This window comes from Cajanus cajan, chromosome 5 (assembly GCF_000230855.2).
Source record: "Cajanus cajan strain Asha chromosome 5, NIPB_CcT2T_4, whole genome shotgun sequence".
NCBI classification, from domain to species: Eukaryota; Viridiplantae; Streptophyta; class Magnoliopsida; order Fabales; family Fabaceae; genus Cajanus; species Cajanus cajan.
The window spans coordinates 19198344-19270432 of NC_138521.1; the positions used below are offsets into that span (position 1 = coordinate 19198344).

At 33.9% G+C, this 72089-nt stretch overlaps 3 protein-coding genes across 4 annotated transcripts; 2 read left to right on the forward strand and 1 right to left on the reverse strand.

The window, feature by feature from the left end:
* The first annotated feature begins 7666 nt into the window (after positions 1 to 7666).
* Positions 7667 to 10852, forward strand: LOC109809603 (protein WEAK CHLOROPLAST MOVEMENT UNDER BLUE LIGHT 1). Of its 2 annotated transcripts, none has more exons than XM_020372950.3 (4): positions 7667 to 7874; positions 8455 to 8531; positions 8686 to 8835; positions 9048 to 10852. In XM_020372950.3, the coding sequence occupies exons 1-4, from the start codon at positions 7682 to 7684 to the stop codon at positions 10737 to 10739; spliced, it is 2112 nt and encodes a 703-aa protein (XP_020228539.1). In that variant the 5' UTR covers positions 7667 to 7681; the 3' UTR covers positions 10740 to 10852. The 2 variants fall into 2 exon arrangements, with proteins under 2 accessions (XP_020228539.1, XP_020228540.1); XM_020372951.3 differs by having other exon boundaries at positions 8470 to 8531.
* A 7294-nt stretch (positions 10853 to 18146) lies between these two features.
* LOC109808808 (classical AGP protein) lies at positions 18147 to 20762 on the forward strand. The gene is made up of 5 exons (XM_020371951.2): positions 18147 to 18425; positions 18613 to 18724; positions 19783 to 19854; positions 19971 to 20182; positions 20495 to 20762. Exons 1-5 carry the CDS (start codon positions 18310 to 18312, stop codon positions 20601 to 20603), a joined length of 621 nt encoding a protein of 206 aa, XP_020227540.1. The 5' UTR covers positions 18147 to 18309; the 3' UTR covers positions 20604 to 20762.
* Positions 20763 to 23993: 3231 nt separating this feature from the next.
* Positions 23994 to 56576, reverse strand: YAK1 (YAK1-like protein 1). The gene is made up of 18 exons (XM_020370447.3): positions 55863 to 56576; positions 48943 to 49142; positions 48638 to 48791; positions 48418 to 48527; positions 48164 to 48233; positions 47984 to 48066; positions 47550 to 47631; positions 47414 to 47454; positions 47016 to 47138; positions 43851 to 44001; positions 43596 to 43710; positions 43375 to 43457; positions 43192 to 43266; positions 32394 to 32468; positions 28403 to 29199; positions 25419 to 25571; positions 24737 to 25023; positions 23994 to 24318 (listed from the first exon to the last, which is right to left on the reverse strand). The coding sequence occupies exons 1-18, from the start codon at positions 56022 to 56024 to the stop codon at positions 24242 to 24244; spliced, it is 2838 nt and encodes a 945-aa protein (XP_020226036.1). The 5' UTR covers positions 56025 to 56576; the 3' UTR covers positions 23994 to 24241.
* Positions 56577 to 72089: the final 15513 nt, after the last annotated feature.

The following is a 72089-nucleotide window of genomic DNA, read 5'->3' on the forward strand; positions in this document are numbered from 1 at the left end:
AAGGCCAAATCAAGAACAAGGCAAAACTGTGTCAAGCACAACCTAAAACGTAACATAAAGACACAGACGAAGGTTGGTCAAAGTTCAGAAGAAAGTCAACAAAACATCAAATGAAGGACAACACAAATAGATAAGCATTCTAGAAGGAATTGAAAGTCTGGCCATATACTAGTTGACTAGAAGAAAGAAAAAGTCAATGCATTAATAACAAATGCTTAGACAGAGGTCAAGTCTTGAGCTACACATAGACTACCAGACGCAAATGAAAGCTATCATGCAATCACCTGGAGAATCAAGCTTCAAAGGTCAAGTTGAATATCTCCCTCACTCACAAGAGAACACACGAAGTCATCAAAATTGTGAGAAGAAAAGGAGAAAAGAAAAAAATCAAGCAGAGAAATAAAAGTGTGCATGTGTCAGAAAAAGTACATCACTTCTTCAAACAAGGACAAAATTCTACAGCTATGTGATCAGAAAAGGACAAAAAGGTTCCTAGGTCTCTACTAAACTTAGACACTGCTGCTGCCAAGACAAACAATACTTCACGCAAGGTCTATCACAGGAAGCAACATTTAATGTAAGAATCTGAGCATTAAATGAGAAGATCAAACCAACTACAACTGCTTCAACGGACACTTGCAATGAGCAAATCTCACAAGATTATAAATAGATCACAACGTCAAACCTAAAAAGTTGGTTATTTTTGGTCCGAAATGGTTCAAGCGAGAAAAACAGTAATATCCAGCCCATGATGCAACGAAACCAGAGAAAGAGGATATAGGGTCAAATGTACCATAGTGTATTAGTCTCTGTAAACTATGGAGTTTCAAATATGTACATCGTAGGATCAAACCGTAGTGAGTGTGCCAACTTATGTATCCTCTCCATGAGAGTAAACCAAACACTCAATTGTTGTAAAGACTAAGGTTGCATACCTTAGTGAGTGTATAAACCTATGTATCCTCTCTATGAGAGTAACCCATACACTCAAACCAAACCTGTCTAGCTAATATTGTAAAGCCTGAAGAGGCTAGGTAAAGAATACTTGTAAAGCCCGGAGGGGCTTGTCAAAGAATACTCACTACGAGCCTGAAGAGGCTGATTAAAGAATACTAGCGCTGGTGAGTGAAGTTGGCGGGCCAAGAGTAGTCGAGAATACTTGGAGCAGGAGTGGTTTTGACCTGGGTGATCCATAATACTCACTACTAGCCAAAAGTGGCTGATAAGAATATACTAGCATTGACGAGTGAAGCCGACAGGCCAGGAGTGGTCGAGAATACTTGGGGAACCAGAAGTGGTTTAAGAATACTAGAGCTGGTGAGTGGAGCTAGCCAACCAGGAGTGGTTGAGAATACTTGTGACCAAGAGTGGCCGTGATCGGGATGGTCTAGAATACTCAAGGCCTGGAGAGGTTAAGAATACTTGGACTAAGAGTGGTTCTGACCTGAGTAGTCCATAATACTCAATGCTAGCCTAAAGAGGCTGATAAGAAGATACTAGCATTGATGAGTGAAGTCAACGGGCCAGAAGTGGTCGACAATACTTTTGTACTTAATTGCATATTTAGTGGAACCCTTCAGTTGAAGGAGACTGGACGTAGCTCGTTTTGAGTGAACCAGTATAAAAATGATTGCAGTGTTTTATTTATATTTCAAATGCAAACCCTTCTTAATTGACAAATCATGTTGAAAACTTCATCTATTGTCTATTCTTCATTAAAACTACTTTTCAGACGAAGACGCAAATTTTGTTTAACAAATATATTACACTGAAAAGCTTTATCTACTGCTTATCCTTAAATGAAACTATTATGAAAAAGGAAAATGCAAGAACCTAAATCATTATTGTTATATAAAACATTTTCCTTTAGCAGACGATAAATCTTTCAAACGAAATGACCTTATGTTAAGCAAACACTGCATAACCGTCTGGTATTTAAAAATGCATTGGACGAAGAACATTGCTCTTGCAAAAATAGTTTTAAAATTCTTTCATACACACACACACATATTCAACCCCCCTTCTATGTGTTTTATGTCTAACTTCAAGATAAACTTTTAATTCTGATTAGAGTATAACATGAATTATACCTATGAAAATGCACCTAAATTTTATCCTTTTTTCTCTTTTATCTTTGTAAAATCATTTGTACTATTAGATGTTGGTATAGACATTTGAATGTGTTTGTTGTTTCATAATTGAGAATTATGCATTTTTATTTGATTCAATTTAAACAATGATTGATTTTTATTATGGTTTGAAATATTGTTTTAGGCCACAAATCACTTATTAAAATTATAATATATAAAATTGATCACATTTATTATCAACGAATTGGGATATATTTGAACAGTTGACTTTTACAATGATCTTAATACATAATTATTTAACATAAATTACCAATAAATTGAATATTTTTTTTGTACAATGTATGATTTTTATACCTAATTCAATTATATGACTTTTTAATTTACTTATTTAGTATCATAATTATATTTATTAATTTATTAAAAAATTAATAAATAAAATTTTAACATTTTGATGTTTATATCATTTATTCCCATAATGAAATTTAATATTATCATCATAATATATTAACTAAAATAATATATTAATTAAAGGAGTTTAAATGTAAACATGTACAATAAATTCCCTTATATAAAAAAAAAATTACAGAAAATTACTATTAATTGTCTACTAATAACGTGACATAAATCATACTTTCAAACTTATTATTTTAAATTTATTATTATCATCATAATATATTAATTCAAAAATTAAACCAATTAAAACAGATTAAATTGGAATAATATACCAATTAAAACACATCAAATGCAAACATTTACAATAAATTTCCTTATAAAAATAAAACTACCTAAAATTATGATAAATTTTTTGTAATAACGTAACATATATATTAAATAACATTTTTTTTACATTTACTCAAATTAATGTTTGTTTTTGTTAATGTATGTCTATGTTTTAATAATATATTCATAGATTAAATATTAGTCATAGTAATATATTTACTTTTAATTATTTGTGTAGTAATATAAATTATATTTACATCCATAGTTAATTATGTGTGTTGATTGATAAAGAAATAATACATAATAATTACTCCCACTATTAAATTTTTTCATACTTGGGGAGAAATATTTGTATTAATATTTAATTTAAAATACTTTTATTTATTTACTATTTTTAATTGTTAATTAGGGGTATATGTAAACAAAATTAAAAATATTACTTAACGTATGTAAAACATAATTTTTTTTAAAACAGTTGTATAATGGCCCATATGTGTGGGGAATTCGTCCCACTTTATTTTCTAATGCGTAATAATGTGACGTTTCAACTCAATTGTGTCTTTTCGCATGACTGTGTATAGATGTCGTTCAAATGCCTCATTTATTTTAATTTTTCATTTGCTAATTTAGATAACCCCAATACTAACTATGAGTACTCGTACTAACTATATGCCCAACACTCAAACCCTAACCCAGTGTCTTCTCTTCTGCTATATGACCAACACTGAAATCGTAATCTTAGTGTCTTCTCTTCTATTATAACCATGGTGCTATACCATATTTGAACATGCCCAACCAACGTTCGCAGGTATTATCATTCTGAGTTCCTTTTTTATTTCACATAACTCGTAAACCATTTACTTACACCTTTTCCATACTCTAATCCCAGAGTCCCACTAAACCAAGCCTATGAGGAGGCTAACTTCCACGTTGCACTTCGCAGTGAATCGATAAAAAATTGCTACATCCTTTACTTGTGTTATTCATAACTACACTATGAACAGTAACAATAATTTAGGGTTTTGATAATTTTTTTAAGGATACATTGAAAATTCCAAATTTCTTTTTCAACAAATGGGAAAATGAATTGACTAGCAATGTCATTGCTGAAGACCAATTCGGCAATACCTATCGAATTAAGGTTAACTTCTATAGCAAGCGAAACAAGGAATTGCTTTTTTCGATGATAGGACAAAAAAAATCGTGCAAAGCTATGCCCTAGAGAAAGCCAAGTTGATATTTTTTCAATATTTGGGTGATAGCAAGTTTGTTTTTACTGTCTGTGCGTGCTTTATTCCTATTACTCCACCAAATATGCTCTTTCGTCGCTCAATAATGTTGGCTTCTCATCGATTGCAATTAAGTACAATTTGAATTTTGAACTAAAATTTTGGTGATTTTTTTTTAATTTTTATTGTGCACACTTTTGGACCAAAGCTAGAGATTTAATGAATCAAGTCCAAGTGATACATGTGTTGAACATTTGAAATTCAAATATCAAATTTCAAATCACGAAAATTCAAATTTGAAGCCAAAAATTCAAAGGAATTCAAATATTATAAGAAAACCACTACACACAAAAGAATCCTAACTCTAGGAACTTGCTAATGATCTAATAGTAAGCACGAACTCAAATTTATAATCATGTGTGTGTGTGTGTACACACACACACATATACATATATATATACATATATATATACATATATATATATATATATATATATATGTATATATATATGGGTAGGATTTTAATGGAGCAAGCTACGCTATCCATGGGTCAAGAATGAATAATGATTGCTTAACTTGACTTAGTAGGCGCCTAAAATTTGAATTCAAATTTACATTCAAATTTTGGCTCTAACTTCGATGGAATCATGCCAAGGAGGACAAGAGGTGACACATTGAAGGACCCAAGAGGAATGAGTTAGTCTTGAAAATTTAGCTAGTTCAGAGTTCGGTGGGCTTAGTGGGCCTAAGTTTCTCTTCACATGGTTCATACTCTAAAATCTTCATTATACATTATTTGTGTGTATTATATTAGTATAGGTTCTCTACATTTTGGTCTTGTATTTTGAACCACATAGATTAGAGTTTTTGAGCCATAAGCTTATTGGGCCTGTTTTAGGGCTTAGTGGGCATTGAGTATTTTGGTACTCACTATTGGACTTATTTTACTTTTTTATTATTTCCTAGTGTTTAGGATAGTTTAGCCATTGTATTTAGGTCATTAGAATAAGATTTGAGAGTAAAAGATTAAGTAGGCAAAATTAGCAAATTTAAGTTACATTTAAGAGTAATTTGAGATGCATTTTCTTTATCAAAAAAAAAAAAAATTGAGATGCGTTTAGTGCACATGTACTAACCTAAGGATGGAAGAACATGATTAGCACAAATACATCTAAATTAACCTTAAATGTCACTTAAATGAAATAGTGCTACACATGGGACGAAAATTGGCTGCCAAAGAATTTGAAATTCAAATTCTATTTGAAATTCAAATTCTTGGCGCTAATTAAGACCACATGGAAGGTCGTGCCAATTTCACTCTAATTTTTCCTATAAATAGAACTCTCCTCACTCCATTGTACTCACTTTGAGTATTCTATATAGAGCATTTTGCATTTTGCACAATTCTCTCCCACTTGAAGTCATATTTTCACGCCTAGATCTAGGGTTCCTCACCTACCTTTGTGAGCAATCCTTTGCTCCTTTGACTTAGGTGCTTCCAAGTCCAGATTCTTCAGCAACTTTCACCTCATCTTCTTCTCCTTTTCACATCTAGAAATAGCTCAAGGAAGATCCAAGGAGCTTAGAGAAATTCTAAGGAGAACACGATCATCATTCTCCTAGATTTGCCATCAAACTCTCTCATGTGCTCCTAGATCCAAATGAGCTTATAAGACAATGTCATGTGGCAAACAAGAAAATTAAGTGTGACTTAATTTTCAATCATATATAATTTAGCATTTGATCATTTGAATTAATCTACTCCATGCACACCATGCCACTTGGTCGGCCACATGGGTAGCTTAATTAATTAATTCAAATGTAAATCAATAGTTCAAAGGCTAGTTGCATCTCCTAGGCCCAAAATTATACAAAAAAGAAAATACATGTAAATTCTTAATCTATTTGGCCCAAAAATATAATACCTAAAATTTAAGAAACATTATAGCAAGTAAATATTTTCAAGTATTATGAGGAAATGGAATTAAAGGCAACTCAAGACTCAATAAATAGCTTAAGTCTAGTACCTTCAAGTTTAACTCACTCTTTTTGACTCCTTTTGAATTGAACCTTTGGGCATAATTCTATCATAAATGTAGAATTAGGGTTAAAATGATACTTAGTGTCTCATAAATAGATATGTGATCTTATCTTTAAGTTTAAAGATATAGTTGCATGATTTTCGGATATATATTGGGATGGTTAGGTGGGGATGCCATGTTTGGTGACGTGATTCTTGGATGAGTTAGTGCATGTTCTGCTCAGCCTGATTGAGTTGGGTGATGCAAGTATGACATTATGACACATGAGAATCCAACACGTGTTTGAATATGGTTTTCATTTGGTCAAGGTGCCAGTTTATGGTGATATATTGCATGAGTTGGAAGCACAACGAAGGAGTTGTGAGCTGTTCCTCCTTCTTCATCGCCACAACAGCAATCCCTATTAATATAGGACCACGTTTCCTTTCTCCTTGCCTATCCTTCTTCTCATAATACATTCCTTTCTTCTCCGAGTCTTCGATTACCATCTTTCTGGGTTCTTCAAAGATCCCAGGTTTGGATTCATTCATATTTTGTTGGCTACTTAAATGTTCTTCTTGTTATATGTTTCTGAAATTTTGCTGAATCTTTTATAGCCCACATTTATTTAGTTTTTTTTTTTGTCTGCATGCATGGTATTTCTCTTTGCGTGTTTAATTTTAATGAAATTAATTTTTACCTTGTCTTGGTTTGTGATAGAACTTTGAGAATTTAATTTCTTTTATTAAATTGGGCTTTCTTAATTATCTTGTTTCTTTGGGACGGTAACTTAATTTGTTTTCTTGATGCACAATCAAATTATATTAATAACTTATTTTGGGGGTGAAAATCAAAATTAATTATATAAATAGGGTTGAGAAAAGGACACATGTCCAAGCTAGCCTTACAGGTTGCAGACATCTCTCTCTAGTGTGGGAGCTATAGATTGACAAAAGGAATAATTTGATTTGATGGATTTTACTAAGAGAGACCAAATGAATGTAAAAATCATATATTCCAGCAGGAGTAAACTTTACTCGTGAATTATTCCTTCACAAATTATATTTAATTATCCTTTTAAAAATTTTGCTTAGGGAAAGATATTTTTGTGCGAGAGTGATAAATAAATGATACAATTATATATGATTAATTAGATTACAACATTTTTTAAAATAAAATAATGTGATAACTTAAAAAAACTAGGTGAATATATGTAATTTTATGTGTTTTTAACGTTGAATTTTTATAATTCGACGTCAAGTAACTTCAAATTTTCTTTACCATAAAAAGAAAATCTTAATTGTAGTTATTCATATATATATATATATATATATATATGTGTGTGTGACTCATTTTTGTTTCTTACCCAAGTATGAAAACAGTTCTTTTATTATAGACAAGAAATTTGGTAAAAGAAATTAAGGGGAAAAATCACTTATTTAAGAGGTTTAGGAGGGCACAACGTACAAAGGTTGGTGTCCAATAACCAATACCATATTTATCCTGAATTGTTTATTACTATCTTAATTTTGTGTGGCCAAAAATTGGGACAAATGGTGATCCAACACGTGTTTGAATATAAATTTCTTGTGCTCGATGAGGCAGTTTATGGGGACGTTGCATGAATTGGAAACACAAGGAGGAAGCCGTATTCAGTTCCTTCCTCCTTCATCGCCTCAACATTTTTCTTACCCTTCCACCGTATCATAGTACCACCATTCTTCCTCCTCTTTGTACCCATAATAACACGTTAATTGCCTTTTATTTTCTTTCCCTTCTTTCTGTTCTCCCCGAGTCTTCAAATCCTGATCCAGGTTCAACATCTTCTGCTTCTTAATTAATATGTATTGTTTTGAATGCTTTTTATTCATATGTATATCATTTTTCTCTCTTCGTTGTTTGCATGCATGCGGATACAGAAAAATGGTTTGCAAATATCTAAGAAAAAGATGAAAGAGATAATAAGGAAAAAACGATTTTTAAGTGAATTATTAGTCATTCAAGAAATGTTGTTCTTTTAATAATATATATTATAGTTTTTATGCATGCATTGGTACTTCTTATGAAATGATTTGTTAACGTCACTCATAACTTTGCTGCTTTAAAAGCGACATGCTTGTGCATTTTCTGAGTTTTCAATTGCGTAACCGGTAACGCACATTAAAAGTAATACAAGAGATTTACATGCAGCTAAGGCGTTCTTGCAAAGCCAGGTGTAAGTGTTTGTTGCTGAGCAATGATCTATATGGTATGCATGAAAAATATTAAAAAAGGAAGAAGGATTTTGTGACGTTTTGTTAAAATAATTTGTTCTTCTTGTATTATATTAAAGTTTATGTAAAGCTATATATGAGATTGTGCTTTGGAATGTTCTTATTTTATATTGAATTTCAGACATTTTGGACGCAGACCTGGGAGAAGAGGGGTCACTTTTAAAATCCTCAATGGAACCACTTCCAGAATCCCATTTGGTAATTAATTACTCAATCTATAAACTCACCAAATAGGAGGGGATTCTGATATTTCTGACAAGAATCACTCACAAGATTTTATTATTAATATTATTATAGAACAAAATTATAAGATAAGACTAATACTGATCAAACTTCATTTGTTTCCTCTTAGGGAAGAGATGATTCTCCTACTGGTTCTCCTAGGGCTTCTAAGCATATCATTGACACAGCTGTGCCTTTTGAATCTGTCAAAGATGCTGTGTCCAAGTTCGGAGGAAGAGTTGATTGGAGATCTCGTCGAACCCAAAGTCTGGTGGAGGAGGTATATATATTGTTTGAAATTTGAATTGTAGTCATGCTTTACATTTTTGTATAAAATTGATTAGGCTCATAATTCACTTTATTAAATATGGTATGGAGTTTGTATGAGGCATCATTTGCAAATACTTGTGTAGAGAATTATTCTCTACCTCACTTGTTTCCCATTGCTTTGGGGTACGCAGTTTTACTTTTTTATTTTCTCTGGCTTAACAGAGAAGCAGGTTTGCTGGAGAAGACTTTGGAAAAGCAGAAACAGCTGAGGAATTGGAAAACACTAAGAAGCTTATAGCAGAACTGAAAATGAACTTACAAAGTGTAGAAAAAGATGAGGTTGAGGTAAAAGAAGAGGCCGAACGTGTGATTCTGAAAATTGAAGAGCTGGAGCAGGACATTGTAGGTGAAGCTAGCATTGAAGCCAAGACACAACTTGAGGTTGAGAAAAGCATGCATACTGAAGCGCTTTCAGAGTTGGAATTGATGAAAAAAGAAGTGGACGCACTGCGCAAAGAGTATGCTTCTATGGTGAGTGGAAGGGATACAGCAATCAACAATGCAGAAGAGACTGTTGCAGCCTCCAAGCAGATTGAGAAGGCAGTGGAAGACTTGACTGCTGAGTTGGTTGCAACAAAAGAGGCACTGAAATCCACACGAGCTGCGTACTTGCAAGCAGAAGAACAAAGATCAGGAGTTGTTGATGAAGAATCTCACAATTTGAAGCTGGAACTTGAGCAAGCAGAAGAGGAGCTCCAAAGGTTAAATGAGCAGGTTCTGTCAGCCAGGGTTCTTAAGTCAAAGCTGGAATCAGCTTCCTCTTTGCTGCATGACTTGAAAGCTGAATTAGCAGCATACATGGAATCAAAAGTAAAAGAGGAATGCTATGAGGATCTGAAAGCGGAACTTGAGGAATTAAAGGTGAACATAGAGAAGGCAACTTCTGATGTTAGCACCTTGAGGGAGGCTTCTAACTCACTAAAATCAAAACTAGAAGAAGAGAAGTCTGTTCTCAGCAGCCTTAAGCAAAGTGAGGAGAAAGCTTCTGCTGCAGTTGCAAATCTCCAAGTTGAACTAGAGAAGTCTAGATCTGCAGAAGTTTTCTATCAGATGAAAGAGAGTGAACAAAGAGAGGTGATGAGTGAGTTGCCAAAGAAACTGCAGAAAGCAGCGCAAGAGGCTGATGAGGCCAAATCACTTGCTCAGGCTGCACAGGAGGAACTTGTTGAAGCCCAGCAAGAGGTTGAACAAGCCAAGGCCAGATCAACAACATTGGAGACTAGTTTAATGGCAGCACAGAAAGAGATAGAAGCAGCAAAGGTTGCTGAGATGTTAGCAAGAGATGCAATCACAGCATTGGAGAAGAGTGAATCAGCTAAAGGCAACAATGAGAAGGATTCTTCTTCCCTTGTGACACTCACACTTGATGAGTATCATGAGCTCAGCAGGAGAGCCTATAAGGCAGAGGAGCAAGCCAATGTAAGGATGGAAGCTGCTAATTCTCAAGTTCAGATAGCAAGGGAGTCTGAATTAAGAAGCCTGGAGAAGTTAGAAGAACTGGATGAAGAGTTGACTGTGAGAAAGGAATCTCTCAAGATTGTAACTGGGAATGCTGAAAAGGCCTCTGATGGAAAGATAGCTGTGGAACAGGAACTAAGAACATGGATGGATGAACAAGAGGAGCAAAAGAAGGCTTCTGAATTCAGTCATGAGATTACTCCTGAGCCTGAGCCTGAGCCTGTTCCTGAGCCCGAGCCTGAGCATGAGCCATTAAGCCCAAAGGAAAAACATCCTTCAAATAACCCTGAAACTGGATCAGCCTCAGCTAAGACCAAAAAGAAAAAGAAGAAGTCATTGTTTCCTTCAAAGGTTGTAATGTTCTTTGCAAAGAAAAAAACGCACCCAACCAAGTGAATGTAATTCTTCAGCACAAGTCTAATTCCTGAACAGGTTGTGTATTGCTTCCCAATTGTCAGAATTTGTATCGTTCTTTTGTTGCAAGGAGAAAATAAACCATTTAATGTATATATATGGTGTAGCTGCTATTTTATTCAATATTTAAATTTTTATTTCAAAATTATCATTATAAAGGAAAACGTGTAGTTGGTGTAGCCGTTTTATTTTCCTATTAATCCAAAAAAAAATTATATAATAGATATATAGCAAATCTTTCAACTTTATTTTGTAGATTGATTTAAAAAAAAAAGTTATATTTCAAAAATATAGTGAAAAAAAGATAGACGCTAGAAGGAGAATTTAATAGAAAGTATTAAAAACTCACATTTTTTCATAGTGAAGTAATAACGCTAGTCAAATAGAGTGAAAAGAGAAATCAGATGAAACATTAAATATTTTTAAACTGTGTTGTCTTAAATATTGAGACTATGTTCAATTCTCAATCTAACCAGATTGAGTTTCACTATCTTTAAACAAAGAGACAAGTATTCTTTCGATAAGTCACTTCTCACTCAATCCTAAGTATTTTTTGACTTATCTTTTCAAGCAACTACTCAAGTATTATTTTTACAATAAGCCTCTCTAGACTTAACAACCGAGTATTTTTTTATAGACAAGTCTCTCCAAGCTCAACCTTACAATAATGGTTATAAAGGTTGCAAAAATGCTATTTCGTCTCACTCGAACATTATATAACCAATATAGTGCAATAAGATTTGTACAACAAAGAATGAAGTTTATACACACGTATAACTTAAAGAAAGTTGAAGACTTGTAGAAGAAGGGTTGGATTCAAAAAAGTCTTAACCCTTGTGTTGTGCCTATCCTATTAGTGCCTAAGAAAGATGGGAAATGGAGGATATGCACAAATTGTAAAGCTATAAATAACATCACCATTAAGTATAAACACTCAATCCCTAAGTTAAATGATATGCTAAATGAATTACATGGGGCAATTATCTTTTCCACAATTGATCTTAAAAGCGATTATCATCAAATAAGAATTAGAGAAAATGATGAATGGAAAACCATTTTCAAGACCAAGTTTGGTCTATATGAATGGATAGTCATGCCTTTTGACTTGACCAATGCCCCTAGTACATTCATGAGGTCAATGAACCATGTGGTTAGGGATTGCATAGACAATTTTTTGTAGTTGTTTATAGTTGTTTATTTTGATGACATTCTTATTTATAGTAAAAACATAAATGAGCATCTAGGTCATCTTAGGAAAGTCTTAATTATTCTAAGAGACAATCATTTCTATTCCAACTTAGATAAATGTATTTTTTTGTCATGAAAATGTTAACCTTTTGGGATTAATAGTTGGAAAAGAGGGAGTCAAGATTGATCTTGAGAAAATTAAGGTTATCCAAGGATGGCCTGCCTCAAAGAGTGTAAGAGATATTAGAAGCTTACATGGGTTAGCAAGCTTCTATAGGAGGTTTGTAAAAGATTTCTTCATTCTTGCATCTCCTCTTAATGAGTTGATTAAGAAGGATATGCCTTTTATTTGGGGTGAGAAACAAGAAAAATCCTTTAAAAAAACTTAAAGACCTACATGGGAACATTACTTAGTGACTAAAGAGTTTATCATTCATACATATCATGAATCCCTATGTTACCAAATATAAGAAGGGAAAAATAAATCTTGTAGCTGATGCTCTTTTTAGATGACATGCATTACTTTCTACCCTTGGGTCTCAAATTCTTGGGTTTGATAACATTAAGGAATTTTATGAGCATGATCAAGATTTCCAATCCACTTATGTTCAAAGCCTTAAGAAGTTTTTTGATGGGTTTTATGTTGTTGAGGGGTACCTTTTTAAAATGGGAGAACTTTGCATATCCCAAAGGATCCATTAGAAAACTTCTTGTAAAAGAAAGTCATGAGGGAGGTCTCATGGGCCACTTTGAATTTGATAAGACTCTAACTTTTCTAAAAGATATATTTTATTAGTCACATGAGAATACATGTCCAAAGGTTTTGTTATAAATGTATAGCTTATTTACAAGTAAAGTTTAAAGTAATATCTTATGGACTTTGCACACTTCTTCCTATAGCTAGCACTCCTTGGGTTTATATTAGTATGGATTTTGTGTTTGGTCTCCCAAGAACTCAGAAGGGATATGATTCTATCTTTATGGTAGTGGAATGTTTTAGCAATATGGTTGATTTTATACCATGCCACAAAATAGATATTGTTAATTATATCTTAATACTCTACTTTAAAAAAGTTGTTAAATTGCATGGCATACCCAAAACAATAATGTTAGATAGGAATGTTAAGTTCCTAAGTCATTTCTAGAGATTTGTTTATGAAAGACTTAGAACTAAACTTCTTTTCTTTACTACTTATCACTCACAAACTGATGGACAAACAGAAGTAGTAAAAAATCTCTTTCCACACTATTAAGGGTAATCATTAAGAACAACAAGAAGTCATGGGATGAACATCTTCCTCACATAGAGTTCGCTTATAACAGGGTAGTTCACAAGACTACTAATCTTTCTCCTTTTGAGTTTTTTTTTATAGCTTTATCCCTTTTACTCTTCTTGATATACTTCCATTCCCTAGTACTATTTCTTTATTACATAAAGACTGAGTATTTATGACTAATTTTGTTTAAAAAATATCATGAGAAGGTTAAAGCACAAATTCAAAAACAAACTCAAAGATATGTTGATTACAACAACAAAAGGACAAAAAAAACTTATCTTTGAGAAAAAAGATTGTGTTTTGCTTTATTTGAGAAAGGAAAGGTTTTCTTCTCAAAGGAAGTCCAAACTAATAGAGGATATGGTTCATTCCAAGTCCTCCAAAGAATTAATGATAATTCATATAGGCTAAATTTACCTTTTGAATATGGTGTTAGCACTACATTTAATGTTTGTGATCTTTTGCCTTTTGTAGGTATAGTTGACACTGATGATGAAAGGTTGGATCTAAGGCCAAATCCTTATCAAGAAGGAAAAAGATGATGGAGGACCATTTTTGAAAATCATAGGACCTTTTACAAGGTCTATGACTAGGAGGCTAGAAGAAGTTACTAGAGAAGATGTGCTTCTTAGACTTGTGCTTATCATGAACATAGAGTATGTGTTCTCTTCCTAGTAGCCTAGTCTTCTATTGTATATACATTGTATAGTTTGTTTTCTATTCCTTTGTAAGTAGTTGTTAAATGTATAGGTTCTTTTTACTTTTTGTTTGTAGGTCATGGTTTTGGAATTTAGAGACATGTTCCTTATTGAAATGTATTCCTTTTGACCATGTATTCATGGTCACCATTTTTAGTTTTTTTGAGTTTAGTAGTTGGAGTGGAAATAATCATTATAGTGGTGTGGCAATAGTCATTTTAGATGGTGTGAAAGTAGTAAAGGTGTAGAAATAGCCAAAAGTGATATTGAGCTTGTTTTTCTTCTCTTGGCCCAAGGAATTGATTTAAGTTGGTTTAACCTTCATTTAACCAAAGAAGACCAATTCCTTGGTTTTTGGTTCGGCCAAGACAAGCCAAAGGCCACCTTAGTTGCCCATTTTGGTTATTCTTCACCTTGGAACTACTTCTCCAACCACCTAGAGACAAGAGGACACTTGGCACTTGCTCATTGGCTTTTCTAGATTTAGATGTCTCTTACATGTCTCAAACATGTCTCTTAGCGCTTGTTTGTGATTGGTGGAACTAGATCTAAGTGTCTTCTAATCTCTTGGATGTCTAACTTCCTCTCCAAACTACCTAACCTCTATATACAGGTGTTTAGGGTTTTGAGCATTTATGAAATTGGCCGAGATTTCTTTCTAGAGTTTTCTCTCGTAAAAACTTAAATCTCTTTTTGATTTACTTCCAATTCTATTATCCTTTTCCTAAGAGTATGATGAGATTTGAAGTGGTTTATCTTTTTCTTTGAAGTGACACCATTTGAAGAGAGTCCTTTATCATTGAAGGTGAATTCAAAGGTTTCTTCCTCCATTGGAGACCTTGAAGAAACATGAGGAGTGCTGAGAAGGAAAAAATCTAGAAAGAAACTTGAGGAGAAGTTACAACAATCTAGTTCCCTTTAAAGTTTCCATCTAGACTAGTGCGAAAAGTATAGAGTAAGCAAAAAGTTCAAGAACAAGGGTCTTTTTTTTCTCTTCTATATTTTCTCCATGTATTCTAGATTGCCTCCCATCACTATTATTCAATATTAGTGATTTTGATTATGTTCTTCATGTTAAGGTGACTTGGTCACTCATCTTTGATTTTTGGTTTGGATTTCAGTTGGAAAACACTTTCTAAATCTAGTTTTAAATCAAATCATATAATATCTTCAAAGACTAGGAATAGATTTGGAATTGTTAGTTGTAAAAGTTCTTACATTTAATGCAAGGTTTATAAATTAATAAATAGAGGAATCATTTGTTAAATTGAATCCTTAGAATTTCTAAATTCAAGGAATTGATTTGGAATGAATTTGATGAGCTCAATGATATTTGAGAATAGAAATCATATATAGATGTCTTATAAGAGCACATAAGGGTGAAATCAGTGAAGTTTAATCCCAATAGCTTTCTAAATTATTATATCCTAATTCTACATTTACTTGTTTTCTCTTTTAAAATTTAATATTGAAATGAACAACAATATGTTTATATTTGGCGTATATCTTTTTTATTCACATTTTTAACTAGGATAATAGAGATTACCAATATCTTCCAAGTCCCTAAATTTCGTCAACCCTTATTCATTTTCGATATTACAAAAACTTGGTGCACTTGCCTCAAAATCTCAACAATCATCCTATGTATACTCACTTTTAGCTTTCTTTACCTCAACACCGGCTCCTATGATGATTCTCCAAAGTTGATATTGGATGGATTTGATGAACATTTCTATTTTTTCTTTCCAATATGGTTAATTTTCTCTGTTAAAGGTTGGAGGCCTTGTAAAAGAAGTTCCTACAAGTAGGTATAGTAACCTTCACTACTTCCTATCTCAAGATCTTTTTCTTTAGCACTATTAGGTACTCGACCTCATAAAAGGTTGAGTTTTAATGCTAAACTGTGGAGAAAAGAGAGACATTAAAAGGAGATTGAATAATGTCAATCAAAAACTCACCTTTTAGAAATAATGAAGTAGTAATTTTATAAAAAAGTGCAGACAAAGACATTAGAAGCTAAACACAAATTATTTTTATACAGTTTGCTTTAACTACCGAGATTACGTCTAGTTCTTAATCCAACCAAATCAAGTTTCATTATCTTATGCAAAGATACCAATATATTTTTACCAAGTCACTTTTGGCTCAAACCAAAGTGTTTTTTTACTTGCCTTTTCAAGCAATTATTCAAGTATTCTTTTAAGACAAAGTATTTCCAGGTTTTAACAACTGACTATTATTTTACCAACAAGCCTCTTCAAGCTCAACAACCAAGTATTCTTTTACAAACAAGTCTCTTCAAACTCAACAAATAATTATTCTTTTGCAAATAAGTCTCTCGAGGCTCAAAGCAATAATACAAATTTAAAGTTAAAGATTGGTAAACTAAATATGTTGTTTCATGTTACTATCAAGATGTGATACAACTAATTTAGTGCAAAGCTTTTTACATTAAGAAATCTTATAATGATTTATCTATCTTTTTTCTAAATTTTAAACTTCCTTTTATAGGGCTTTAGTGAAGATGATCGTTGCAAATTCTTGAACATCTCTCATTGGTTTACTTCGTCTGTCTTTATCTATGTTCTTTGGAAGTGTCCATTACTGCATTAAATATTTTCACCAAATGGTCATTTTTTATCAGATCAAGTAAATTACTTATCATTTTTTAGGTATCGAACAAGTGAAGTCATATGTGTGTCAGTTCAAAACAACTTTTTTTTGAAGATTTTCATGATTCAAGAGTTCTGCTTCACTTTTTCTAACGATAAAAACATGTTATTCTTCTCTTTTTTCATTGTAAGGTATAAGGAAGTTATATTTTATCGATCTATTAAGGAATAATATACATAAAGATCGTTTTAGTTATCAAATATCGTAAATGATATGAATATTTAGTAAATGTCTTGTAGATGAAATCTTTCATTGGTTAAACGCTTATGTTAAGATGACAAATCATCTTAGTACATTCGACTTATGACTTAAAAACTTTTTTCATATAAAATAATTGTATTTGTTATCATTAAAACATTAAAACTAAAAGATCTAAGATAGTCTTTTAACCTACCAACATTTTATATATTAGTTTGAATTAATAAAATAAAATATCAAATAGTTTTAAAATTTATTTAAAATTTGTAAACTTGATCTATACATTAAGAACTTTTAATTTAACGAATGAATTGTTAAAATTTAATGTAGGACATGAATTATTTAGTAGAATAAGCCTAATTAAATTTACTGTTGGAGTAAGTAGATACTTCTTCACACACATATATATTAAGTGTAACTTATGAGAACATCATCTCTATATGAGAATGAGAATCTCAACCCTTAAATTAAAATAAAAATCTTAGATTAAAAATTGTAAATAAAGTTATTATACCACTATCATGAAATTGATATTTTTTTTTTACAATTATGATATTGATAGAGTATTAATTATAAAAATAGTGATTAATCTTTATCAAAAATCATAAATATTCCAAAAAAAAAATAACATTTTCATTGTAAACACACCTCTCTCCCACACAATATATATATATATATATATATATATATATATGAGGAGGGTTCAAACGACACTGATGTAACTTTAATTAAGTGTTACACTGTTTAATAACTTTATATTAATTGTGAATTTTGTAAATTCAACCGTTAGATTGAAAGTTCCTTACTCTTAGATCATATATACAAAATTTTATATTAATCCAAGATGATTTGATACTTCATTTTTATAAAACAAAATTGACGTAATATATTCATTTCAAAATATACTAAAATATGAATACTTTGATTACTTTCAAGTTGTTGTTCAATTTTAACAAAATTTGATATACACATATAAAATGATATAAACTTTCAATTTACTGATTGGATTTACAAAATTCATAATTAATATAAAGTTATTAAGTGATGTAACACTTAGTTAAAGTTACACCGGTGTCGTTTGAACCATCCTTTATATATATATATACTTATTATAAAGGGGATATATTTTGATAACTATCTCTTTGATCTCTACTTTTTAGTATATTATTATACCCTTTAAAATGTAAAAAAAAAAAAAACTTTTATTCTTTTTAAATAATTATATATAACTTTTAATATTTATCTGTGTGCCTCCACCCTTTTAATATATATAATACGATTATAGATATGAATGTTTAAAAATATTCATTTTATAATTAGACGCTAAAATATAAAAATATTAGCAAATAAAGAACAGCGCAAACATTAAAAAAGGACGGTAGAGGTGGTAAAGTCTGGAAAGAGCCGGGTGCAGGTTGTTCTAGAAAGCGTGTGTTCGTTCGTTCCTGCGATTGAGAGAAACGTTGAAGATTGGAATTTGGATCTCTGAGTGTTTGTGTGTGTGTGAGAAAGAGAGAGATGGCGTTGAATCCTCAACTATTTCCTAACGGGATGCCCGTTGCTTTCGTGAACGAGATGTTTGTGTTGGCCAGAGACGGCGTCGAATTCGATATCGATAAGATTCCTGCCTCTGGGTCAGTACTATGCTTCCTCATTGCAACATTAATTTATTGCTATTTTCTTTCTAATTGTTTCATTCTCTTCAATTTTTTTTTTTTTTTTGTGACTTAAAAATATTCAATTCAAGAAATATGAAACTATTCGAGTCAATTATGTGCCATGTTTGATATGATAATGATTTTTGTGATTAATTTTGGTCAGACATCACGGGGGTCATCTCAAAACAAAGGGAATTGTCTATTTGTCAAATATTCGGATGGTCTTCGTTGCTAAAAGCCCAGTTGGTAACTTTGCAGCTTTTGATATGCCTTTGGTATGTCTTACCCCTTCTCTCACTGTTTAACATTTCAAATTTTAAGTTTCCTGATTTATCTGAAGGTTGTATTTTTTTTTTTTTTCAATACATATTTAAATGCCCTCCTTGTATGTTGAGACAATTTAATGGACCCTTTTCTGTGTTTGCTTTGTGGATGAATCTATATCGATATGTGTCTAGCAGAACCACTGCACCGAATCATTGGGTTTATATGTTGTTGTGTGTTGTGTTCTCCTTATATCTTCTGTTATGACTTGTGTGAATGCTGAAGGTGGAGTTTTAGGCCTGTTGGTTCTTGGCAATTAGTCATAATCATTGCTTGACTTTATATCTTTGCTGAGTGCTACTGCTAACTCTCTGAAACCTTTTTTTTTTTTTTTTATGTTAGTCTGTCACATTGGTTGGGACATGATATATGATAGTTATTAAGTTTGAAAATATGTATGCTAATAGTTGTTATTGTTAATTTCTTCAAGTTAATGTAAGTTTACTATTGGCGACATGGGAACATAATTGTATCTTTCTTCGAAATGGCAACATAATTATGAAGTTATTAGGTATTTGCTATAACAACTTAATTAAGTGTTAATTCAATAAGTTCTTACCTTATGAGGATTTTTATGATGAATTTGTCTATGCAACTTACTGGAATATGTTATAATTAGCTTATAATTAAGTGTTAATTCAGTTCTTCCAAACACCCTTATTTTTTTTATCGGTTTATCGCTTGAACTTGGATGTTAAGTCACTTTCATGAAATTTGTTTGTCTCCATTTGATTTCATCGGAAAAGTCATGTTTTTACTCTTGAAGGGGATATGATGAGAAAAAGCTGCACTCAATCAGGATAAATTGTATATGTTAGGAAACATGATTCATAGACGAGAATAGGGTGTTTTCAATGACTGTGAGAGTAGTATATACATTTCATCATTGTATTGTTGAATGTTGTTCACGGTTTTTAGATTCAGAAAATTATATTAATATAAAAATTGCACTACATATGTCATTTTATGTTACTCTGCGCTGATCCTTTCTTCTTAATTTATTATGCAGCTATACATCCATGGCGAAAAATTTAACCAGCCAATATTTCACTGCAACAATCTTTCTGGACATGTTGAACCCGTAAGTAAATCTTGTATTCTTTGCTACCCTGACTCGTTCCTATATATTCTGTTGTTGGTATTATTGTTGTATCAAAATGGTTGGTCCTAAAACCTGAACTCTTTTAATTGCAACAGGTAGTCCCAAATGACCAACACAGAGCTCTTTACTCCACGCACTCATTTAAGATCTTATTCAAAGAGGGTGGCTGCGGAACCTTCATTCCCCTTTTCTTCAATTTGATTGCTTCAGTGAGGCAATATAATCAACACGCTACTATGCAGACACAATCTCATGTTGATCCTTTGCAGGCAGCTCAGACTCCTGTTGATGAGATGATGAGACATGCGTAAGTGAATATTTGCCCTTTGAATTTTTTAGTCAAGTTTGTAAAGCGTAGATTACGAGTCTGTTTGAATACAAACTTAAAAGTATTTTTGAGAGCTTCTTTTCTGGAAATAAAAAGTATTTTCTAGTAGAGTTCTCAGAAACACTTCTAATTTGTATCCAAACATGCTGTGTAAGTATCCATATGATTTATAATTCAAAACTAGTATTCATGATGGAAAACATTACGCAGGTATTTTTTAGCCAAGTTTGTAGACTCTGTATGATTTATAATCCAAAAGCTGTTATATTTATGATTGATAACATTATGCAGGTATGTTGATCCAAATGATCCGACGAGAATCTTTCTGCAGCAACCCAATTCTGATTCTCAGCTTAGGCGTCGAACATATCAGCCACAGGCTGATGGAGGCCATGTCTAAGTTTGAAATTGAACTGTCCTTACCTTCATCGAAGGATGTTTATATGGGAATTGTGTATTAGTATACCAAAATAAATAAAAATCTTGTGGGAGACTAGTTCTCATGTATGATCAGCAACTAATATTTTATTACGAAATTGTATTTTATTTGTAATTTTAACTGGTTTTTTCTTTTTCTTTTTTATTATATATATATATATATATATATATATATATATAATCTTTTAATACAGGTTTGTTTTTATAACAATGTAAAACGGTTTTCTGGAAAGATGAATTATCAGAAAACCTAAAAAAAAGCTTTGGACTGAAATCTGTATCATTATGCTTAATGAAGTTCACAAGCATTCAAGATTATGTTTTTAACCAAAAGTTAAGAATTAATATTTTTTGTATTTTCAATGCGTTGATGTATCATGCAAATTTTAAAAAATTATCCGTATCAATTACTGTTACAATTTTTATACTAAAGTATTATTATTTAAAGATGTTAAAATGTTATTATAAAATAATTAAGGGACTTAGGTAATAAATAAATGAACTTATTGAAAAATAATTAATATTTTCTCAATTATATAAAACAATCAAAATTTTAAAATAAATGTGAAAATATAATTACAAGATATTTAGGTTTGAACTTATTAGAAAAATATTAAACTTGAGCTTCACTTTAAAAACGTGATTATTTTTTATTTATCAAATATATTATTAAGATGTTTTCTAAAATATTTAGCAAATGATTTTATAATAGAGTATGAGATAAAATTAAGAAAAATAAAGTGAATATAAGAATGAGTTTAATGGTGATGCATTAATAGTGTGAAATAATTTTACATTGTAATCCAATCCGATACTATTTGTATGACTTTTTACTTATTTATTATAGGTTAAAATATTTTTTTAGTCTCTATTTAGTTTCATCTTATCTTTTAGTTTTTATAATTTAAAATATATCTTTTTAATCCATATATTTATCTTTTTTAGTCTTTATAGTTTAATATAAATCTTATGCTTGTAATTTTTTAAACTTTTTAATTCCTATCGTTAATTTTTTATTTATAACATTATTTATTTTGTGTTGACGTGATAGAAATTTTCAATTTTATGAAGGTAGAAAAAATAGGGTATCTCAACAATGGAAGTTGTTGCTGGTTAGGATACAAAAAAGACACAAAACACAGAGACCTAATTTAGAGTAATTTCAACAAAATAAATTTGATGTAAGATACAAATTTGAATCAATATTTCTGTCATATCAATACGAAAGAGATAACGTTACAATAAAAGAATTAAAAAAAATTGCAAGTATATGAACTAAAAACATTTGTCTTAAACTCTAAGGATTAAAAATAATTGAAAAAGATAGATATAAAGACTAAAAGAATCTATTTTAAATTATAGAAACTAAAAGGTAAAGTAAGTAAAACTATGAGAATCAAGAAAACATTTTTAACCTTTATTATAAAAGTCAACAATTTACCATAGTTAATAGTTTGTAAGTAGATGATAATGTAAAGTTACTTTACACTGTTAGTGTATCACCTATTTTCTCTTAAAATATTCAAATATAAAAATAATTTAATCATCATTTTTTAGATAAAATTACAATTTACCAAGCATCTTCATTTTATTGCATAAAATTATCATTTTTTATCATTATATATATACACACACCATATATATATATATATACAAATTAAATTTAATAAGTTTTAGTCCATGCAAATAAACAAGTTTTGATTTTGATACATGTAAAATAATTTCTGTTTTTTCATCTTTCTAAAATTTGGAACTACTTTTTTTTGGTCTCTATTATTACGTGATTATTTTTAACTACTTATTTATTTATTAAAAGATTGAGTATCCAAGATGTTCTTTAAAATTATTAGTGATACTATGTCAGGTTTTAACTCCTCTAATTTTTCTATAAATATTTAAAATAAATGATATTTATCAACTCTAAAATGATTGTTAGGGACCAAAAATAATGAATTTAAAATTTGAGGGATAAATTTTTTAAAAAATACATATATCATTTAAAAATTAAAAATAAAAGAGTTAATCACCTATACACTGTTAGTGTAAAATTTTTTTACACTAGTAACCAATTATATCTTTTAATTATACCATGTCATTGTTAAAAGTAAATGTGTTTATAGTGATATGACACAATTAAAAGATATAATTGATTGCCAGTGTAAAAAAATTTTACACTGACAGTGTATAGGTGATTAACTCAAAGTAAAATTTGGTCATTTTACGTAAACTAAAAATAATGTTTACAAATATTAGAAGAATGAAAAACATAATTTTTTATAGGAACTAAAATCAAAATAATCATTTTACAAAGACTAAAAACATATTTAAGTTTTACAATTCTTTTTGTCAAACTTATAAATCTTAAGATTAACATTTATAAATTTTTCTTTATATGTTAATCTAGTTAAAAAAAATCTTTATAAAATAAACAAGCCAGATAAAAATTTGACCACTTGAACTCAAGTAGTGTATGATTAGTTTAACTCATTTACACTTCTAGTTTTATTGCTCCCTCTACCAACTTAACTAACAAGCGTAGGAGGAGGCACCTATAAATTTATTCTCCCGTTTGTTAATTCGCAATACCATGCTAGGGATCTACAGGACCACGTCGCGAAATGAGAATGATAAATCATGCAAATTTATATTAGACGTGTTGATTTGCATGATCATGTTGGCGATTTGCGTGTTTAACACATCCTTGCCTCAAAACTTAACTCCCAGTCTACCAAATCTTGAATAAAACAAGGGGAGTTAAATTAAATTAAAGATCAATTATCGACAAATAACATAACATTCTACCAATTTTTTTCACTGTAAAATGAATTACTGGAGGCCATACCTCTTTAGCAAGCTATGCATCAAACCATGCGGAAAGAAAATAAGCTTCGGTCGATTCCTAATAAATGAAATTAGAGGGCTCTTAGAGGAAGCCTAATTATTTATAAGGAGTGGAGGGCATACGGTGAGAAAAACAAAATAATCTTACAGATATACAGTTCCGTAAAATACTCTCTTGACTAAATCACCCACTCACTGTCAACAGCCAAAGAAAATACTCTTGTTAGGCAGCTACATACTTCATATTTGATGCAGCAAGGTATGAATGTAACAATGTTCAAACGTTAAGAATCTCAGTAGAAGGCAACCGGCAAACCATATCAAACTTGAAATAAGTAGGAAGATTCGTAAGGACTCTTTCAATAACCGCTATTAAAAACACGATAATACTGATTTTTTTTTTTTTTTTCACGCTACCAACTCTCTTAGGATTTCATTGAGCACAAACCTTTCAGAAAGGTACATCAGCACATCAGTGCATATATAGTACCTTTGAATTACCAAATACCAATACCCCAATAAATGATCAATGGCATGCAAACTATAATCACAAATTAATTTTAAGCGCAAGCACAATAACTGATCAAAGATAGAAGGATTTGTTAACGAACCATTGGGTACTGGCCTTCTTTTTTTTTTTTTTTTTTTTTCATTTCTTCCCCTTCTACACAGACTACCTTGTCATGCCCTGCCCCACCTCTTCCAAGAAAAAATAAAATAAAAAAGAAGAAAAAAGATGAACCATTGAATCTGGCCATGCTAGTCTATCCTTGCATAATCTTTTCTTGTGCGGGATGTTGGAGGCATGCTTGATACAGGAGGATTCATTCTTCGCCCTACAATATATACCAGCCAAGTTAGAATGATATAAATACATCATAGTAGTTTTCTTTCGTTCTTATTTTGTAAAAGTAATGGTCCATTTTGATAAAAGCTGAAAACAAAACGGGAAGTGGTGCCTTGGAAGACCTTCTATGATACCCCAAGTTTTTTTCTTGGAAAACTATCAGATTACAGTGACATTTTTTTTCATTTTTTATTCTCACAATAACTACTTGATGTTCATTAAGGAAAAACAATAAAAATAAAAAATATAAAAAGTCTGACAACTAATCAGGAAAGAGGTGCCATAAAAAAAATAAAATAAAATTGAGCATTTGTGTGATCCCTTGTGCTTGGAGTAAAGTCATTTGAGGGTAACAAAATCCAAATAACATACAAAAGAGAGTAAAGTTTGGAAAGTATTATATATACCCCATGTCATAGTGTTGGAGAATGAGGTATTCCTGGGAGAACGAGGGCCACTGCTGATGCCAGAAGGAGTCTGAATCTTAATTTGATTCCAGTCAGCCCCCTGGGGGGGTCTTCCATGGGTGAATCTTTGAACAGATTGGTGCCCAAAACGGCTTGGGGAATTTTGTAAAATATGAGGCATGAGATGAAAATGTTTAGACATAGAGGGTACATATGCTGCCTGAAGATCATGTGTCGGAAGGTTTCCCATCTCAACATTAGTAAATGCTTGACTTGGTCCATTTCGTCTGAAGCACGAGAAAAAGACAGTAAAAGTGATTAATGACAATATAACAAGAATTATTTAAATTTTAAAGGAAAAATATTCCATGAATTTTTGATTTGCCAGTAAGTTAATCACATAAAGTACATAAACTGCAATATTATTGGGATACAGGGAAATCATTTTTTCCTATTTTAAAAGATTCATAAATTTTGTTGTGGATACAGGAAAATCATTTTTTCCTATTTTAAAAGCATTGTTATGAGGAGTGCAATTCATTTGCAAAGCTTAATCTGATGGGGAAAATCATCAGCACATTAAATGAATAAACCCATGCTGCAGCCAAGGAAAACATAGTATAGGAACAATAACCAAAGAAAAAGTAAAGCAAAATGTCAAAATTAACAGCAAATACCCCACCTCTGCATGATTATTGGAGTGTTGGAGCTGGAAACATGGTTGAACCTTCCAAATCCAGCCCAAGTTTCAGTAGAACCAAGATTCATACTTCTGCCAAACTCAGTTGTCAAACAGCTTTCATCTGAACCATCGTCTTGAAGAAGTAATTCATCACTGGAATGACATTAAAATCATTATGAGAAAAATAATATCATCAATTCATCATCATATTTAATTTAGTAATTAAATTAAGGAAATGAGTACTAAAAGATTCAATCCCATTACTAAGTCTGATTCATGATTATCATCAACCAAAATTAGTTGAATTTCCCCAAGATGGATTCTAGTTTCATACAATTCCATCTTGGACAACACTAGATCATGTTCTCACCTCTGTATTTACTTTAGTTTCCCCCTTTAATATTTTAGTTTATTATTCTCTTAGTATTTTGTTTTCTAAAGGACATCTCTTTGATTCAAGCCATCTTATGTTGATCTCCTCATTCCTTGTTTCATTTAAAAAGCACCGGTAACTCCTAACATCAATTTATTTTTTTGATTCAATTTGGGTTATAGGACATACTGATAAACCTTGCACCATTCTTATGATAGAAAAGCAGTAATTGGCTGACTCGGAGCAGGAGCAGAAATAACATGAAATACAGACAGCAGAGGGCTGCCATCAGGTAAGTTCAATTTGTAAGTAACCTGGCCAATCCTTTTCAAGTATATCAAACAGCCCATAACACCCAGGTATCACTGATTATATGACTAGCGTTTGGCAATTTTTTTCATCATATACCCCGTGTGCTGGAAATCAAGAGGTTAAACTTGCCGATGGCCCGCTATGGTAGCTTGAAAAGGAACAGTAACTTTTTCCCCTGCTTTACCTCTTTAAGATGTCCTACATGTCCCTAATTTTTCATACAATCAAGTGTCTGTCAGCAAACTAACCCTTGGTCATAATTGTCAATCAATTTGAATTGGAGGAGTATTCACAGGGAAGATGATTGGGAGTCTTGAGAAAGATAATGGTCTTGATCTTCTTGATTACAAGCTCACAGCCAAAAGCAAAACCAGCAATCTTGTTTCAATTCTGTTTTGTTTCTAATAATGTCATTATGTTACGGCATTGTCGATTAAGACATCCTAGAGTCCAATATTTAAGATATCTGTTTCCTCATTTATTTATTAATAAATCAATTATCTTTTAAATGTGAATCTTGTGAATTGACAAAACATCACAAAAAATCTGAGCCTTTTACTGTTTCACAACGATGTATGGGGTTGGGGTCTCTGTTGAATAAAAACTATTCCTGGAATACGTTGGTTCATTACATTTATGATCACACTAGGGTTACCTGGATATTTCTTTTATGTGAAAAAATTGATGTTGCACTTATGTTTAAACAGTTTTATAACATGATTCAAACACAATTTCAAGCCCAGATTAAAATTTTCCATAGTAATAATGGCAAGGGATTTTAACAATATGTTGGGTAATATTTTTGCTCCACGGGGCATTGTGCACCAAAGTTCTTGTACTAATACTGCCCAACAAAATGGGGTGGCAAAACAGAAAAGAAAAAAAAAAAACTCCTAGAAGTTGCTAGGGTGATAAGTTTCCAAAAAAAGTCCATAAGTATAGGGGGGAGACTATTGGTAAAAACACAAGTCTCGCCTATCTTAGATCATTAAAAAAGGTCACCCATCATTTATCCACGTACTAAGCCTAATAATGCTAGGTGTAAGGGGGTGTATTTGAAAAATCCCAAATCCTACATCGGCCAAAAATTAAACAAACAAAAAGTATATAAGTAGGGACAACCCTCACCTTACAACTGAATTTTGTAAAGTTAAGTTAGACCCAAAATCCATAATCAGCAGGTCTTTTTTCAACAAAACTAATCAACAGTCCGTTGAAGCCTACACTGATGCAAAATTGGGCAGGTTCAATCTCTGATAGAAGGTCTAATTCAAATTGTATATTTGTGTGGGGCAATCTTATTACACAGAGAAGTAAAAAACAATATGTATTTGCTAGAAGTAGTGTTGAAGCTGAGTATAGATCAATGGCTCAAGGAATTTGAGTTAATGGGGCTGATGAAGTTCTAGAAGAATTGAGAGGGAGTATCAACTGACCCATGACGTTATATTGTGATAGCAAGGTCGCAATAAGCATTGAACAAAATCCAGTGCAACATGACAGAACTATACATGTGGAGATTGATAGACATTTCATCAAGGAAGAACTTGATAATGAAATTATTTGTATGCCATTTGTTCCTACCTCGCAGTAAGTGGCGGATATTCTCACTAGGGGTCTTTTTAGGTCAAATTTTGAGTACCTTATAACCAATTTGGGCATGCTAGATATTTATGCACCAACTTGAGAAGGGGTGTTACAAGTTTGTCCTAATTTTTTGTTTGTATGAATTATTTTCGTAATTTATGTTCTAATATCATCTTAGAATGTCAGTTTGGACTTAACTCAACCCTATAAAATGGCTTATAAGATGAGGATTGTCATCCACTTATATACTCTTTGTGGACCTTATCTCTAGTTATTGTGGAACTTGAGTTTTTCTCTCTCAGCTAGCACTATTGGACTTGGTGCTTGAATAAATGATGGATGACCTCTTTTAATAATCTAGGTAGTAGGGACCAATGGTTTTCCTAAGAGAATCCAACTTTGATAGGTTGCAATTAAGCCAGTGAACAAAATTAAGGGAGCTTTCAAACACTTGCTTTCGTATTGTACCCCTTTACCTAGGGCACTCTTGATATGCGGCTCCACAATTTTTCAAGCCCTTTGTAAAATGCTCTTTGCTGACTCTCTCCTCTTTAATGTTTTACATGGTGTAAAGAAAAAAAGTCTTCTGCATGTTGGCATGAGTCATTTTTATAAAAATTAATGTTACATGAAACACAATCAGGTATCCAAGATATCACATTTAATTCAAAATAATCAATGACAAATAAGCTGTTTGGGGGAAAATTGTTACCTATAATTAGGGTCCCAATCTCCAGGATCAGGCAACGAAATGCCCACCTCTGCATTGTCATGAACTGATTCTGTTGATTGCGAGTTCATATTAACACTGGGCTTAATCAAGCAAGAAATATTTTGATTAGCAGGTAGCCCTCCACTTCCTCGCTGCTTCCAGTTTACAGGATTACTATTTGACTGTAGATATGATGGTGAACTGCCAAGAGCTTGTGATGTTCCCTCAGTATGGCTTGAGCTGTCAGAATATTGACCTTGCCAATGTGAAGAAAATGTTTCTTGAGTTTGAGGACTTCCAGAATGTCCCCAATTTTTTCTTCTATTAAACTGGCTAACTGCAGCTGACTTTCCTAAAGGTGATCCGTGAGAAGTTCCTCTTGCAGGAGATGTTGGTCCGTAGTGTCCCGGAGAACCAACTGAAACCTGACTATAGGAACTTGGTGGAGTAAATTGAGATGGGCTGGCACCAAGGGGCAGGGGAGCGAAATTTCCAGCTGATGGACTTATGCCCAGCCCATTCCCAGGTTGGTACTTGACTCTCCTCCTAGCATCTGGACTATTCCCAAGCATTGACATACTACCCTGATTGTGCATGTTCATACCAGATGGACCAATAGGTGAATAGTAAGCAAACATGTTACTGCTCTCTCCATAACTTCCATAGCTGCTTCCAAGCCCAACGCTATCATTATAGCTCCCATGGCTTCCTACACTGCCATAACTATTAGCAGGTGGATGTTGAACCATTTGAAAATGTGGACTGCTATAGAGGGAAGCTCTGTTTTTCCCTGGAACCTGCAGGAACAAAACATAGTCAACTAGGAAGAATTCGATATAACTATTTTATAATTAAATATCATATGCATACATTCCAAATTATGTGATAGCCCAATTAGAAAATTTACAGGGGAACTTCCATTGGAATGAAAGGATGGCTAAGTTTCAACCACAAATTTCATATTTGAAGGATGGGAATTCTTTAGTAAGATGAGTTGGATACTAGGAATTAGAGGTTATTAAAGAGCTACTTTTGTGTTGAATAATTCACTTTCAAGAAAATGTCTATGTTGATACATTATGAAACATTAGTGGGTGGATTTTAAACATAATGGTTGAAATAAACTTTTGTTATACAAGTACCACTGTATTCTTATCCAAACTCAGACTGAAATTTTGGCCAGGCTATGCCCTTCAGGAATCTATATTCTATAATAAGTTTCAGGTCAAGGCACTCATTTGAAACCTTCAATAAAAATGATACCAACAAGTAGCAAGAAGTTTAAGATTTGTACTCCTAAGAAGGTTGTCCTGTGATATATGTAAGATGTGATTTTCTGTTTTAAGAAACAGAAAATTTAGTTGTACATCACCCAGCTGCTACCTGACAGTAGGGGTGGGCAAATTAAATTGCACTAAACTGAACTGTTAAAAATTATATTAAACTGAAAAGTAGTTCAATTAAACTGAACTGAACTGAAAATTAGATTACAAAAACTGAACTGAACTGTTTTTTATTCTATTAAACTGTACTGTACTCTGAATTATAATATAAATTAAACTGAACTGCTCTGCACCTTAATCTATTTCTGAACTACACTATTTTCGAACTGAACTATTTATGAACTGCTTCTAAACTGTGCCGAACTGTTTATGAACTATACCAAAATCTGATTATTCAGCTGCCTTGTTGCCCTTGTACGTGTTTATCAATTACGTTTGTACATCATGAGAAACTGGAGAATGTTCCTTATATTCCATAGTGAATTTGCCTTTGCCCTGCAGTTATTAAGGAACCACAGACCCAATGGCCCAACTCAAATTTTCCATATATTTTCTCCTAAACTGTAGCAAGCCATCGGCATGAATCATGAATGTCATTTTCTAAGGGCCAAGAGGTATGTGATATTTTCAACTAGCATTAGTCTTTAACGTAACTAAAAAACTCCAAGAGCTAGTTCACCAAATCAATCAAGGAAAACATATAACTCTGAGAAATCGAAGACTCTAGCTACATCTAGACTTTGATCGTATTTTATTGATCAAAGGTTTCTGCATAGTCTGCAAAGACAGAACATTTTTATTCCTTTAACCGTGGTAATTTAAAAACTAAGGCCATCAATTTTCAACGTACGGTTTATATTTTTTATATATAAAAAGGATTCCGGATTCGCGTACGAGAGCCAAGCGCCGTGCCCGTGCCTGCGTGCTTTTATTTTTTTAATGTGTAGTTATTTATAGTTAACCAAACTGTAACTTAAATAAGTTCAGTTTTTTAAAACTGAATTAAAAAATAGTTTAATTCAGTTTTATTTTAAATAGTTTTAGTTTTTTAGTTTAAAATAATTCAGTTATTTAATAGTTTTAGTTAAGTTTAGTTAATTTTGCCCAGCCCTACCTCACAGCAAAGTTTTGGGAGAACTTGGTGATTCTTGAGTATACCCTCAACTTCTGGAACTTTGATTCGATTATGTTGAACAACTTTCCATCAAGTCTCATGTAGTAATGCTAGCTTGCTTTGTATGTTATCACACTGTAGTTCTGGATGGAGATAAACACTCAAAGGAATATGCTTGCAAGGCAGAAAATTGGAAATGACATGCAACAAACCAGGGATGAAAATAGAGTGCTACATTTCCATAGCAGGGCGGAGAGGCCCCTGGCCATAATGGGTACCTCCATAGCAGCGCACTTCAATGTTGCAGCTGGAATAGTGGCTGTAGCAGCTGCGATAGCGCTGCTACAGCATATTTTCCGCAAAATGGCCTCTGGAAAATAACTTTTCAGTTATTTCATATTCGGGCTTTTTTGGAACTTTAGTTTTTCCTTTTTAAGTTTTATCATATTAAATAAGAAGCTGTTTTTACATTTTTTTCTTGGTCCCTTTTTTTCTGAACACAGTCCTCTTTTTGCCTTTTTGGTGAATGTCTTCTAAACATGTTCTTTTATTTGGTTGACTTTCTCAATATGTTTGAAACACATAAAATAGTATAGGAGAAGACTATTTTCACTTCCCCTTACAACTTTCACAAATTTTCCCTACAACCTTCACTTCTCTCAAGTTTCAACTTTCTCACTGCAACCCACTCCTCCAACAGCCCACAAATTCTCCATTGACCTCCTTCAGCAGTCTGGCAACTGGTTTTCTGATTCCAGCAACTGCATTTCTTCCTCTGTTTTCTTCTCCTTGACTGTTCTTCCTCTGTTTCTGTGAACAGAGTTGTTGACTTGCTGTAAAATATGTATGACTCTGTGAAGAGACTTGCTATTACATATTTAATTCTTCTAACGCGTGATTCTGTTAAGAGTTACTGTTATATATATAGTTTATACTATATAAACTGTATAAAAAGCTAGGATAGCGGCTGTCCCACTATACACTATACTGCTATAGCGTTTTCAGGATCAGCTTCTACACTGCTATCTGGGATTTAAAACCTTGCAACAAACCATCCCCCACCAAACACATGCAAGCAATCCATACCTATTTGGAAATTGAATTCATGACTTTTACTTTGATTCCACTGGTTGGATTGAGCACATAGTGCTAGACCCAAAATTACAGTTATTATAGGGAGAAACTTTTTCTACTTAAGCACACTTTAAAATCTTATCTACAGCCCCAACCTTGTGTACACCCACGGCCTTACTGTTGATTAGATTATGGTTTGTCTTTAGCACAACTCGTCAATCTTATTAATTGTGTGCATGGCTAAACTTATCTATGAAGCTGCTCCAGTTTAATTTATTAATCTCTATTCATTGGTCACTATAGCCTTTACTCCACAGGACTTTATGTACTTTTCCTTTCTGAATCCAGTTTGAGATGAGGCCTTATGCTCATTTATTTGTATAAAGGTTATTTTCTCTTGGAAATATTTTTAACATGTTATCTAGTCCTTCATAAGTTAAAAAAGTTATCATAAATCTTTCCAATTTCACAATACTTGAGAAGATAAAGACAGTAATATTCAGTGTAGTAGCTGACTCACGTTAGGTGATAGACCAGCAGCAAACCAGTGTCCTCCACCTGGATGATTATCCACCTTGATATTTTGAACTACTGGCTGTAAAGTCACCGACAAATAAGATGAACTTTAAATGATGAAGAAATTGGGATTTATGTATTGATCTGTTCAAATAACTAACTGCAAGATACAACAGCAACATGCAAATAAAATAGACCAATTAAATGATGGGAATATAGCAATAAATAACATGAAGAGAACAAGACTAAATGAATGGACTTTGCAAAACATTAATCAAACACTCTTTGACAGGAAATAGGTGTTCAGATACTGATAAGATTTTTCTTCATCAGATACAGAAGAAAAGTATATGCTGAAAACTGCCTTATCTACATCACTAACTTGATATTTTCATAGAATCTAGTTACAATTTTCCTACAGACTATGATACATTGAACCTAAACACTTAACCTAGACATAATGATACATAATTTTATCTCAAGAGATACCAACATTTATTCAAATTCAGATTAGGGAACATTCTAAGGAGCATCGTCGACAATGGACATAGAGAATAAGCGAGTCAACTCAAAGAAAATGATGTCAGCAGAGATATAGCATTATAGTTGACGGCAAAAACAATGATATCCTTTTAGGAGGTGAGAGTAACCTAGTAAAACAAATTTAAGTGATTCTGCAAAGAGTTCATCTTTACTTAGAGTCAAATCATGGACAAAACAAGTGCATCCAAAGACACTCAGGGTTGAGGTCTTGTTGAAGGTATAAAATGTAGTGCAAAATATAAATGTGGAGGACAATACAATGGCATGTGGTTGATCAGATAACATGCAGTGAGAAGCATATCACCCCAAAAGCGAAGAGGAACAGTTTGGTGAAGGATAAGGGTACAAGTTGTTGCAACTAGGTGATGGTTTTTGTGTTCAGCAACACCATTCTATTATGGTGTTTGAGTATAGGACATTTAATGGATAAATCCTTGTGAGGCTATAAAGGACTAAAACTAGGCAGAAAAATATACTCATGCATTATCAGTTTGTAAATTTTTAATTCAAGTCACAAACTGATTTGCAATAACATGCAAAAAACCATGAAAAATAGAAAAAATGTCATAACAATTCTTCATTAATAAAACCCAAGAACAATGGTAAAAAACATCAATAAATGTGACAAAATAGTGATATCACTTGAAGTTTGAAGGTTTGAACGAAAATATTTTTGGGGTGGATCACCCACCTTGAATTCTGAATATTATTTATATATATATATATATATATATATATATATGAGAGAGAATACAAAGGAAGGAACAGCCTTATACAGTCAAGAAAATATAAAATACAAAATACATAAATCTAACAATATATAATCTAATATTGTCCCTCAACCTGGAGCATATAAATTGTAAGCACCAAGCTTGGAACACAAAAACTAGATTCGAGGTCCTCAAGGATTTAGTCGTGATATCAGCAATTTGATCACTAGAAATTGACAAATTCAATAACAATTTCCTCCCACAGACAACAGTTCCTATCTAACAAAATGACAGTCCACTTTTATGTGTTTAGTACTCTCATAAACATGGTAGTCAGAATTGCGATTTGCCGCGTAAGATCGGACGCGTTCACGATCTTCTTCACCAGTTTCGTACTCACCCCTGCTTTGGATCGCAGAATTTGCGGATCGTAGTGAATCGACGTGCAAGAGCGTAACTCGCACGGAAACGGCGCTCTTTTGCGAGACTATTTTTAGGTTAGTTTGCGAGTCAAATTTGTGACCCGGTTTTATAACCCAGAATTTAAAACACATTTCAGCCCAAAAAAACCCTAACATAAGCCCATATTTATTTTCCCCCAAAGCCCAATAACTTAAGAAATGTTGAAAGGTGCCCTCTGCCCCACATCGATTAAAAAAGATAAAACCTTTCCACTCTCCCTTTACGAAAACAGAGAAGCTGCCACTTCCTTTATGAAAACAGGGACAGGCGCTCTTCTTCCCTTAACGAAAACAGAGACTGCCGCTCTTCTTTGGTGAATAAAAATAAATCTTCTTCCCTTTACGAAAGTAGAGACTGCCGCTCTTCTTTCGTGAATAAAAAATAAATTACCACCACTTCTACTCTTCTAAACCTATTTAATAAGTTCCAATCACACTCATTTCATTCCACCTTTCTTATTCTCTCTTTGTGTGGGCTGTGAAATGCTGATTTCCTTTCCTTGCTTTTGTTCTCTCTTGCCCTAGAAGTTATAAACTGATTCAGAATTGGATTTTGTTTACTGCAAGCCTGTACATTTTTGTTGTAACCGTAAGCTTACACCTTCTCTTATTTCTGCCATCTAGTCTTTTATTTTTTTTTGAAAGACTGTTACATAAATTATTAACTCTTCTGCTATTTGTTATCTTCTAGACAATCATTAAAATGACTTCAAATCCAACTCCAAATTCCTCTGCCCCTATGGCTCCCAAAAATGCTCCTGGAAATAGGAGTGATATAGCTTGGAAGCATTGTATTTCAGTTGGTGGGGATACTAGTAAACTTCAACGTAAATACTGCCAGAAGGTAATAACAGGGGGAGTTTACAGGTTGAAGCATCACTTGGCTGGTACTCAAAAGGTTGTTGGTGCTTGCAAGCTTGTTACTGATGAAGTGAAGAAGGAAATGTGGGAAATTGTTGTTGGTTTGCAACAAAATTTGATCAAGAAATCAAGCCTTAATAAGGAGGAGGAAAGTCTAGAAGCTGGTGATAAAAGAAAAGGCAATGAAGCAATTGACACTGGCAGTCCTAGAAATATTTTTAAGAGAGTAATTAGTACACAAGCCACCATCAATACCATGTTTAAGAAAGGTGTGAGAGAGGAAGCATGTCAAGCAATTGCTAGATTTTTCTACAACAACGCAATACCTTTCAATGTGGCAAAGAGTGAGGAACATTGCTATGTTTGATTTGGTTTCAAAGCATGAACTTGGATTTAAGCCTCCATCATATCATGAGATTAGAGTCAAACTTTTGAAGGAGGAAGTGAAAAATACATCAATTACTTTACAATCATATAGGGACGAATGGGAGAAAACTGGATGCACAATTATGACCGATGGCTGGACTGACAAGAAAAGAAGGACAATAATCAACTTCCTAGTGAACAGCCCAAAGGGAACTTTGTTTTTAAAGTCCATAGATGCTTCTGCAATATCCAAAACTGCTGAAAAAGTTTTTGAGATGATGGATAGCATTGTTGAAGAGGTGGGGGAAGACAATGTTGTTCAAGTTGTAACAGATAATGCAGCAAACTATAAAGCTGCTGGTCAAATGTTGATGGAAAAGAGAAAAAGGCTATTTTGGACACCATGTGCAGCACATTGTGTTGACTTAATGATGGAGGATTATGAGAAGAAAATCCCAATTCATGAGGAGACAATTCCAAAAGGTAAAAGAATTACAACCTTCATCTATTCAAGAACTTCTCTAATCTCTCTACTACAACATTTCACAAAAGGAAGAGACTTGGTGAGGCCAGGTATTACTCGCTTTGCCACATCTTATTTAACATTAGGGTGTCTTCATGAGAACAAAGGTGCTCTAATTAGAATGTTTACTAGTAATGAATGGAAGTCTAGTAGGTATGCAAAAACAATGGATGGAAAAACAATTGAGAATGTGGTTTTGGATAAGGGTTTTTGGAGTAATATCATAATCTGTTTAAAGGGTGCGTTGCCTCTAATTGAAGTGCTTCGATTGGTTGATATGGATCAAAAACCAGCCATGGGGCTCATTTATGAAGCAATGGAACAAGCTAAGGAGAAGATACAAATGGCTTTCAATGCTATCAAATAAAGGTAACTAAGTATATACTTATTTATTTAATTATTTGAAACTGAAAACAGAAAATTAACTCAATATATTTTGGTTTAGTTATTTGCCTTTGTGGAGCATCATTGATGAAAGGTGGGACAAGCAACTTCATAGGCCCTTACATGCTTCACGCTATTTCCTTAACCCTCAAATGCATTATTGTCCAGGATTTAAGGCTGATTTGGAAGTGAAACGAGGTCTAATGGACTGTCTAACAAGGATGGTGAAGGATGAGGATGAACAAACTTTAATTGACGTTTAAATTGATGATTTCAAAAGACGAGCTAAATATTTTGGTTGTCCCTTGGCTACTAAGTCAATTAATTTAAAGACTCCAGCAGATTGGTGGGAGTCTTATGGTGATGAGCATCCAAAACTCCAAAAATTTGCGATACATGTATTACACTTAACATGTAGCTCATCTGGATGTGAAAGAAATTGGAGTTTCTTTGAAATGGTAAGTTAAGTAGAATTAAAATATATTATATATCTATAAAATAGAATTACTAGTCTACTATACTTGCTAGCTTCTGATCATATTTACATTTGTTTAGGTCCACACAAAGAGAAGGAATAGGCTAAAGCAAAGCACAATGAATGATGTTGTATATGTTATGGCATGGCTAATTCAAAATTAGCTAAGAAGAAGCAAACAAGGAAACTAGTTCAAATTAATTTTGATGATTGCTCATTCGATGATGAATGGATTATGGAAGATGAGCATGGGGAGAATGAAGGATTGGGTTTGAATGTAGACAACCTGGATTTGTTTAATCTATATAAGTTCACAAGTAACCAAAGCCATAGATCGGTATTCTACTTTAGCATTAGACCTAGCAACAACATTTTGTTTCTTGCTCTTCCAAGAGATGATATTTCCACCAACAAATACACTATTCAAAAGTAGAACGTCAATCTATAGAACAACCTGCCTAATCAACATCACAATACCTAGGAAATCACAATGCCTTTTTTCGAATGTGCAACTTCAATGCCTAGAAAGCATTTTAGGCATCTAATATATGAGGAGGCAAAGGAAACATAAGAAATCGAAGATTAAAAGCTAATACAATTCCCCAAACTCGTGTCTTGTTCCGATTGTTCGTTTGGTATGTCAATCATGAAGAAAAACAAAATGATTAACAAACAAGATAGTTACATTGAAGTTTGAAAATTAAATTGAAAGGACATCCAAGAACAAATAAAATAGAATTTAAATGAAGGATAGGAAATGGATGGGTATGCCTAATGCCACAAACTTTGATTTGAGAGAGTAATAGAAGGCAATGAGTCCAAAAAAGACCAATTGAGACAAACGAGATTGATTACCAATCATGTAATTATTAGACTATGGCACAACAATAACACGAAAGGCAAGTTGTTGGGTTGCTTGAATCTAGAGGAATCATGACACTTGGTGATGAAAGTAGTAACATTTGTCAGCAAGGTAGGCACAACAAATTGGGCCACATTAGCCAATTTCCATTGTTCTCTAACTTTCGTGCGACATTTCGCTTCAACATGGCCATAGCGATTAGGAAAATTGCAACTAGGACACTTGTTACCGCCATGACCTCCGTTGCATCCACCACAAGAAGAGTGAGACAACAAAAAAGTAAATAAGCAGAAGAGGTAGAGGGGGATGCTCAAAAGCATGCAAAGTGGAGTAGTAGCTATTCACTAATCTTGTCATAGATTGGAACAGTAGGACCCAATAGTTTCTAGGTACGTTCCAAGTCAAGGTCATGTCTGAGACCAAGAGCAAGAACCATGAAGAATTGGTTACATTGTTAGGGAAAAATCTTTGCGTCACTTGTAAAAGGCATTAGATTGCCATAATCATCAATCAAACAGAACTTACCAAGATATGTATGCATATCCATGTTCCAAGATTGACTTAAAGGTTAGGTACCATTAGATTAGAATAAGTGAATTTGGTATTTCTAAGACAACATTCAGAACCCACCAGGAGCACTATGAATCATTGGTAATGTCATTTGGACTAACCAAGGCCCCAACAACCTTCCAATGTGCCATGACTTCGACATTGAAGCCTTTCTTCACAAGGTATGTTCTAGTGTTTTTGATGACATATTGGTCTATGGTAGGACTTAGGAGGAGCACTTGGATCGTGTGAGGTAGGTGCCAGAAACTCTAAGACAAGACAACATAGTTTCTTTGTTAATAAGAAAGTTGCTTTGGAAAAACTAAAATAGGCTACTCGAGAGTCAGGACACATCATTTATAAAACAAGGGAATCCATGGACCCTCATAAGATTGAGGCCATACTACATTGGCCCCTTCCTAAATCTGTCAAAGCTTTGAGGAGTTTTCTAGGCCTTATAGGATATTATAGTTGGTTCATATGCGACTATGGGCAAATAGCTCGTTCATTGACCAATCAAGAAGGGGAATTTTGAATGGGAGGCTAGTATAGAAGCTTTCAGGAAGCAGTCACCTATACATCGGTACTGGCCATGCTTTATTTTAGTCAATCCTTTTCTATTAAATGTGATGCTTCGAGTAAGGGTATAAGAGAAGTTCCGGCAAGGCTTGAGATGATACATCCCTCACCAAGTCTGCTTACGAGAAGGAACTGATGGAATCAGTGTTGGCCATCCAACACTAGAGACCTTACCATTTGGGGCTGAAATTCACAATTGATACAGATCAAAAGAGCTTAAGGTACTTGTTGGAACAAAGAATTACAACTCAAAACCAACAAAATTGGTAGGCCAAACTATTGGGTTATGAGTTTGATATTGTATATAAAGTAGGAGCATCAAATAGGATGGTTGATGCACTCTCAAGAATAGAAGAGGATAAGGAAATACAAGTGATTTCCAAACCAATTTGGCAAGATATCTATGTCATAGATGAAGACATAAGGGTTGGCCCCATGCTAGCCAAAATAAGAGGAAAGTTGAGGCTAGATCCTAACTCTCACCTTCACTACACTTTGAAAAATGATAGTCTACATTATAAAGGATCATGATCATGCCCGCGTGCGCATTGAAGTGATTGTTTAATTTGTCCCAAAGTTGCTAGGAATGCACGCAACTTTGATAACTGATTTGATTTGTTGCTTCCATAGAAGAAAATTGTTCTCTGTCAACTTCTTATAGATCGCAAGAGAGAAAATAGTGATCGCAGGAGAGGAAGAGTGGGAAGAAATTAGTTCCGATGCAAAAGCCATGGATATGGATCAACTAGCTCTTGATAACATATTTGAATTATAGTGAGTGAGTAAGAGAGAGAGAGAGAGAGAATTCTAATAAGAACTGTATATTTTTGTATGTTATCAAAGAAGAACATCAAGCCTAGTATATAAGCAACAAGAATTCAGTTCGAATGTAACTAAACCCTAATAGAAGCTTAACAAAATTAAAATAGTAAATTAAAAATAGTGAAGAAGGAAAGATAAAGCATAGTTGGCCCATTGAATGAACCTGGGCCTACACAAGTTAAGTTATCTACAAATAATACAATCAGCTATTCTATATTCTAACAAGTTCACACAAGGAGAGACATTAGTAGAAGCTATGGCCCAAGACATATGAGATAGGGACGAAGCGTTAAAGCAACTAAAGTTTCATTTGGAAAGAGCTCAAGAGCAGATGACTCACTATGCTAATGCGCAAAGACCAACAAAGGTTCAATTGAGGGATTGGGTTTATTTGAAGATCAGACCCCACAGACTAATGGGAATAACTCAAGTCCCACATCGACTAAAGATAAGGCAATTAAAGAGTATATAAGTGGAGAGCAATCTTCACCTTACAAGCTAGTTTTGTAGGGTTGAGTTAGGCTCAAATCTACTATTCTAAGATGGTATCATAGCTATCCTAGATCATTAAAAAGGGTCACCTATCCTAGATCCTTAAAAAGGGACACCCACCATTTATCCACGTACCAAGCCCAATAGTACTGGATGTGAGGGGATGTATTTGGAAAAACCTAAGTCCCACATCGACTAGAGAGCAATTAAAGAGTATATAAGTAAAGAGCAATCATCACCTTACAAGTCGGTTTTGTAGAGTTAAGTTAGGCTCAAATCCATTATTCTAAGATAGACAGGTTTGATGCCTACTAAGCTCCAACCAAGATGTCAGCTGGGTATTATGGTCCGTACTTGGTTATTAAACAAATTGGAGTTATGACCTTCCAACTATAGTTTCCAATGAATGCCCACATTCACCCTGTTTTCCATTTATCCCAACTTAAGACGATCGTAGGAGATCATGCAGTTAAAGTAAAGATACCTGCAAATCTTCAAGGAAGTTCAACTTGTTATCAACTTGAGAGTATCCTAAACTATTGAATTATTACAAAGTACAGAGCCCAAACGCAATAGATATGCAGTGGCAAAACAAACTTTCGAAAGAAGCCACATGGGAAGATGCCTCAACCATGAGAGACCAATTCCCCTGAGTCCAACCTTGAGGACAAGGTTGTTCCTGAGGAGGGTATACCTAGACAAGAGGATCAGACAATCATAGGGACTAAAAGAACCCTACAAGTCTATTAGAGGAGGAAATGCAAGGCAAGGGGCATAAGGGGTTATGAGCTATTCAGTTAGAATAGTTGGATTTTTGTTAATAAGTTGGTTAGCTATTATTTTCCTTTTTCATATAAATAACCCTCAAATTGAAGAAAGGGGATATTTGGATGTGTTAGAGTTTTGACCGGTAAATCCAGTGTGAAAAGAGAGTCCTCCTTTGGGTACACTTTTGTACTGTTATTTCCCTATTCTTGAAAGATACAAAGATCTTTTTCATTCCCTACTTGTCTTTATCTAGAGTGACTATTGTTTTGTTCTATAGTTGGGATCTGTTTTCTCACTTCTAAAGAGAGGAGCCTAATAGCGCGTGAGATTGACCCACTAGAAAAAGTTGGTCCACATTGATATATGCGGCGGCAATTGGCAATCGGTCAAGCAAGGTGTTGGTTGTTGGAGGGAGGTGCTCCTAATTGTGTGGTTGTGCCAAAGAAACGATAGCTCGATAGTGGCCAGAAGAGGTCTGCAATGTGACGAGTAATGTTCACCTGTGATAAATTGCATGCACTAAGGCAAAAAAAAGAATGAGAATAGTAACCCTAATCACCGATGCCATAAAGGATTACAGAAATTGTGTCACTTTCACACAAGTGATTTTATTCCATAGTAGTCAATCCCGGATAGCGGCGCGGAGCGGTCGACCCTAAAACTAGGATAGCGGGATGACGCGGAGCGGGATAACCGCTATTTTAATATTAATTTATATATATTAAATAATTAATAATATATATATAAAAGCTAAAAAAACAAAAAAAATAACTCTAAATTCATACATTAAACCTTTTTAATAATTAAAAGTTCATAGTACTCAAACAATACATAATATAAAATGTCTCCAAAACAAAGTAGAAAAGAAATTTTAAAAAATTGTTGAATTATATTTAATCAGAAAACAAATCTGATAAATTAAATTTAATCAAAAATTAAAAATACAATTTTCTGAAATTAAAAATAAAATTTTCTGAATTAAATTTAATCAGAAATTAAAAATAAAATCAGCTGAATTAAATTTAATCAGAAATTAAAAATAAAATTTACTGAATTAAATTTAATTAGAAATTAAAAATAAAATTTGCTGAATTAAATTTAATCAGAAACTAAAAATAAAATTTGTTGAATTAAATTTAATCAGAATTTAAAAATAAAATTTGTTGAATTAAATTTAATCAGAAATTAAAAAAAAAAAATTAAATAAAAAATTAAAAAACAAATTATGTTGCAATGTACATAAAGGAGAGAATACTCGAAGGAGAAGACGAACTAAGCGAGGCGCGTCGGACCGGGAGGCGCGTCGGAGTTGGAGGTGCGTCGGAGCTCAAGGCGCGTCGGCGACGGAGGTGCGTCGGAGCCGGAGTTCGTCGGAGCTGCACGCACGATCGCCAGAGAAGAAGAAACAATCTGAGAGGGAGAGACGAGAGAGGGCTGCGACAATTGAAATCGCGAGAGGGAAAGGGAGACTTAGGGCAAAAAAAGCCCCATTGAAAAGACTGACTTACCCTTAATGAAGGGTAAGTCGAAATCGCGCCCGCGATTCCGCGATTTGTGCCGCTCCGCTCCGCCTTCAACGCGGCCGCTCCGGCCTCCGACGCGGCCGCTACACAAATCCGCCACGCGACAGCAGCGAGATTGCGGGGTGAGGCCGCTCCGCTCCGGAGCGCCGCGATAGCGGCCGCTCCGGCCGCTATTGACTACTATGTTTTATTCATATTCATAGGAAGAGATAATCAAGAATACAAAGATAAAAATCCCTAAACTTTAGCTATACAGTATTTTCCTAGTTACTATATTTACATAGAATCTGAACGAATCTTTAACAATACACTGATCAGTCTGATGCATCAAGCTCTTGAACGTCAGTCTACCCCTATGGCCTCCTAGTTCCCCCTTAGACAGGCCACACTTATCCCAGCCAAAACAAAGCTGCTCTGCCCTAAAAAAAAGAAAATTTGACTAATGTAGTCCATTTCAACCTATTTCAATGTGTTTTAGCTCGTTGCAAAATAAACAAAAAGGAAAGCAAGGATTTGCAATATGGAATAGAGATAGGAGCTCCCTAAATATGCACCTACATGAATCTTAATTACAAAATTTTAGTTTCCATATTGCATCTAGCAATAATGCACTAAACTAAAAGGTATATGTTCAACTACAGCCCTTCAAGTGCATCCTTAGTAAATCTAAATCATTTCACAGCTATCTACTCTAGTTTAATCTTCATGATACATTCGTGAAACCAGTCATTAACTAACCATCAGAAACCAGGTACCTAAATATTATTTTTCCATGAGTAGTGAAACATTCAAAGAATAAATAAAAGGACTGTCACCACTGAATAAACAGTTTAACCTAAACATAAAATTAAGATATAGATGCTATACAATTGAGATTTACTTACCATGTGAGGAGTCTCTGGAGGAGGCTTGTAAGGGTGTATAAAAGGCTCCCCAGTTACAAAAGGGTGTTTTGAAGCCTGCAAGAAAACATGCTAACATTTTAAGTACTTATAGCTTAAATTTTGCATTAACTAGAGCCAAATTTAGTTTAAGAGATGAGCCAATGTGGTCAATAAGACAATTACCTGAAAGGGTGACCAGCGTTTTGCGGGATCAAACTCAACAAGCCCTTTCAAAAAATCAATAAGAGCCAGTCGTATTTGACTTTCTATAACAAGTTCAATATATATAGCATTTATTAGTTCAACCAAGTTGAATAAGAGAAATGAAACATGCACGCAAACACAGAATAAAAAATAGAAAAATCAAGTTGAGCAGAAATTTTAAGCCTTTTTAGGAAGCTAACCTTTGACAATATCTTCTTTAGCTAGGTTTTTTCTGTAGGGATAGTTTGTAACTATTGCTTCAAGGTTCATATGATTAAAATACTCTTTTCCAATTGATGGCTTCTTCAATTCTCTCTGAACAAGAGCCACAAATATGATAATGATCATGTAATATTAAAAAAACGAACCAAAAGGAGAAAAGGAGTTGAAGAGATGCCACATTGTTCATTTTGGAGAAAGATCCTACAGCAAAAACAGTAACATATAAAACTTACAGTTTCATATTCTTCCACTGTCAATGCTTGATAAACACTTCTTCCATTTTTGGAACTCTCACTGCTCTCGATGTGCTGGAGACTCCCAATACACTTAAAGAATTTACTTGTGTTTTTGGCATCCCTTAGTACATAATCAGGTGGTTGTCCTCTAGAATATATTGACAACAATTATAATGTCAATCAAAATAGTAAACGAAATAAAGGAAACCAACTAAGTTGCTCAGGTGGTTGTCCTCTAGAATATATTGACAACAATTATAATGTCAATCAAAATAGTAAACGAAATAAAGGAAACCAACTAAGTTGCAGATGAGAACTAAATCTAATATTTTTGTTTCAAGTTCAAAATCTAATTTCTTAAAACAAACCTTCATTTCTGTCAGACAGAGACATAAGAATCTAAGATGTTAAAAGACTTTTGGGGTAGGAGAAAGTGAGAAACACCCTGTGATGTCATTGATGGGATCGACTTCAAAGGTTCAAAACAGTCTTCCAGTGTCTAATGTGAGACTTATTTTGGGCACAGAAATAGTGGTGTGAAACTGACCTCAGACCAGGTAGTTTGACCGGTAAACTTGGCACTGGCAAACCAGTTAACCAACTAGTCCCGGCAACACAATGATCAAATTGCTTAAAAACCTGTGCTAACAGGTTTGACTGCCAAATATTCACAAAACCAGCGACTTGCCAGTTTCTAGTGACCTCACATATTATCAAAAAGAAAAAGAGACTTAATCAGGGACAAAAACCAAAGGATAAGAGCATCTGCCAACCCTAATTGATGACAGAGAAAAATCAAACAAGACGTTGGGATCAACACCACATGCATCAGAGCAAACCAGGAACAACAGAGGGTTTGGAAATATATATACAATCTCAAAAAGGTAGGAAAAATCAAGTAACAAAATCACATAAAATCAAGGATAAAAATATCCTATGAATCAGGAAAGATTCTGACTTGGATTAATTTGCAATCCACATACAAAAATAATGAATAATTAAAACTTATTCTTCATTAAAATTAACCACATACAACGGGAGAAATCATTGATATAAGTAACAAATTATTTGGATCCACGAGTACTAATCATACGAGAAGGACACTAGACATCAGAATGAACCAAAGCAAAATTGGGAAGAAGCCTGTTTATTGGAAAGATCGGGAAACTGACTATGAGTATGTTTTCCCAGTTGACAGGACTCAATGCTAATTAGATAACTAGGAAAAGACCTAGGTACCATCTTCTAAAGTTTGGGAAGACCACGATAACCCAACTAAGCATGTATGGGAAAGGGGAACAGTGAGAAAAGCATGCTTGAGATGTGGTGAGGAGATAGTAAAGGCCATGAGACTCGTATTCGATGTCAATCATCTGTTCCAAACTAAGGTCCTGCAGTGTAACAGTGTCTTTAGTAAAGGTAATCAAACAATCATGAGATTGAGTTAAACAATAAACATAGAGTAAATTGAATGGACACCTAGTCCTTGGGATATAAAGGACGGAGTCAACTTGTAAGGACGGGTGGGGATGGACAGTATCGATATTTTCAGATTGCGTTTGGGAAGTATTGATTGTAGTGACACAAGATAAATAATCAGATGTAAAGAGAGAAGAAAAGAGTTTTATTACTATAGATATGGTCAACCGCACCAAAGTTAAAAACCCAAGAATCAAGGGAAGTAAACATAGATATGCAAGCAAATGAATTACAAATATGTGCAATCAAATCAATAGAACTAGACGAAGCTATGATTAAAACTCTTAGAATGTTTGTTTAAACCTAACTCAACCTCATAAAATCGACTTGTAAGGTGAGAGTTTCCTCTACTTATATACACTATTTTGGCCATATCACTAGTAGTCATTGTGGAATTTCTTCACTTATACACTATTTTGGTCATATTAGTAGTCAATGTTAAATCTCCAACATACTCCCTTAGGCTGAGAAATAGATATCTTGAGCATAAAGTTTGCACGAGCATGAAGTTTGTAGAGTTAGACATCTACATGTGGTCCAACGGACCCAACAGCAATCACCAATATGGGTTCTAATACCATCTTAGAATGTGGATTTGAGTCTAACTCAACCCACAAAACTAACTTGTAAGTTGGCGTTGTCTCTCAATTATATAGATTATTTTAGTCATATAACAAGTCAATGTGAGATCCTCAATAGAAACAAAAGAGCAAATAAGGTTGTTGATCATCAGAAAGTTGCAACTGATGATAGGAAGTGTACCAAAGTGGCAAACAAGACTAGAACATGGTTGCCAAAAAGTTGTCAACAACGGCAATGGGTCCACCAAGTAGGCACGGTTTTTAGAGTTTCCTCAACCTGGCTTTGACACCATGTTGAAAGAGAGGAAAAACAAAAGATATGTGGAAAATAGTGTGTCAAATGAGACCACGAAGCTAGATTTAAATAGGCTTAATATAATAGATGTATTTGATTGTATGAGATTTTGTTCCTATAAATCAAATATGAATTGCCCATAAACTCACTATTCAATAACTAAAAATTTGAATTTGATTTTCAACATTAACTTTTATACTTTAGAATATACATAAATAACACGTTAGAAACAATGTAAATAGGGCAGATTATACATTGTGTAATTACAATAATTATGGTAACTTTAAATCCTTGTATTTATTATCTATGGTTGGAATTGGCCCTCTAATGGTTCTAAAGACAACATGTGGGAAAGAGTTATTTATTCTGTGGTGTTTTGCTCATTTATATTTTAGGAGATTTTCTTTGCCAGACTAGACAGGTTGGATGTCATGATTTTAGTGGAAGGAAGACATTCCCCTGGTTAGAGGACTAATTTTTTTCACATATGTAAAACAAATTATGAAATTATTAAAATCTAATCATTGATTTTTCTAATCAACAGTTATAACTGCATTTTATCCTTGAAAGTGGCCCTGCACTTTACAGAATGTGAAACCATTTTGCTCCAATATTATTGCAGGAAAACCCTTGTTAAATGAAAATGGATACTTAAAATCCTTTAACCAATTCTCTTTAAGCTAACATGTAAAGTATAATTTAAATGAATAAAGAAAAAATATCTTCAAGGTAATACCACATCTTTTGCAAAATAAATTGTATAGCCACATAATTAAAATGTTTCCCCCATGAGAGAAAGTGGCATACCCAAGTATTTCAATCATCCGTTTCAGAAGATCAAATTCTGAAGCCCCAGGAAATAATGGTAATCCAAGAAACAATTCCGCCACTATGCACCCGAAGGACCACATATCAATAGCTGTTGTGTATCTGATAAGAGTTAAGAACTAACAAGAAGCAATGAGTACAAAAAATAATCTGAAAAAAAATATTTAAAAGAGAAAACAAAACTTTTGAAGAATATATTTTAATTATTTCATTAGTATCGGTGAAGCATGAGAATATAGAATACCATGTACATATTGCAATGTAAAAACATATTGAGGAGACATGAAGCTTAAGGAATAAAATAATGAAAAGCAACCCCAAAAGCAAAAATGTTTGAAAAGAAAGGCATCAGCTACTGATTTCATCATTTAGGATACTGATATCCAAGAAGAACCTCAGGTGATCTATAGTATCGACTCTGCAATAAAAAAAATAGAATAGGCATAGGTACCAGGCAATTATAATTACAACAGGAATTATCATAAAAGCTTACTTTCTACAGTAAACATAAACCTGAATATAAGAGTAAACGGTGCGGTTTTCCATGCATGCTGATCCAAAATCAATAATTTTTATTTCTGCTGGCTTCACAGGGCTACATATGAAACATAATTACATCAAATCTCATAATAAAATAGCTGCAGCATACATGGAAAATTTAAGAAAAAGATTTGAATCATCTGAATTGAGGGACTCACTTAATAGAAAGTAAAATAAAGAGTTATAACCAATGACTATAAAATAAACACGGAAATTGTGATTAAAATCATGCTCATGTATATAATAAATTGTGTAGTTATTTAAATCTCAACTGTTAATTTTTTTAATCAACAGTTATAACTCTTCATTTCCTCTCTGAAGTGAATCCCTCATTTTAGGTGTTAAATCCTTAAGAGAATAGCTGCAGCATACAGTTACTTTTCAGCACCTTCATGTAAGAAACCAACCTCGTACATAAAAGAATGTTTTCTGGCTTCAGATCACAATGAATAATGGCAGCCTCTTTTAGTAGAGCCAGTCCGCATAAAATCTTGTGACATAAATTTAAGAAATAGATTATAATAAGAAATCAAAACCAACCAATACCAAAGGAACAAGCGGAAAAGTCATACAAAGAATTGGCATACCTGCTTAGAAAATAGCTGAACAATACCAAGTGATAATCCCCTAAAATGATTCATCTTGATAAGCTCATACCTGTATACTACACAATGTCAACACTAAAATATACAAAAGAGAGAAAATAATAAATCTAGGATACTGACTTTGAAAAACTGGACTAATATGTTTAGTTCAGTAGAACTTAAGACCATTCCAGCTTTAAATGCATTCTCACTGATGATAACAAATTCTAAATGGAATAGAAAGGTCCAAAACTTACAAGTTTGTGTCCAGCAACTCAAAGCAAATGCACAAATGTCGTTGATATACAAAATAATCATATATACGAACAATGTGATGCTTATCCTCAGGATCATACTTCTTATTTAACTGCAGGAAAAAAGAGAGTATACATGAGTAATCTCTCATGCACTTCCAAGAAAATGACTAGCATCTTAATAGTACTAGTAATAATAATAACAGCAGCAGCAGGATGTTACCGTTGTTAAAATAGTTACTTCAACCAACGCCTGTTGATAGTAAGCAGGTTGATTTTTAATGATCTTCACAGCAACAAAACTGTTGGTATCTGAATCCCAGCATTTAGCCACTTGTCCAAATGTCCCATGGCCAAGGAGATCTTTGACAATATATCTGCAACACATCAAAATGCAAAGTTTATAAAGATGTCTGCAGTTGTCAATTGTGTAAGCTGGTATCAACTGAAAATCAACATTTTGGCTTTGGTATTCATCAATAAATATATATAATGATAACAAAACAAAAGGAAATATGGATAACAAACCTTTTATTTTTCTCTAAATGATTCAAGACAAAATTCACCGTCAAAATAAGATCTGAGTTTACATTATCATAGCCATCATTAAGCACTCCAACAGATGGGCTGGTCAAAAATCTTTTTGGATTTAGATCTTCAGAATATTTAAACTGTGGATTGCATATTTGGTATGTTTCAACAATTTCTTTGGTCAATCTAGCCACCAACTGTAAATTAGAAGTTGAGCATCAGTATAAAATCTTGGATATCATAAGCTCCAAACAGAAAGATATAAATGACAACATAATAATGTATCAAATTTCCATCTTATATCAAGATGATGCTAAAGATATATGTTTAAATAAATAGAAATGAATAAGAGAGAAAAGCCATATAGGCTATAAAACAATTGATAGGCAATTAGTAAAGATATATATATATATATATATATATATATATAGATAGATAGATAGATAGATAGATAGAGAGAGAGAGAGAGAGAGAAGAGGTGGGGATCAAGTTACTTTAAGAGTAACTTTAAAAGAGTTACTCTCTGTCCTCACCCTCTATTTTCTCTCAATCTAACAGTTCTAACAATTAATTCATCTTTGACTGTTAGATTGAGAGAAAATAAAGAGTGGAAATGAAGAGTAACTTTTCTAAGGTATATATATTTGGAGAATAAATTATCTTTCTTATTAGTTATTTGAATTACATGAGTTATATAAGAAGACATGACTAGGAGAGATCCTAACCATCCTGATTACAAAGTAAATATTAAGATAAGATAGGGAGAAAATAAAGAAGAATAAAATAAAATCAAGACCTGAATAATCTGATCTTGATCATAACACCTATATTTTCTAAAAATCCTAATTTGAAATGTAAATTTAAAATAAAAGCGCATATAGTTGTCAACACACCCTCAAGTTGGTGCATAGATGTCCTGCAAGTCCAACTTGCTTATAAAGAATTCAAAACTAAACAATCCTTTTATATGAATGTCCACCACTTGCAGTGAAGTGGAAACAATGGCACTCAAATTAGGCCTGCCTCCACCTTCACTTTTATAAAATGTCTTTCAATTTCTACATGCATGATCTAGTCATGTTGAATTGGAAATAGTAATTGCAGTCTTGTTATTTCATTACAGCTCCATGGGGAGACTTGTGGGAAGTGGTAACTCTTCTAAAATTCTTTTAAGCCATGGAATTTCACAAACTCCTTGTGCCATTGCCCTATGTTCAGCTTATGAATATGAACTACTTCTAGCCACAACATTTTGCCTTTTGCTTCTCCAAGTACAGTAGCCAAATGTTGACTTTTGGTCAATAATGGGCCCATCCCAGTCCACATTTGTGAATACTCAAATGCCTTGCTACCCAGTTCTCTTAAAAAACAATCCTCTACCCAAAGCACTTTTGAAATACCTCAAAACCATGTTGCCTCAAGGTGTTCTTCAAGTGCTGAGTGCATGAATTGGCTTAATAAGCTTACTTCAATATCTATACTTGGTCAAGTTAGAGATAAATAAACCAATCTTCCCACCAATCTTTGGTACCAAGTTGTATCTATTGGATCTCCGTTGTCTTCACATAAACAATTAGCTCGGGCATTTTTCCTCTAGAAGAATGTTTTACAAACATTCTATCCTAACTTTGGGATTGAGCATACCCTTGTTTCTTAATAAATTAGGCAAATCTCTCAAACCAAGCTCTAAGTGATTGTTTCAATTCATGTAGAGATTTTTGAAGCTAGCATACCTTTTGATGAAAATGTGATTCAAAACCTAGGGCTACATCCATGTAGACATCTTCCTCCAAATCCCCAATTAAAAAGGCATTCTTCACATCTAGTTCATGGAGTGAGTAGTGACCAGTCCAAATTTGTGGTTAACGACAAAAGAACTCTAATGGTGTTTAACTTCACAACATGGGCAAAGGTTTTTGAGTGATTAATAACATAAGTCTAGGTAAAGCCTTTAGCAACTTTTGCTTTGTATCTATCAATAGACTAATATGCCTTATACATGAAACTTGAGGGTAAACACCCATTTACACACCACAGTTGTCTTTCCTCTAGACAAGTCCACACTTTTTTCCTAGTCAGAAAAACATTTAAGAAATAGGTTGGGTAGCATGACTCAGCACGAACCCAAACCTAAAAAACTATTGAAAACAAAAAGAAAAAAGGTTGAGTTTGTGACCTGACCCAAACCACAGCCAAAACAATTAAGGTTTTTGCTCATTGCACTCATCATTTTTAAAAATTTCCTAAATTACCTTTACTTCAACTTTTCCCAACCTGGAATATTAAAAATGTGCTCTGTTATATTCAATCCGGTATGTTAAAAGTGTTCTGGGACCCCATTCCGGAATGTAAATATTTGTTCCAAAGCATCTAATCAAGAATGTTAAATGTGTTCTAGAACACCCATTCAAGAATAATGAGGATGTGTGTCAGATTACCTATTCCGAATTAAGAAGATATGTTCTGAAATACACCCGATCCAGAAAGTTAAAAGTATGTTCCAAATTGGGATTTCCAAAACAACTCTTTTACTTGTATGAATACTTGCGTTGGGAATGAAGAAACCTCGGTGTCTAAATCAACTACACTAACAAAATTCTTTCAATATTCTCACTCCACACAAGCCCAATTAACATTGAACAAATCAAGGCTAATAACTTATACCCAATAATCAAGGTTAATATGTTATGCTAGTGGAGGACACGCAGCACCACATGTTGGGTTGACTTGCATCGAAAGTGGAGAAGGCATAGCTGAACGGGCAGAGATTGGTGGTCATACGATGCAAAGAAATTTGCTTATTGGGGTTCTCGCTGTGCAATGTGGTCTGTCTCCACATCAATCGTTACTAGTGTAAATTCCCTTTTGGTCACCAAGAAACATTTTATTCTCATCATCAAAAGATAGTGCTCCAGATTACAAACTTTGCTCATTGTTCTGAATTACAATTTTTTATTTTCCAGATTTACAAAATTTTTATTTTATGGATTGGTGTTCCAGGACACATTTTTAACATTCTGGAATAGGTATTTTGGAACACATTTGATATTTTGTAATAGGTATTCCGGAACACAATTTTAACATTTCAGAATGGGTATTTTGGAACACATGTAACATTTCGGATTGGGTGTTCTGAATTTGGAAAGATTGAAGTCAGGGTAGTTTAGGAATTTTTTCAAAATGACGGATGCAATAAGAAAATGCCAATAATTAATTAAAAATCCACTAGTTAGAAAACCTTGCATATGAAAAGAAAGGCTTTGACAGTGTCATCGCAAAATAGCATAAAGTTGGATAATTGCCGCACCAAAGTTGGACTAGCACCGGACCACCTCTGTACTCAAAGACTATCATAGCCATCCCCTACACTTAGTGTCACCATTTTCAAACAAAAGATCATGGTAGACTTTGTACTTCTTTAGGATAGAGATAACACAAGCTAAGAGTGGTATTGTCATTTCCCAAAGGAAGTATGCAATGGATATTTTGAAGGAAACAAACATTATGAATATTAAGCTTGTTGACACACCAATGAATCCTAACTCCAAACTTCTACCAGATTAGGGGAAGCCACTTTTAGATCCAGGAAGGTACAGACAACTAGTAGGGAAGCTGAAGTATCTCACTATCAATCGACTAGTTATTACCTTTACAGATAGTGTAGTGTGTCAGTTTCTTAACTCTCTTTGTAAAGGGCATTCAGTTGTTGTCATTCATATTCTAAAATATTCAAATGAGCTCCAAGAAAAGGTCTTTCATATCAAGGTTATCGATAACGGATAACGGTCTATAGCAGTGAGGCCGAAAATCCTTTATAACTCTATGGCGGATGCTATGGTGGCCTACGGCAGACGCCATGGTGGACAAAAAATAAATAAATAAATAAATAAATAAAATATATATATATATATAAAGAAAACAACAAAATAAATAACAAGCAACAAAACTAAATTAAAAGCAACATAATATCAACTTAAATACTTAAATATCATAACAACAATACCATAATTCATTAAGAAAGGACTCAAAGGAGTAGGAAAAACTAAAAGAAGAAGAAGGATTAAAACTGAAGAAAAAAAAAGGAGAATTAAAACAAAAAAAATAAAAGGAGGAAAATTAAAACTGAAAAGAAAAAAAAAAGAGAGGATTAAAACTGGAAAAAAAAATGGAGAATTAAAACTGAAAAAATAAAAGGAGGAGGAGGAGGATTAAAATTGAAAAAAAAATGTTAAATTTTAAGTTTATCTATGTCGCCGGAGTGTTGGGCCACCACGGTTCAGGTCGCCGACTAGAAAGGGGACCAAGGGACGGTGAACGATGGTGGATAGGGGCAGTTTCGACTTCCGTAAGTGTTGTACACGCGTCGTGGACCTGTGGTTGCTCGCTGGAGTGTTGGGCCACCGCAGTTCAGATGGTCGGTCAAAAAGGTGACCGGACAGCAGCGATCAGAGTTTAACGAAGGTGACCAGAGAGGTTTAAAACCTAGGGCAGATTGTGCGACTGTGCGTGACCTCCTCTTCCAAGTGCAGAACTTCGCGCGACTGAGGGAGAAGTGAGTCGAGCCAAAAAAAAATTAGGGCTCATTCCATTTGGGCCTGTTTCGAAGCCCAAAAATAGGTTTTTTCATAAAAAAAAACCCGTCATGACTGCCATGACCGCCATAAAGCTTCATGGCACCATGACCATGGTGGGCGCCATATCAGAAATGGCGGACACTGCCATAAACCTTCATAAAACGGATGGCAAATAGCGGTTTGGACTTGAACCGCGACGTTTTTTCCGTTATAACGGCGTTATAATGGATATTTGACAACATTGTTTCATATGAATAAAAAGGTCATACTCAAGTGGGATATTTAGGGGCAAATTGGACGAGTTCTCCTCATAGAATATCTACCTCCAGATATTGCATTCTTATTGGAGGTAACTTGATTTCTTGCAAAAGTAATTTGTTGCACGATCTAGTGCAAAAGCGAAGCATCGAGGCATGGCTTCAACCACTTGTAAACTTAATTGGCTCAAATAATTGCTTAAAGAGCTAAAGTTTGGAGATGTTACACATATGTCACTCATTGGTGATAATCAAATTGCCTTAAGAATGCTTCAAATTTAGCATTCCATGAGAGAACTAAGAACATTGAGGTAGATGTCACTTCATCACGGAGAAGATCGTAAACGGTAACATCATTTTGTCAATTCTAAGAATCAATTTGCAAATGTCTTCACTAAGTTTTTGAGGGATCCTCAAATTGATCATATTTGTAACAAACTTAGTGCACATTGTTTATATGCTCCAACTTGAGGAGTGTTAGATATTGTAGATTTTTTTAATCATGATAATTAAGCAATTGTTGGATATTATTAGTATTATCAAAATAGGGTATATAAATGGAGGGGGCAACTATCATCTTACAAGTCAGTTTTGTAGAATTGTGTTAGGCCCAAACCCATATTTCTAAGATGGTATTAGACTCTATCCTAGATCCATCAAAAAGGGTCACCCACCATATTATCCATGTACCAAGCCCAATAGAGCTTGCTGTGAGGGGATGTATTGGAAAAGGCCAAAATCCCTTATCAGCTAGAGATATGGTCATAATATAGTATATAAGTGTGTGTATGTGTGTGTGTGTGTTGGGGGGGGGAGTAGGGGGGGAACTCATCTTATGAGTAAATTTTGTAGGATTAAGTTAGATCAAAACCCACATTTCTAGGAATTAGATATCCTTAATTATAGTAATTAGGCAATTCTAGGATTTAGTCATGTCTCTTGTTTTCTCTTCTTCCCAACAGAAACCACCTTACAACGACTATATGCTTTACATTAAATACAAGCAAATCACCTAATCTTATCCCAAATCAACTTCCAAGCTCCAAGCTAATGGAACTACAGGCTCCAAATGCATCACCAAATAGTAGTGTATGTTTATCATTGTCAAAAGAAATTTCTATGCTTAAAGCCTTAAACCAGTGCACATAAAGATTTAGCCTCTATATACCAAACCACTAAAGATAGATAATAGATATTATTCCAAGGACACAAGGCACACTCAGCATTGACCAAAAACAGGTATATTGAATCGAGGATAAAGAATCAGTAACAAAAGGAGGCATGAACAGGTGATTAGCAGATTTTGAACATGCATCATACATAACACGCATATTAGGCAAAAGTGACTACAAAACTGGAACATATCAGTAGCACAATGCAACAAAAGCTATCAATTGGAAAAGGAATACTCCAAGGAATCAAGGTTATCGAATATAATCAACAAGATTCAATCCATACTTCCATTCAGAAATTTCCTATCATTTATGAAAAAAACATGAAAATTCCAAGAAAAATGGAATCTTCAACGCAATCAAAATTGTGGATAGCTTAGTTATGTAAGGGACAACTGACAAGAGCACAAAAAGCACAGGAGCTGGATCCAGTACAAAAGGATAGCATGGTATGCCATCATTCAATCCACGACCCAAGTGATAATCTTTTCCCATTTAGCATACTTCCTCTTTACAATTTTTTCAACCGTTGCTGGGAAGAAGAAGGGTGAAGACGGAAGACTGAAGACCGCGAGAATCCAACACAACAAACGAACCAAAAGCATATCTACAGAATACATAAAGTCCACCATACCTAGAAATCTTAAACAATAATAGACCCACACCCCACTAACCACAACTGAAGTGTATGCACCCCAATCAAGGTTTCATTTCACTCAAAGGCTCCACCTCTAGCACCCCTAAATCCCAACACACCCGCCACTCTTTTCACTCAAAAGAAACACCTTTTTCAGCCAAAACCTCACACCGCAGCATTCTGATCACAAAAACACAAAGCAAGCAAGCAAGCCAGTTGAATCACAAACTCACTCCGACAGAAACCACGAGCAATCAAAACGAGAGAAGAAACTCACGGGTTTCCTCACAACCACGCGCAGCGGTTGCGGCTTCTCGGAAGCAGCTTCTTCTTGGGGAGCCTTCGGCACACAGGGAGCGAACGCAGAGCCGCGGGGACGCCATCCCGAGGCCAAGTCTCTGCACTGAGGCTGCTCCTCCGCGCGTGCGACCCCATCCATGACCCACACAACAGAAAGTTAGAGAGAAAGAGAGAGAGAGAGGCCCAAATTCAAGTGAGAGAAAGATTCACTTTCCCCAATTTCACTTCCATTATTGCCCTTCCCTTCTCATCACCGTCTCCACTGCGCAAGTGCTACCAACGGATTTCAATCCCATCACGGGCCCAACCTCCAGAACCCTCCGATGGCCGCATCGAACCCGAGATCCATCGATTGGGGGCTTCGCCTCGCTGTTTCGAACGGAATCCGATGGAAAGAGAGTCCCAAAAGGGAGAATAGGGATCGATCGGAATTGGGGTTTTGCTTTAGCGAAAGGGGATTGGATTATAATTTAGCTTCGAAACGAAGAGAGAGAGGATGCAATGGGTGGGTGTTTTCGTTGGTCTCGGAGACAGGCACGACACGCCGTCTTGCTTCGGTCCAAGCAGTGATGAGGAATTATTTGGTGTTGCTTCTTTCTTATTTTTTGTTTTTGTGGGAACAAAAATCCTCTCTAATGTTGTTACGTTCTCTCTGACTCTGTGACACCCATCAACACTCCCTCATTCCAACTCTAGCTTCATTTACCTTTTTATTCTTACTTTTAATAATTAATAATAGCTATAACTATACCTCCGTGTTCACAAGTTTATCTTGTTTAAAATATTCTTTGGATTTTTATAAAATTATTCTTAGGATTTACATTTAATATATTTTTAGGAAATAATTAAATTTAAGATGAAATAATTGTAAAAGTTATAATTCTATTTTTTTTAATTATAAAAAATGAAAAAGTTATGAAATATTGGAGCATTATATTGAGTAAAATGACAATTTAATTTTGATAAATGGACAATTTATTTGTTTTTAATTAATTAATAATATAAGAATAATGAGATAAAATTAAATTTATAAATTTATTATATAGGTGAAATAAATAATTTTACACTATATTTTTTTATAAGCATGTTATGGTGTTAAATATTTTTTGGTAGTTAACACAAAAATATTTAAATTGTGGTGGCTTAAGTATGCAGAAGGAGTGGGAATTCATGACATTTTACAAAGAGAGACAAAAGTCACAATAATAAAAGTTAGAGAATACATTTTGCAATATTATATAACGTATAATTAAGCCTAAATGCTTATTTTCAACATAGTTATATATGAATAATATTCATTACTTATAATATAAATATTGATTTTGTGATTTAGATATCTATAAAAGTTTATATCAAGTTTTCATCACTATGTGATGCAAACAAGTAACTTTATATTTTATTTATAAAGACACTACCATAGTAATATAAAAAAGAATTCTTATAAAGTAAATATTAAAATACTTCCGTATTCTTTTAATATATTAGTAAATTATGTAACATAATTTCAAAATTTATTTTTAAATTATAAATAAATACCAAATTTATATATATTATTTTACCCGATTTATTCCGTCAAAAAAATCAAATAAACATCTGATTTAATATTATAATATAGAAAGAAGATTATTAAAGAATGTGAAAGTATAAAAATCTCTCAAAATCGTTGAAAGATTTAAACACTAAAAATAATTATAAATTATTTGACAATAAATATGTATACAAAAATTTATAAAGTATAACAAAAATAAATATTTATTCTAAATTTTAAAAGTATATTTAAAACATAGTTATTATTTTATGTAATTTAATTCATATTTTATTGAATTTAAATTTTAAAAAATGACTAACAAATAATGATATATATATATATATATATATATATATATATTTAACTTTTCATAGAATAATTATACAATTAATAAAAAGTAATATATTTAGAATAAATAAATTAATGATCTAATATGATGCAAAGCTAGTAAATAGGTACGTTAAGAGTGGGATCATGATGAGAAACTTTTATTTTTACTAGTGAAAAATAGACTTTTAAAATTGATTATTTTTTACTCTAAAATTGATTAAAAAAACAGATATTAAAAGAGTTGATTTTAGCTAGACTTTTGAAGTTAGATGAAAACACATAGAAGGGAGGTTAAATATGTGTATGTGCATGAACGGAGGAATTTTAAAAACTTTTTCGCAAAGAAGCTCTTTTTCGTCCAGTAAAAATATTATTTTGATTGCTTAGAAAAATTGTGCAGAGTTAATTTAACAAAAGATTTTGCATCTGAAGGTTTATCATCTACATAGGGAAAATGTTTCTTAAGCGAAAAATGTTCTTTAAGATAATGAATTAAACGAGTGTGTTTTTCATCTGAAAATAGTTGTAATAAGCATTGGACGAAGTTTTCAGTATGATATATTGACAAAACGAAATTGCGTCTGAAACATAGAAAAATAGTGCAAAGACTTTTATACTAGTTCACTCAAACTAAGCTAGTATTCTTTGTTCAGCTACTTTTGGCTTGCAGTGAGGATTCTTTGACAAGCCTCTCTAGGCTTTTACAAGTATTCTTTCCCTAGCCTCTTTAAGCTTTACAAATGAAAAATAGATGACTTGGTTTGAGTGTTTGGTTTACTCTCACAAAGAGGATACAAATATTTGACACACTCACTAAGGTGCATGTTCCTAAGTTACACTTAAAAATCCTTAGTCTTCAGAGATAAATACAAAAATTGTACATTTGACTGTATACGCTCTATCTCTGGTTTCATTGCTTCATGGACTTGATATCACTCTTCGCCAATGCCAAAGCCAACCTTTATAGGTTTGAAGTTGTGATATATATATAGTCTTGTAAAATTTGCACGTTGCAAATGTCGGTTGAAGCAGAGTGTAGTCGTTCATGACTAGTTATATCTTTCATTTAATGCTCAAGATCTTGCATTAAATGTTGCTTCTTGTTTATAGACATTGCGTGAAGTCTTCTTCATTTTGTTAGCAGCAGTGCCCGACTTCAGCTGAGACCTAGGAACTTTTTGTCCTTTTTCGGTCACGTAGCTGTAGAGGCGTTGTCCTTATCTGAAAAAGTAATGTACTTTTTCTGACATGTGCATGCTTTTACTTTTGGGGTCTTTTTCTTCTTCTTCTTCTTCTCTTCCTTTAATCACGCGATCATATTGAGAGCTTTCGTATGATTGTAGATGATGCTTGAGTTGTCCCTTGAGCTTAATTCTTCAAATACTTTCATGGCAGTCTTCATCTGCATCTGTTAGTCCATGTACTTCTCAAGTCTAGATTTTTGTCTGAGCATTTTTCGTTAATATTTTTTACTTTCTTTGGTCTGGTCAACATTGTAGATGGATAGACTTTGTTTCCGTCTGGAATGCTTTTCAGTTTGTGCTGTCCTTCGTCTGATATTTCGTTCACTTTTACTTTATTCTTGACCAGCCTTTGTCTGATTTCTTATGTTGCGCTCTAGGTTGTGCTTGACACACTTTCGTATGATATTTGATTCATTATCATCTGGCGCACATGTTGTATTCCATTTATCATTTAATTTTGCTTTGTCTGATCTTCATGTTGTGTTTTGCCTTGGCTTATCTTCGTCTGATACTTGAAGAAGTTCCGTCTTTGGTCTGTATCTTCTAAAGCTTAATTATTTTCCTTCTTGTGTTAAGCTTGGCTTCATTTGATCTTTTCGTCTGATGCTTGAAGTGGCACACTAGCACACTTGTTGAACCTTCCTTTATCTTGGTTCCAGCATGAGAAGTTGCACATGCTTTCATCTGAGCATTTTTCGTTAATGTTTTTGACTTTATTTGGTCTGGTCAACATTGTAGATGGAGAGACTTTGTTTCCGTCTGGAATGCTTTTCAGTTTGTGCTATCCTTCGTCTGATATTTCGTTCACTTTTACTTTATTCTTCACCAGCCTTTGTCTGATTTCTTATGTTGCGCTCTAGGTTGTGCTTGACACACTTTCGTATGATATTTGATTCATTATCATCTGGCGCACATGTTATATTCCATTTATCATTTAATTTTGCTTTGTCTGATCTTCATGTTGTGCTTTGCCTTGGCTTATCTTCGTCTGATACTTGAAGAAGTTCCGTCTTTGGTCTGTATCTTCTAAAGCTTAATTATTTTCCTTCTTGTGTTAAGCTTGGCTTCATTTGATCTTTCCGTCTGATGCTTGAAGTGGCACACTAACACACTTGTTGAACCTTCCTTTATCTTGGTTCCAGCGTGAGAAGTTGCACATGCTTTGGTCTTCAACTTGCATGTACTTATATTTTTTTGAAACACTAACACACTTGTAAGAAATAACAATATGTATTATATTTGTCTCATTTAAAACTTTGCTAGGAATTGATCAAATTATTTCAGATAAAACTAAATTAGAGTAATTCGTAGTTCATAGCAGCAAGTTCAAGTTCGCATACTACAACTCCCCCCCTTAGTATATGCTCTCCCCTTACTAGATTGTCTTAGTCATTTTGATTCAGATAACATATTTGATTAATTCTTTTTCTATTTCTTCCCCTTTATAATCATAAAAAAGAAATAGGTGAATTTATAATAAAATTCTGATACCAAAACAAGATCATACATAGCACATTATAACTTCGAGCAGAGCATTCCATACATCAAAACAATAACTTTGGAGGAAAAATGTATACTGTATTGAATTGAATTGAATAGCAAATGTATACAATGAGAAGAATCAATACAACCAAATAAATAAAGAATACATTATTCTACAATTATTCTCCCCCTAACTGTGTTATCCCTAAGCTAGTTTCCCTAGAATGATCAAGAAGATGGAGGTAGATCCTTGGAAAGCTGAGATGCCATCAAGTTGAATAGACGATCCAACTTGTCATCCAAGTCTGCTCTAAACTTGTTGAATGTCTCTATAGAGACATATTGTTGTTCTGATTCAGACGCAGCTAGAAGAGCCTCAGGAGGGGTAGACGCTGCGATAGGCTTAACATAGATGGGCTTAGATGATTCAGACTATGTTACTTCAAAAGGAGCATTCCAAGGCATAGGCATGCCTGGTTTCCATGATGGAATGTCCCTACACCATTCGTAGATAGGATCTTTATACCATGTGTCTATGATAGCCTTCCATTCATCCTTTTAGAGATCTAAATTGAATAGCGCCGAATGGATGAAGTATTCCTTGTTGAGAGCGTTAAGCTCTAGCTCACCTCTCTTGTTACGAAGAAAGGCGACTGATGTATCGAAAAAGTGCATCAATTTGCATGGGGTCATCCAGCGATACCCACGTAGCATGAACGTCTTTTCCCTTTCTTCATCTGAGAGACTAGACGAACGTGCCTCCAAACTACACTTATGCATGAAGTTTTGATAGACCTTTTCAGCATCATCTTCAGTGCATTGTAGTGCATTTGCTAGGTCTTGTGGCTTGTCCAAGCTTACCCCAAGATAGTTGCGAACCTCAACCCTTGAGGGTTTGGGCATTGGTCCGAGATAAAGTACGAGATGCTTTATCTTATTCTGATCGATTGAAGGAAGACGAGGGCAGATACGGTCAAGGTAGATAAAATTTTGTGTATCTTTGGGGGTGTATAGGGAATGAGGTATGTATAAATGTAAAGGTGTATCTATACATAGGCGCAAATGGCTAATTGTTGCAAGGTCAGACGCTGAGAAGGAGCGAAAATGACCTATATTTACAAGAAAGAATTTGGATGGTGGTTGGAGGAACTCTACCTTTGGTAAAGGAGATGGAGGCTTCTTCAGACGGATGGTTGTGGTGGATGGAGTTTTCTTTATGCGTTTGGGTGGTGAGGAGGATGGTTGTTGTTGTAAGGGAAGAATGAGTTGAGGAGTTCCCTATGGTGGAGTCCATGCAGTCTTGGACTTAATCATGCCTTTTGGGTAAATCTTCCTTTTAAAGGTTGGTGGAGGAAGAGCAGTGATTGTACCTGGTGAGAGAGCCAGGTAGGCCTCAGATAAAGAGAAAGAAATGTCTAGGAAATAAGGTGTGCACTCGTACACCTCTTCTTCATATTCGTACACCAGCGCATGGAATTCTTCTTGGCACGGTGGAGATGAGGCTTTGTCAACTGTTTGACCATGAGGGTCAGTGACAATAAGTGCTCGAAAGTGCTTCAGAAGATAGTACGCAGATGGAGGATGTTTGGATTGATCTTCATCTTGTTGTGGAGAGGAAAGAGGAGACTTTTTCTTGAGTCTGAAGGTAGGAGGACGTGCAAGCATGGAGAATAGAGTTGGAGGAGGAGGTTGCTCCAGGTAGTAGTACTTTAGTCCAAATGTTGGCTTGTTGGACAAAATGGCTTCATACTTGTAAATGTTCCCTTACGAGTCGCATAGAGGGTTTCCTGAAACGTCCAGTATGGTTGAGCCTTCTTCAAGTACCCCAGGGCATGTTTAGTGGGCTTCTGCAATACATATCGGCTAGCCCAGTTAATGGGGTAAAGTCCACAAAGCACACTTATCGTCCTGTCTGTGATGTATAGACATAGCTTTGGATGCAGACCAACTTTGTTTCTCTTCATCACGTCCCTGCTTGTGGTGAGTTGGATGCTCTCAAGTAATTTTGCTTTTCCTTCTAGGTTAGCACCACCATGAAAAATGATGGAGTATAAATCCGTCTCTAGGTGCATCCCTTCTAGAATCAGCGAGTTTATTGGTTGCCTTATTGAGGAAGAAGGAAGAGGCCTTGGAGGCACGATCAGACGATCGGCTCTGATTGCAGTCTTTTTTTTCCCTTAATTCCAAAGTATTTACAGGCGTAACCTGTAAGGAAATTTAGGATTAGATAAGGTTTATAAGAGGTTGAAAGGAATGAAGTTATAGGAATATCACTTATGAAGGAAGAATATACAGTGATGAGAGGAGAAGGAACGTCCACAAGAATTTCTTTCTAAGCTGAAGGGACGATGACTTCAGCAACAGGTTCAGAAACCACCTTTTCGACTTCAAGTGGAGGAGCGCATGCTGACCACTCCGGATTAGCAACCACCTTTGATGCCATCTTAATGACCCTTTTCTTCTTAGGGTGAAATGGTGCGAAAGGAGGTAGAGAAGCTTTTCTCTTCAAAGCCTTCCCTATGGGTTGGCTGTCTTCTACATAGAGTCTTTGTCTGATTGGAGAATTACTCTCCTCTTTGTTGGTTGTGTAACAAGAACCAGATGTTCATCCTTCTTGGGAGACTTAGAGGGTTGGTGCTTCCTGGTTGAACGCATCATCGATTGTTCTCCTCTAATCTTCTTCTTGACCTTTAAGGCCACCGTGGGGTTAGAGATGGTGTAGCTTACAAGCATCTTCCCCAGGTTAGCCTTCCCAAAGACAATGGGGTTGAGTCTCTTGTTTCTCCCCATTTCCATTATTCTCTGCTTCTCCTCTTCTTCAAGCGTGAAGAAGGTATCGTAGACCTTGTGATCCCAGAGAATTTTATTGAGTAGCATGGTGTGAACCACGAACTCCATGCAGTCTTTCAAGCACCCTCCCTAGTGCTGAAAGAGGATTTGTGGGAGGTTGAAGGCAGTTCCAGTCATCATTTGGAATAGGTAGAATTTGTGCAGGTTTGAGACACTATCCTTGCCCCCCACTTTGTGAAGGATCGACTTGTTCAGAATCTGCTGATAGACCTTAGCCTTGTCTTCAAGCTTATTGTAGGCTATGGGTCCTTCTTCACCTCCTTGTGAAGGACTTTGGTGACTTGGAACAAGCCGCATGCATCGGACATCCACCCTTTGTGGTGGATGTTGCCAGTCGTCTCGTGATAGAAAAGAATGGCACAATCCAAGAGGGGGTGAATTGGATTCTATGACTCTTTAAAAATTATCAGAGTATGTAGGATCTTTATTTCACTTTTAAACTTTTCTAAGACTGAATTTTCAAATGAAGCTCTCTCAAAGACTTGTTATGAAAGTATGAATGCAATATGCTTTCTTGATTACAAAATTGTGAGGTTCAAATACAATGTTCTAATTCAGATTTAAACCAACAATTTTCACATACACATGTTAATCAAGAATTATCTTCTTTAATGTTCAATCAAGCAATTACTCAAAGTAAAAGATAAGGTAGAAGAAGATTGCACAAGTCTTTTATACTGGTTCAGCCACTCTGCATGTGACCTACATCCAGTCCTTAATCAACACCTGATTAAGATTTGTTCCACTATCTTAAGCAAGAAGGTTTACAAGCACACACACATGCATATACTTCAACACAAAAGATAACCACTTTCTTGACCCCAAGAAAGCACCCCTTGTAGAACCCACTACAAGAAACCTTACCACTTGAGAAACCCTTCTCAAGATTTTTTACAAAGATTCACAAAGAATAAAGGAACGAATTCACCTGGAATTCTTGAACAAATCTTTATCTTCCCCTTTCAAGAATATGATGATGATTATCTTCTCACAAGCTTTTCACAAACATTTTCACTCTTGGATTTCACAAAGAAAATTCTCCAAGATGTCACAAAGACTCCACAAAATGTTTTTCACAAATTGATTATCAGTTCTAACTCTTGTCTGAAGTTTCTCAAAGTTCAAACTATTTATAAAAGTTTTTGACGCAGATAATCAATTATTTTAAAGAATAATCGATTATTTTGTTCTTCAGGTTTTCTGGAAACCAACCAAGAACAATATAATCGATTATTTTGCTGGATAATCGATTATTCCAGAAAGTTGTTCCTGGGATAATCGATTATTTTGGCAAATAATTGATTATTGCAGCAAGGCATCCCATTTTGCCTATTGCTGGAATAATCGATTATATTTAACAATAATCGATTATTTTGAGTTAGTACTTAAAACTTCATTTTAAGTCTCAAAATAATTTTTCAATGTTTTAACTCATCATCATATACTCTCTACTTAGTTTAGATATAGATTTGATTATGCACAAAGCATACTAAGCACACACAATATAAAATCTCATTCAAAACAACTTAATTTCTAAACTCTATTACATTGCTCCATTACATAGCATGTTCTTGACTTTTCTTTGACTTTGCTTTTGAGCTTCCAAGTTGTAAGTTGTTGTTGTACACTTGTGTTGTGATCATCAAAACTTCTTTAGGCTTCAAGCTCTCCTAAGCTCAACATCTCGAACCCAATGGCTTGTGCGATGGTGGTAAGGGAGACCTTGATTGTTACTCTGAGCACCTTTCCCTCGAAGGATCCTTGAGAAACCTTCAAGGAGTCGTAGAACATCTTCACCAGATCGGGGTAAATAACCTCCTTGATGTTGATATACCCGAGGATTCCACAGTCAGCCAAATCCTCGTAGATGGGTATTCCCCATCCCTTCATCTAGCTTACATTGAAGTGATGCTCCAAGTACATCACTAGCTTTAACTCTATGGAGAAGGTATAAGCAAAATCGGTGGCTTCACGCATTTCTGCAGGTTGGAGCATTTTCAGTTGAGGCGGCCATTGTAGTGAGCGAGCCAGGTTTGAAAGGATTAGGGTTTGTGAGTTTGAAGAAGAAGCTTGAGAGTTCAAAGTCTCGAGAGTATGAAGTGTAAAGAGTAAGTTAATGAGTACGAGGGATGATATAAAGATTTTGAAACAAAAAAATATTTATGTTTTTATTTTAATTTTTCTGACGTGGTGCCCTTTTGCCTTCCTCGTGCAGAGTGACGTGCAGCTCTCATTAAATTTCGGGTAACAGATATGTCTTTTCAAATAAAAAACCCACAATGATGGTTTTGCTACACATTAATTTAAAGGTTTATCTTTTAAATGTGGAGAATGTTTGTCTCCGATTGCTCCATGACAGATTTCGCGTTTAATGATGAAGTTCATTTATTAGGAATATGCTAGACTGAATTTTTAGACGCAAGGAATGAATATTCAAACTCAAGGAAAACTACCTAGATACTTTATCAGATGGACATTCTCAGACGTAGTAATTTCTTATTGCACTCTGAGGAGTATTCAAACGTAGTGGTTTGGTACGTTTGTTTTCCTATTTGCATTTCAGATGAAACTGGATGGTAAATATATAAATATCCTAGTGTATCTCATGTAACCTAGTCTTATAACATATAAAACATGCTTCATTAAAGTAGATGATTTGATATCATTTTTACCTATACCAGTTGTTTGTCTTCCTTGCTCTTTGACTTCCCGTTTGTCCTTCGTTCCTCCATGGATCGTATTCTACCCCTGCAATGTTAATTGCTCAACCCAAGGGGTCAAACTCTAATACGAATTGAAGTTAGATGAAAACACATAGAAAGGGGGGGTTCAATATGTGTGTGTGTGAACGGAGGAATTTTAAAAACATTTTCGCAAAGAAGCTCTTTTTTGAACAGTAAAAATATTATTTTGATTGCTTAGAAAAATTGTGCAGAGTTACTTTAACAAAAGATTTTGCGTTTGAAGGTTTATCATCTGCACAGGGAAAATGTTTCTTAAGCGAAAAATCTTCTTTAAGATAATGAATCAAACGAGTGTGTTTTTCGTCTAAAAATAGTTGTAATAAGCATTGGACGAAGTTTTCAATATGATATATTGACAAAACGAAATTGCATCTGAAACATGGAAAAATAGTGCAAGGATTTTTATACTGGTTCACTCAAACTAAGCTACGTCCAGTCTTCTTCAAATAAAGGGTTCCACTAGATATTCAATGAAGTACAAGTATTATCACCACTTCTGGTTTGCTGAGTATTATCGACCACTTCTAGCCCGCCAACTTCACTTATCAGCGCTAGTATTCTTTGATCAGCCTCTTCAGGCTCGTAGTGTGTATTCTCGATCACTTCTGGTCCCTAGTATTCTCAACCACTCATGGTTGGCTAACTTCACTCATTAGCTCTAGTATTCTTTAATCAACCTCTTCAAGCTCGTAGTGAGTATTCTCGACCACTCCTAGTCCCGAGTATTCTCAACCACTCCTGGTTGGCTAATAGCACTAGTATTCTTTGTTCAGCCTATTCAGGCTCTCAGTGAGTATTCTCAACCACTCTTGGTTGGCTAACTTCACTCATTAGCTCTAGTATTCTTTGTTCAGCCTCTTCAAGCTCTCAGTGAGTATTCTCGACCACTCCTGGTCCCGAGTATTCTCAACCACTCCTTGTTGGCTATTAGTACTAGTATTCTTTGTTGAGTCTCTTCAAGCTCTCAGTGAGGATTGTCGACCACTCCTTGCCCGCTAACTTCACTCGCCGGCGCTAGTATTCTTTGTTTAGCCACTTCTAGCTTGTAGTGATGATTCTTTGACAAGCCTCTCTAGGCTTTTACAAGTATTCTTTCCCTAACCTCTTCAGGCTTTACAAATGAAAAATAGATGGCTTGGTTTAAGTGTTTAGTTTACTCTCACAGAGAGGATACAAATATTTGACACACTCACTAAGGTGCATGTTCCTAAGTTACACTTAAAACTCCTTAGTCTTCAGAGATAAATATAAAAATTGTACATTTGACTGTATACGCTCTATCTCTGGTTTCATTGCTTCGTGGGCTTGATATCACTTTTCGTCAATGCCAAAACCAACCTTTCCAGGTTTGAAGTTGTGATATATATATAGTCTTGTAAAATTTTCCCGTTGCAAATGTCCGTTGAAGTAGAATGTAGTCGTTCATGACTAGTTAGATCTTTCATTTAATGCTCAAGATCTTGCATTTAATGTTGCTTCATATTTATAGACATTGCGTGAAGTCTTCTTCATTTTGTTAGAAACAATGTCTGACTTCAACTAACACCTAGGAACTTTTTGTCCTTTTTCGGTCGCGTAGCTGTAGAGGCGTTGTCCTTATCTGAAAAAGTAATGTTCTTTTTTCTGACACGTGCATGCTTTTACTTTTGGCGTGCTTTTCTTCTTCTTCTTCTCTTCCTTTAATCACGCGATCATATTGAGAGCTTTCGTATGATCGTAGACAATGCCTGTTTTGTCCCTTGAGACTTGACTCTTCAAATAATTTCATGGCAGTCTTCATCTACGTCTATTAGTCCATGTGCTTCTCAAGTCTAGATTTTCGTCTGAGCATTTTTCATTAATGTTTTTGACTTTCTTTGGTATGGTCAACATTATAGACGGACAGACTTTGTGTCCATCTGGAATGCTTTTCAGTCTGTGTTGTCCTTCGTTTGATATTTAGTTGACTTTTGCTTGATTCTTGACCAACCTTCATCTGATTTCTGATGTTGCGCTCTAGGTTGTGCTTGACACACTTTCGTCTAATATTTGATTCATTATCATCTAGTGCACATGTTGTATTCCATCTATCATTTAATTTTGCTTCGTTTGATCTTCATGTTGTGTTTTGCCTTGGCTTATCTTCGTTTGATACTTGAAGAAGTTTCGTCTTTGGTCTATATCTTCTTAAGCTTAATTATTTTTCTTCTTGTGCTAAACTTGGCTTCATTTGATCTTTCCGTCTGATGCTTGAAGTGGCACACTAACACACTTGCTGAACCTTCCTTTATCTTGGTTCCAACGTGAGAAGTTGCACATGCTTTGGTCTTCAGCTTGCTTGTACTTATGTTTTTCTGAAACACTAACACACTTGTTATAAATAACAACATGTATTGTATTTGTCTCATTCGAAATCTTGTTGAGAATTGCTTCGTCTAACTTAACAACTTTTAAAATCGATTATGATATACCTGATCTTAAAAGTGCATTTTAAAATTGATTATGTCATAAATGATCTTAAAAGTCTTAGCTTTTAAGATAAGTTATGTCATAACAGATCTTAAAGCTTAAAGGTTTTGCTTTTAAGATCAGTTAAGTCATAATCAATCTTTAAAGTGGTGAATTTTTAAATATTTGGTTTGTTTTGAGAATGTCCCAAAATAAAATCTGCAAATTAATGAATGTCAGACAATTCATACCAAACAATTCATATGTTTTCATTTAATCAAAATGTCTACCTTTCATATGTTACTTCTCAATGGCCTAAATTACATGTAAATAATAGGAGACAGTAAATGTCAACCATATATATAGTCATAAAGTTTTAAATACATGTAATGCATAAATGTGGTTCATTACTCAATGAAACATATGTCCTATTTAGTCAATTCAATATATAACATAAGTCTTAACTAGTCAATTTAAATTATCTATAAAAATGTGGCTCATTGTTTCCTAATGGTGTATATGTCTTCTAGCGAAAATTGTGATCAATCTATAAATATTTATTAAGAAAAATTATAACAATTATTAATAATTCATAAAACATATAAAATGAAAACTTAAAATAAGAACTTTCAAAATTGTAAAACTTATTTCAATTCACCTAGATACTATTTATGAATTGAAAATAGTTTATGTTGTCTTCATTACACAGTATTTGCACTCACATTTTCTTTTTTTGTTTATAAGACTACAAAAATAATATAAGACCAATTTCAATAGTAATGGTAATTCAAAACAAAATACCCTAAAAAATATCATTGTTGGAATTAATATATCTTACTTTAGGAGAGACCCAACTTATATTTTTCTTCAACTTTAAACCCTTTAGTATATGATATCCTTCCATAGCTCTAGAAAGTCCATAGGAGGCGGTTTGTGTAGTGAACAAATGCATACAACTATATTGTCCATAGGACAAATGATGGAGGAACATAGGCCAAAAGCCCAACTTCTATAACCATGACTACGAGCATACATGATGGATTGGCTAGCTTGAAGGTTAGTGGTATCATATTCTTTGTCTTTTTTATTTTAGGAATTATTATATGATTTATTTTTGACCATATATTATAGGTCAAGTAATGTAGGACATAAAAGGGATAGTAAGAACCTTATGTGCATTAAAATGTAATTTCGATTAGCATTTCATTTGAATTTGATGCATGCATGAATGGTCGCGGCTAGGTGTCATTCACAGGCTTCAAACTCCAATGAAATGCCACTTAAATTACATTTCAAATAACACAAGGTTCATGTGAGTGTGTGTGGCATATGTGACCGGCCAAGGAAGCTCAAAATTTGAATTTTAAATTCAAATTTGGGTAGTTAGAGTTCAAGGTAAATACCATGGTTTATTTTGAACTCTAGTTAAGCTAACTTCTCACACAAGCCATTCCTCTCCTATATATACCATATTCCTTTGTAGCTGATCACTTTTGATGTATTTGAGATTTTATTTCAGAAATTTCTCTCTTAAGAGTCTCTCAAACTTGGAGAAAACTTTCTCCTTAAGAACCTTTACAAAGGAATCCTTCTTTTGTGCCTTTGGTTCCTTTCTTCTCCTTTAGGAGAGTGGTGCGCCAAAACAGAGTAACAACTCTATATTTCTGTGGGCTTTTAGCCCCTTTATATCATAAAAAAAAACTTTGTATTTCCGTGATTCCTTGCATTTGAAGACCTCAAGAAAGATTGTGGAGCAATGGGGAGTCAAGAAGAGAACCATTGCTTCATCTTTTCAAGGCAACTCCATCAACAAATAACTAAAATTTGCTAATGAGCACTGCATTGAGAAACTATTAGTAATAGAGAATAATTTTTTTAAAATTTATAAGCAATTATATAAAAAGTAAACTTACTTAAAAAAATAAGGGGTTAAGTAATTTTTTTTATTTAAGTTAGTCAATGTAAAAAAACAATAAAAAAATAATATTCCTCTTAAAAAAAATACCTTTTAAACCAAGTACAAAAAAATATAACCTTAATAATGGTATTATAGCATTATTTGGGTTCGATGATAACCAATATCTCATACAAATAAACAATGATAACAAAAAAATGCAATGCATAGATGAAATTTGTTGCATGGGAGGTTAAATCATTTGTTTGAGAGAGGATTGTTGGAATAAAAAGAATGTCATACATTGTTAAAAAATAGGAGAAATAAGAGTTTATAAAGTACATTCATACTCCATTGATTAGAATCCTTTTGAGTAATGACTAAAAGTAAAATCATGAGTGTGTAAACTCAAAATGGACAATATCTTATCATTGTGAAAATGTATGTGTAAATACACTAAAAAAACTCATATATATACAAATAATAATAAAATTATGTAATAACTATCCTCTTGATAAATATATCTTTCTCAAACAAACATCATAACATAAGCCTAACAAGATATATAGATGGATATTATAAACATAATTGTAAAAATAAAATATTAATGAAGAAGCAATATGTGATTAATTTTCTCTTTTGATATTTGAGCAATTTAAATGAAATTAGAAGAGTTTGACATGTAAGTTAACAAAATCAGTTGATACAATTTATATAAGATAGGATCATCTTTAAAATAATAAGTAAAGTAACAAAGAGGAACTTGACCATAATCGTGACCTACTAGTAGAACTAAAGTTATAAAAAAAAAAGAAGCATGACCCTAACTGCGATCTGTCAGTAGATTCTTATCCAAGAATAAAGGAAAAAGCCCTCACAATGAGAAACTCAAAATATAAATAATATTCAAATCTACCTTGGATGATTACAAGAGGTTCTAATTTATAGACTAAGATATACAACCTCTGACTTCTAAACAGTACTTTCCACTAAGTCTCCACTAGGAATTAAAGTTCCACTAACTTTTATTTTCCATAAGAAACCTAAAAGCACTCAAAACACACCTAAGCAATATGAAAAGTCATATGACTTATTAAATAAAATAAAAAAATGAAAATTAAATTTAAAAAATAAGAAAATGGACTTAAGTAATTATTTAGTCTAAAACAGTGTAAGCTTCAACCGATTAATGTTTCTCCATGGTATATGAGTTTGGGCTTGTCATGTTTCTCTCCAATTTGGGTCTAAATCTTCATCAACTTGCAAAAAAGTGATCCATTTTGGTACAACCTTTAAATTTGAACTTGCCTTGATCTTCATTATTAGTCCTTGTAAAGCTTGCTTCATCATCTTCATCATGGATCTTGTCATGTGGGACCTCCAATGTCATTCATAGAATCTTTGTCTTGGCAGGTTAGATCTCTATCATTCCTTCCCTCTTCAAAAGGATTCGTCCTAGAATCAAATTCATCACCTACATCAAACAAATATAGATAAACCACATTAAAGGTAGGACTTATATTACCATATTTAGTTGCCAAATCTAATTTGTAGGCATTGTTATTTATCCTTGTAGACACCCAATTTCGTCCGGGGGCATACAAGCAATGAAATAGACATCTATCATCAAAGAAATGGAGCTCCCAAGCATGGAAATAACAGGACAAGACATCAGGAGGACGAAAAGCCCAAACAAGCTGGTTTT

Coding starts and splice junctions, on each gene's coding strand:
- LOC109809603 (XM_020372950.3), top strand. CDS start 7,682: ATGAATTGGAAACACAAGGAGGAAGCCGTATTCAGTTCCTTCCTCCTT. Junction 8,532..8,685: donor CACTTCCAGAATCCCATTTG/GTAATTAATTAC, acceptor GTTTCCTCTTAG/GGAAGAGATGATTCTCCTAC. Junction 8,836..9,047: donor CCCAAAGTCTGGTGGAGGAG/GTATATATATTG, acceptor CTGGCTTAACAG/AGAAGCAGGTTTGCTGGAGA.
- LOC109808808 (XM_020371951.2), top strand. CDS start 18,310: ATGGCGTTGAATCCTCAACTATTTCCTAACGGGATGCCCGTTGCTTTC. Junction 19,855..19,970: donor TTTCTGGACATGTTGAACCC/GTAAGTAAATCT, acceptor TAATTGCAACAG/GTAGTCCCAAATGACCAACA. Junction 20,183..20,494: donor GATGAGATGATGAGACATGC/GTAAGTGAATAT, acceptor AACATTATGCAG/GTATGTTGATCCAAATGATC.
- YAK1 (XM_020370447.3), bottom strand. CDS start 56,024: ATGGATGGGGTCGCACGCGCGGAGGAGCAGCCTCAGTGCAGAGACTTG. Junction 49,143..55,862: donor GCGTGGTTGTGAGGAAACCC/GTGAGTTTCTTC, acceptor TCTAATTTACAG/TTGGTGGCTAGATTGACCAA. Junction 44,002..47,015: donor CGGATGATTGAAATACTTGG/GTATGCCACTTT, acceptor AATATATTCTAG/AGGACAACCACCTGATTATG.